The sequence below is a fragment of the Pinus tabuliformis genome, chromosome 5_1 (genome assembly GCF_031772625.1).
Source record: "Pinus tabuliformis cultivar Carrire ecotype Pingquan chromosome 5_1, CPIR1, whole genome shotgun sequence".
NCBI classification, from domain to species: Eukaryota; Viridiplantae; Streptophyta; class Pinopsida; order Pinales; family Pinaceae; genus Pinus; species Pinus tabuliformis.
In genome coordinates this window covers 410418400-410490488 of record NC_142305.1, presented here as the reverse complement: position 1 = coordinate 410490488, position 72089 = coordinate 410418400, and the positions used below count along the sequence as shown (strand labels likewise).

Genomic DNA, 72089 nt, shown 5'->3' with positions numbered 1-72089 from the left:
TCATAAGTGTACAGTATATAGGGTTTTTTACAAATTGGTATGGAAGCCCTATTTGTGAAGAATTAATCTTAGTATGGCAGAACCAATGAGCAAAATTTACATCATATTTAAAATATAGTTTGGACAAGTAATAATTGTAGTAGTATATCCCACAAATAAGGTCTAAGCATGTTACATAGGACATAAAGAGAAACATGATCTAATTATACGTTCTATTTTTCATTATTTAATATCGTAATGATGTAATCATTATGTGTCCCATAATTGACCATAGCAACTAGGTTATTTATTGAATATTGTAATCTCTATGTATGTGTATGATCACTTAGTTTTTGAAATCTCTTCTCATCTTATATTAAGTGTTTAGCTAAATTATCATCCAAAGATGATGAATTAGCTAATTCAAATGAACCATTGTCACTAAAATATGAACCATCATCGTCCTAAGCAAATGATGAGCCTATATTTAAATTGAAATCTTCTCATGAAATTAGAGGGATCATGACAATTTATACCTTCAAAGTAGAGCTTAATTTTATTCTCTTTATAGTGGTCCTAAATCCATGTTATCTCCTAAGTATAGAGTACCTAAATTTCATGGACAACATTGGAGAAATGTATGTATGAATTCTTAGCAAGATAATTTTTAATTCAAAATGTAAAATTATTTACCCATTACCTTCAAAATTCCATCAATATAAACAAGAAGTATAAATTGATTTATTCTCTCCAAAATACATTAGTGTTTTGAGGTCACTAAAACATAGTATCATTTTGAGCTCTCTTTAAACCACACACATCTTCCTAGAATTAAGTATCTTGTTAAATTTGAAATTAAATGAATATGATACTTTTTTCTTTTTCCAATGATAATTAGAAAATCGGTAACTTCGAAAGACTATTTCATGAAAGACCCAACATCAAATCACAATGGATATCACTTTTCATGTAACACCCTCCTCCGAAATCTACCCATGTAACTAGCCAACCGGGGTAAAGATATGATGAGAAGCTACTATGGTTGGATTAAACCTCCTATGTGACCTTAAGGAAGTTGAATTGAAGGAAACACAACAAACAGAGCTTCCATGCAAACTACAAGACCACTAAGAACCATACAACCACTTCAGGCATCTTTCCCTTGGGTCCCAATGAAACATTTGATCAGTTGCCCCTTGGATGCTCTCATGCTATTGGCATGCTAGCCTCTAGGAAACTCTAGATGCTCTCACATGAATGCATGCATGTCAGCATCCAAGGAAATTCTTTTCTAGTTCTATGCTACCATGCCCGTGGCTTGAGCCACTTTTTCCTGCCAAAACCCAAGGTCACTCCCTAGAATGGAGTGATATCTAAAGACCAATAAAATATCAAGGAAAAAATGAAGTAGAAGTAATTAGTTAAACAAACACTTGACTAGAACCATACTAGCCACTATAGGCATTTCATAAAACATATCACAAACATTTAATCTACAAGTGAAAATTACATAATTAAGCAAAGGGATCTCATACTTATCTCAGAATTTCCAAGAACCATTGTTCCTTGATGTCTTTTGTTGCATTATCATTTATTAGGCCATAGATACAATGTCCATTCATTTACAAGTAAAAACATAATGAGAACCATACATAAATGTTGTCATTATACATACATATAACCAACATAGTAACAAAGTAAATACCATAAATATATTAGCCATAAAATCCGCATATAAACCAGTACATTTACACATGAAAATTAGGGGAATGAATTTCTCGTTAATGAATGCAAAAACAAACGACCACATTCCACTATAACATGGATTTGCTAATCCAAGTCTCTCTTCATCCAATCACCCCTGTGCCATATTCCAAGCTTGAATGTGGGACTCATAATCAATCGAAAAGAACCAAACAAGCATGGATTCTACCAAAGTTATCCACCTACATTGTGAGGAATTTGAGTGCCTCCTTGTCTCTCAGGATTTATCGTAATCGATATTTTGATCCAAGGATTACTAGGCCATACATCGATACCCACTCTCCACTCTTTACCATACATCCAACCAAGAACTACTAGACCTAACAAAGATAAATCCACTGCTTTGCCTTATAGTATATCCTGCAATTCATCGACAAGGGTTTCTAAACCCATCAATGCACATAATCTTGGATGCACCGCAACCCACAGTCTATGTCAAGGGTTACTAGGCCAATCACTTTACTGTCATCCAAATTATGGTTCAGGGATCACTAGGCCATGTGTTTTTCATTTCGAAGATCCACCCCACTCATCTTCGAATCCATCTAGAAATCTAGCTCAACCGAAGTATGAGAACCCATCTCATCTAGGCTATCAAGAAATGGAAAGGTTAGGCTAGAAACACTATCAAACATAGAAAAACCCATGCCATGATAGAAAACAAACACATCCAACACCATCCATGCCAAATGTAGCAAGGAAAATACACATACAAATCGATACTTTCATAGAATCCCATTGTAGCTACTTGATCCTACCTTTGCTACATGATCTTTTCTTCCTCTTTCCGTGTTTTCATTTATTTCTCCAATGGCAAAGTGCTCGAATAAAACTTTAAGTATCCAAAAGTGTGAGAGAGAGAATATACAAGAAGAGAAATCCACAAAAACCTCTCAAAATCTTCCACTAACCAAACGTTACACTGACCAAGCCTTCCCATTGATCCTCAAAAGCCTTTTTATCAATGCCAACTATATTTTCTTCATTTTCAATTATTTTCCTTCATTTTCCTACTCACATGCAACTTGTGACGCTTCACATTCCTTTTCTCCTAATGTATTTTTTTTAATAAATAATATGCCAATTGATACCTCATGCCTTTCCAAGGCCTTTTTCATTGCATTTGCTAATTTCCTTTACCCGTAATAACCAAATAAACATCCACTAGGATGTTTTTCCCATCATTCATCTTGGAATACATTAGCCATCAATCGTGGTCTTATATATTTTACATGGATTTTTAACCAAGGTTTTGGAGAAACCCCCAACTTGGGGAAACACCTTCCTCGATGTTCCATGACACCTATAACTAACAACATCGTTGAAAACAAAACATACTTCCTATGGAGATTTATAACATAGCTTGTTACAATATTTACAATCACCATCTATTAAAACATGACAAAAATACCATTTTTATGGAGTTTTATAACACAACTCATTACAATATTTACAATAATAATCACATATACACACGCACATTCACTCAACCAGCGAATAAAAGGATATGATTCATGAATCTAGAACAAGAGAATCTTGAGGCTATTGGGTTGTGTTATATTCTTTCCACGACTAACCCACGTAGTTAATCGAGGGTTTAGAGGGGCGGCGGAGCCCCCCCTTCGTTGCAGCAATTGCATAGCAGGGGGGTTGCAGGGGGATTGAGGGGTGCAGGTAACCTCCTCATATGGGTTCCAGGGTAGTGCCCCAAAAAATTTTGTTTTTGGACCCTATATTAGGTTTGGAAGACCTACCTATGGTTCTATGCATGAGTTTCGCAGATGGTTTTGGACGCGATGGTTTTCGGTCCATGGTATTGGATTCTGCGACATGTATAAATATGTATTGTAATATTTAAAGGAACATAATGAAAAAATCAAGCTGGTAGTCCCAATTTTGGGATCCAAGGGAAAATCTATATGTATATGTGTTTCATGTCTTGTACTCTCGCATTGTTTATTTTCTGTGTTTTAGAATTCGTATGCAGGTAATTTCTGTACAGGGTTAAAACCTACATTTGATATCAGAATTGTTTTGGCTTTAAGGGGATGTCTTTATTGCTGGAGGGTTTTTCTCAGGCCTATGGTAGACCCTATTCAATGGGAGATCTATGGGATCGATTCTGGTGGTGAAAGAGGATGTCGATCAGTGGAAAGGTAGAGATAAAGAAATTTAATGGTCAGTGTTTTGTGTTACAGAAACTCAAGATGGAGGATCTCTTGGTGGATAAATATCAAAGGATCATAGTAGATCCAGGTACGAAACCAACGACAGTGTATGATGAAGAATACAAAAGGTTGGATCAGAAGGGAAAGAGAACAATAGGATTTTGTGTCTCAGATTCAGTATTGCTGAATGTATCTGGGGAAGCTACGACGAAGGATTTGTGGGACAAGTTAGGGACTTTATACCAATCTAATTCTCTTGTGAATAAAATGTTCCTGCGGAAAAAGTTGTATAACCTGAGGATGAAAGATTGAGACTTGGTGATAGAGCGTATGAATGCATTTAATATTGTGGTAAGTCAGTTATTATTTGTTAATATCAAAATTTCATACGAAGATAAGTTCATTAGTTTGTTGTGTTCTCTACGAGTTACATGGGATAGTTTGGTTATTATAATAGGTAGAAATGAAACTTCCTTGCAATTTGATGAAATAGTCTCATCCTTGCTGACAGAGGAGATCGGACGAAAAAATATGGAGAGCCAAAATGGTGATTCCTTGTCTGTACGAGGACAGTCCTAAAACAGAAACAAAAATAAGTCTACGTGTGGGAGGTCTAAATCTAAAGGGAGATCTAAATATCCCAAAAAAACTGTAAAAGTGGTGCGCTAGAAATGCGAAAAGGAAGAGCACTACAAAAGGGACTGTAAATCTAAAGCTCCTGATAGAGGAAAAGGATCCGATTATTCTCCTTCTGCAGAGGCGAAAACCACCATAAATGAAGGTGGGGATATGTACTTGGCTTATTCAAGTACACATGTAGATCATGAGGCATGGCTTATCGGCTCAGGTGCATCCTTTCACTTCACTTCCCATAGAGAGTGGTTGTGTGAGTATGAGAAATATCATGGTGGTGATTTCTTCTTGGGGGGTGACAGGAAGGCTAGAATCATTGGTCAAGGAAAACTAAAGTTGAAGTTGCAAGGTGGAAGGGTTAGAACACTTCTAGGTGTTCTGCATATTCCTCCATTAGCGAGAGATCTGATTTCTGTAAGCAAGCTGGATGATGCAGGTGTGAAAATAGTGTTCGAGAAAGGTAACTACAATATGGTTCATGGGGCACTGGTATTGATGCAAGTAGTTTGAATTGGAACTTTGTTCAAGCTACAAGGTAGCACTATTGTTGATGGGTGCAACAGTTTTGTGGTTCTCAAAAGTGGAGCAAAAAATCTAGTGGTCTCTGGAAAGAAGTCCATGTTGTGGCATCAAAGGCTTGGACATATTGGAGAGAAGGGCCTTCCAATACTTCATGGTAAAGGTATGGTATAAGGTATGAGTAATAGCTCTATGGCTTTTGGTTCTGTGAAAATTGTGCATATGCGAAGCGGAATCGAGTGAGTTTCCCCTCTAGTGGTAAGAGGGAGAAATAAATATTAGAAATTATTCATAGTGATGTGTTTGGACCTGTCAATGTTCCATCACTGGGTAAGTATGTGTACTATGTATCATCTATAGATGACTTATCAAGGAATAAATGGAGATATTTTGTTAAGAAGAAACCTAAAGTCTTTGACAGGTTTAAAGAATTTAAGGCTCTGGTGGAAAACCAGACAGAGAAGAAGATAGTAGTGTTGAGGACAGATAACGATGGAGAGTTTTGTAGTAAGGAATTTGAAGAGTTCTATAAGAAGTTTGGTATAGCATGCCAGAATACTACTCCATACACACCTGAGCAAAATGGAGTTGCAGAAAGAATGAACAAAATGTTGATGGAAAGGGCAAGAAGCATGCTGAGTGGTGTCAGATTAGGACAAGAATTTTGGGCATAGACGTTGGAGACAACATGTTACCTGGTCAATAGATCACCTTCATCAGTGTTGGAGGATAAGACTCTACAACAGGTATGGATTGGTAAGGAACCCTCTCTTTCACATCTGAGGGCTTTTGGATGTGATGCATATGTACATTTTCCAAAGAAGAAATGAACCAATTTGGATAGTAAATTTGAAAAGTTCATCTTTATTGGGTATAAGGATGGTCTAAAGGGTTATAAGATTTGAAACCCAGTAACATGGAAGGTTGTGTACAACCTAGATGTGGTTTTCAGAGAGGTAAAAGATGTTATTAAACATGAAGTCCAACCAAAGGAACATGAGAAGATAGAGTTTGAGCTTAAGGATGAAGAATCATACTCTACAATAGAGTAGGAATCATAAGATGAATAGCTACAAACTCTAGGTGTGGGAAGATCAATTCGAGAAAGAAGGTAGCCAGAAAGGTATAGTCCATCTGCTTTCTATTCAAATTTATCTTTATCTATTACTCACGATGATACTGGAACTCTGAAGGAAGCAGTAGATTCAAAGGATGGAAAACGCTAGAAAGAGGTCATGCTTGATGAAATGGAATCTTTGCACAAAAATGAGGCTTGGGATCTGGTGGAGTTGTTGGTTGGAAGGAAACCCATTGGCAGCAAATGGGTGTTCAAGAAGAAGATAAATGCGGAAGGAAAGGTGGAGAAATACAAAGCTCAGTCAGTAGGAAAAGGTTATTCCCAGGTGTGAGGAATTCATTTTGGTGATATTGTTTCTCCTATTGCTAAGGTGGCTTCTATTAGATTACATTTATCTGTTACTGTTGCTTTGGATTTTGAGGTAGAACAGATGGATGTGAAGACAACATTTCTTCACGGGGATCTAGAAGAGGAGATCTACATGAAGCAACTTGAAGGTTTTTCAGTGAAGGGTAAGAAAGAACTGGTATGCAAGGTAAGGAAGTCTCTGTATGGGTTGAAACAGTCACCAACGATGTGGTATCAGAAATTTGATATATTTATACGGGGTCTTGGCTTCACTAGAAGCAAAGCAGATCACTGTGTGTATTTTGAATTAATTGGTTATCATGTTATTTATCTATTCTTGTATGTGGATGGTATGTTGCTAGTTGGAAATGAAAAAGAAATTATCCAAGATTTGAAGACCCAATTGTCCTCCAAATTCAACATGAAAGATCTTGGTGTTGCAAACTATATTTTGGGTGTGGAAATTAAAAGAGATCAGGCAAAGAGGAAGCTTTGGTTAAACCAGAGGAATTATGTCAAGACAATATTGCCGAGGTTTAATATGCAGGATAGTAAAGCGCTTAAGGTTCCTATTCCTGTAGGTGTGAAGTTATTTGCTAAGTAGTGTCCAAAGACACAAGAAGAGGAAGAGTACATGTCCCATGTTCCATATGCAAGTGCAGTCGGTAGCCTGATGTATGCAATCGTTTGTACTAGACCAGACATTGCACATGCAGCACTAGTGATTATGGTTTGTGCTACCAAGGAAGACCAGGATTGGACAAAGTGTTGGTTATATTCATGGTTTTGTTGATGCAGACTGGGCTGGAGATCTCGATGAGAGAAGCTATACAAGTGGGTATGTGTTTAACCTATTTGGAGGTGCAGTAAGTTGGATGAGTAAGAAACAATCTATAGTGGCACTGTCAACTATAGTGGCAGAATACATGGTAGCCACTCATGAAAGAAAGGAAGTAGTTTTGGTGCAGAGATTGTGTTCAAGTATGGGGTTAGTACAAGGAGATATAAGGATAGATAGTGATAGAAAAAGTGCAATTTTCTTAGCAAAGAAACCTACATATCATTCAAATACAAAGCACATTGATGTTTAGTATCACTTTCTGAGGGATATGATAGGAGACAAAAAACTTTTGCTAGTTGTTAGAGCCTAGATTGACCTGGGGAAGCAAGAACCCTTATGAAATTCTTGAATTCCAAAAATGGAGAAGAATTAGAGAAGCTCAGAATCTAAGATAAGACATAAACTATTCTAGAAGTGAGGAGGATGCACACCAAGAGGAACCTTATGCTACCTCTTGGCACTAAGTTTCAAAGTCTAGAGACCAACATACAAAGATTTCATAAGAATATGTAGGTACTAAAGAAGAAAGATATGCCAAGGGTGATTGGTATGGTAGATAAGAATATAAGCTTGATAGTGTGCCAGGAGAAAATATCCACTATTTCCAAAGAAAAGTCAAGATTTGTAGGTATAAAGGGGAACATAACAGTGAAAACATTCCTAGAGATCTTAGATTGCAACTTGTTCATCATTCATGAGCTTAGACATTTGTTCATCATCAAACCAACTTTCCAGAAGTACACAAATGTCGATGCAGCCTATAGAAAACAAGTTAAATTGTCTATCCCTAGTTAGGAAAGATGGGAGAAGCTGTGTGAATTACTTGAGTAATTTGTATCTTCATCATCAAGGAAAACAACAGAAAAGATTTAGAGGCTTAGTCATCAACAATGATCCTCAGTAATAGAGCCAAGAATTCTAGCATTTTGAATATTCCTAAATTTTTGTACTACTTTTGTAATCAGTTGTTAGATATTTTTAGGATCCTATCTTAATGTTTAGAATCAAGAGATTTGGTAATATTTACGATAAGTACTTCAAAATTTGAATTATGAATGGTTAGAACTTGTTTGAAGAAAACGAATTGTATTATAAAGTAGCTCACAGAGCCACAATTTGTCATATTTCTAGTAATACAATGAAACCATTATAGGATTCTTGTGTCTTTTTCATTGGGGAAGCGCATCTCTATTTGTCAATTTGTTTTCCTTTTATTCTCATACTTCATTCTAAAAATATGAGTTATTCTAAGAAGATAAATAACAAAAATTGCTCGAATGTACACTCTGTCTCTGGATTAATAATAATTTTTATGGTTTACACTGAAGATTAAAATCAAAATTCTTAACTCCTCTGTTTTTAAATGGATTTCTAAGTATTTTCTTCTCTTTAACACCATAAATCTTAAAGGTTCCATTGAATTCACGTAACCTACCCTGTAAGTTTAGCTTGTAATATCGGTATTTGATCATCCCAAACCCGTGACTCAATTTTCCCAATTCCCTTTCTTCCCACTTTCAAGCCAACAACACAAAAAACCCAAACATGAACTTAATAGCTAGCCTAATACCTTCAATAAAAAAAAAAGCTAAAAATTAAAAAGAGATCCCTCTCTGAAACTGGAAGGGCTATATTCCTAGTTTCCAAAGTGGTTTTGTGGTTACCTATGTGATTTTTTCCACAAAATCAAAAATTATGGAGTGATAACAAGGGGGATGAGAGCTTGTTATTTGGAGTTTCTACTGTATTTTGATAAGTTGGCATAGTTGAAACTAGTTCCCACTATGAGACCTTTCTTGGCTTATAGATGGTTTGTTTTCCCTAGGGCAGGCATAGGCATGACCCAAGGGAGACTCTCTATTGAGGGAACTAAAGTAGTAGACTATATGGGCAAGTGGAACATCTAGGGTATACAATGAGTTGATGATTTTATTTAAGATAAGAATCCTATACTAACTTCTCAAGTGACATATATAATGTATATTTATATGTGCTTAATTATGTTATGATGTGCATGTTTATAGTTTTGTATGTTATTATGCATGGAGATTACGTGTGCTTATGCCTTCATAAGTGTACACTATATAGGGTTTTTTACAAATTGGTATGGAAGCCCTATTTGTGAAGAATTAATCTTAGTATGGCAGAACCAATGAGAAAAATTTACATCATATTTAAAATATAGTTTGGACAAGTAATAATTGTAGTAGTATATCCCACAAATAAGGTCTAAGCATGTTACATAGGACATAAAGAGAAACATGATCTAATTATATATTCTATTTTTCATTATTTAATATCGTAATGATGTAATCATTATGTGTCCCATAATTGACCATAGCAACTAGGTTATTTATTGAATATTGTAATCTCTATGTATGTGTATGATCACTTAGTTTTTGAAATCTCTTCTCATCTTATATTAAGTGTTTAGCTAAATTATCATCCAAAGATGATGAATTAGCTAATTCAAATGAACCATTGTCACTAAAATATGAACCATCATCGTCCTAAGCAAATGATGAGCCTATATTTAAATTGAAATCTTCTCATGAAATTAGAGGGATCATGACAATTTATACCTTCAAAGTAGAGCTTAATTTTATTCTCTTTATAGTGGTCCTAAATCCATGTTATCTCCTAAGTATAGAGTACCTAAATTTCATGGACAACATTGGAGAAATGTATGTATGAATTCTTAGCAAGATAATTTTTAATTCAAAATGTAAAATTATTTACCCATTACCTTCAAAATTCCATCAATATAAACAAGAAGTATAAATTGATTTATTCTCTCCAAAATACATTAGTGTTTTGAGGTCACTAAAACATAGTATCATTTTGAGCTCTCTTTAAGCCACACACATCTTCCTAGAATTAAGTATCTTGTTAAATTTGAAATTAAATGAATATAATACTTTTTTCTTTTTCCAATGATAATTAGAAAATCGGTAACTTCGAAAGACTATTTCATGAAAGACCCAACATCAAATCACAATGGATATCACTTTTCATGTAACACCCTCCTCCGAAATCTACCCATGTAACTAGCCAACCGGGGTAAAGATATGATGAGAGGCTACTATGGTTGGATTAAACCTCCTATGTGACCTTAAGGAAGTTGAATTGAAGGAAACACAACAAACAGAGCTTCCATGCAAACTACAAGACCACTAAGAACCATACAACCACTTCAGGCATCTTTCCCTTGGGTCCCAATGAAACATTTGATCAGTTGCCCCTTGGATGCTCTCATGCTATTGGCATGCTAGCCTCTAGGAAACTCTAGATGCTCTCACATGAATGCATGCATGTCAGCATCCAAGGAAATTCTTTTCTAGTTCTATGCTACCATGCCCGTGGCTTGAGCCACTTTTTCCTGCCAAAACCCAAGGTCACTCCCTAGAATGGAGTGATATCTAAAGACCAATAAAATATCAAGGAAAAAATGAAGTAGAAGTAATTAGTTAAACAAACACTTGACTAGAACCATACTAGCCACTATAGGCATTTCATAAAACATATCACAAACATTTAATCTACAAGTGAAAATTACATAATTAAGCAAAGGGATCTCATATTTATCTCAGAATTTCCAAGAACCATTGTTCCTTGATGTCTTTTGTTGCATTATCATCTATTAGGCCATAGATACAATGTCCATTCATTTACAAGTAAAAACATAATGAGAACCATACATAAATGTTGTCATTATACATACATATAACCAACATAGTAACAAAAATACCATAAATATATTAGCCATAAAATCCGCATATAAACCAGTACATTTACACATGAAAACTAGGGGAATGAATTTCTCGTTAATGAATGCAAAAACAAACGACCACATTCCACTATAACATGGATTGGCTAATCCAAGTCTCTCTTCATCCAATCACCCCTGTGCCATATTCCAAGCATGAATGTGGGACTCATAATCAATCGAAAAGAACCAAACAAGCATGGATTCTACCAAAGTTATCCACCTACATTGTGAGGAATTTGAGTGCCTCCTTGTCTCTCAGGATTTATCGTAATCGATATTTTGATCCAAGGATTACTAGGCCATACATCGATACCCACTCTCCACTCTTTACCATACATCCAACCAAGAACTACTAGACCTAACAAAGATAAATCCACTGCTTTGCCTTATAGTATATCCTGCCATTCATCGACAAGGGTTTCTAAACCCATCAATGCACATAATCTTGGATGTACCGCAACCCACAGTCTATGTCAAGGGTTACTAGGCCAATCACTTTACTGTCATCCAAATTATGGTTCAGGGATCACTAGGCCATGTGTTTTTCATTTCGAAGATCCACCCCACTCATCTTCGAATCCATCTAGAAATCTAGCTCAACCGATGTATGAGAACCCATCTCATCTAGGCTATCAAGAAATGGAAAGTATAGGCTAGAAACACTATCAGACATAGAAAAACCCATGCCATGATAGAAAACAAACACATCCAACGCCATCCATGCCAAATGTAGCAAGGAAAATACACATACAAATCGATACTTTCATAGAATCCCATTGTAGCTACTTGATCCTACCTTTGCTACATGATCTTTTCTTCCTCTTTCCGTGTTTTCATTTATTTCTCCAATGGCAAAGTGCTCGAAGAAAACTTTAAGTATCCAAAAGTGTGAGAGAGAGAATATACAAGAAGAGAAATCCACAAAAGCCTCTCAAAATCTTCCACTAACCAAACGTTACACTGACCAAGCCTTCCCATTGATCCTCAAAAGCCTTTTTATCAATGCCAACTATATTTTCTTCATTTTCAATTATTTTCCTTCATTTTCCTACTCACATGCAACTTGTGACGCTTCACATTCCTTTTCTCCTAATGTATTTTTTTTAATAAATAATATGCCAATTGATACCTCATGCCTTTCCAAGGCCTTTTTCATTGCATTTGCTAATTTCCTTTAGCCATAATAACCAAATAAACATCCACTAGGATGTTTTTCCCATCATTCATCTTGGAATACATTAGCCATCAATCGTGGTCTTATATATTTTACATGGATTTTTAACCAAGGTTTTGGAGAAACCCCCACCTTGGGGAAACACTGTCCTCGATGTTCCATGACACCTATAACTAACAACATTGTTGAAAACAAAACATACTTCCTATGGAGATTTATAACATAGCTTGTTACAATATTTACAATCACCATCTATTAAAACATGACAAAAATACAATTTTTATGGAGTTTTATAACACAACTCATTACAATATTTACAATAATAATCACATATACACACGCACATTCACTCAACCAGCGGATAAAAGGATATGATTCATGAATCTAGAACAAGAGAATCTTGAGGCTATTGGTTTGTGTTATATTCTTTCCACGACTAACCCACGTAGTTAATCGAGGGTTTAGAGGGGCGGCGGAGCCCCCCCTTCGTTGCAGCAATTGCATAGCAGGGGGGTTGCAAGGGGATTGAGGGGTGCAGGTAACCTCCTCATATGGGTTCCAGGGTAGTGCCCCAAAAAAATTTGTTTTTGGACCCTATATTAGGTTTGGAAGACCTACCTATGGTTCTATGCATGAGTTTCGCAGATGGTTTTGGACGCGATGGTTTTCGGTCCATGGTATTGGATTCTGCGACATGTATAAATATGTATTGTAATATTTAAAGGAACATAATGAAAAAATGAAGCTGGTAGTCCCACTTTTGGGATCCAAGGGAAAATCTATATGTATATGTGTTTCATGTGTTGTACTCTCGCATTGTTTATTTTCTGTGTTTTAGAGTTCGTATGCAGCTAATTTTTGTACAGGGTTAAAACCTACATTTGATATCAGAATTGTTTTGGCTTTAAGGGGATGTCTTTATTGTTGGAGGGTTTTTCTCAGGCCTATGGTAGACCCTATTCAATGGGAGATCTATGGGATCGATTCTGGTGGTGAAAGAGGATGTCGATCAGTGGAAAGGTAGAGATAAAGAAATTTAATGGTCAGTGTTTTGTGTTACAGAAACTCAAGATGGAGGATCTCTTGGTGGATAAATATCAAAGGATCATAGTAGATCCAGGTACGAAACCAACGACAGTGTATGATGAAGAATACAAAAGGTTGGATCAGAAGGGAAAGAGAACAATAGGATTTTGTGTCTCAGATTCAGTATTGCTGAATGTATCTGGGGAAGCTACGACGAAGGATTTGTGGGACAAGTTAGGGACTTTATACCAATCTAATTCTCTTGTGAATAAAATGTTCCTGCGGAAAAAGTTGTATAACTTGAGGATGAAAGATTGAGACTTGGTGATAGAGCGTATGAATGCATTTAATATTGTGGTAAGTCAGTTATTATTTGTTGATATCAAAATTTCATACGAAGATAAGTTCATTAGTTTGTTGTGTTCTCTACGAGTTACATGGGATAGTTTGGTTATTATAATAGGTAGAAATGAAACTTCCTTGCAATTTGATGAAATAGTCTCATCCTTGCTGACAGAGGAGATCGGACGAAAAAATATGGAGAGCCAAAATGGTGATTCCTTGTCTGTACGAGGACAGTCCTAAAACAGAAACAAAAATAAATCTACGAGTGGGAGGTCTAAATCTAGAGGGAGATCTAAATATCCCAAAAAACCTGTAAAGGTGGTGCGCTAGAAATGTGAAAAGGAAGAGCGCTACAAAGGGACTGTAAATCTAAAGCTCCTGATAGAGGAAAAGGATCCGATTATTCTCCTTCTGCAGAGGCGAAAACCACCATAAATGAAGGTGGGGATATGTACTTGGCTTATTCAAGTACACATGTAGATCATGAGGCATGGCTTATCGGCTCAGGTGCATCCTTTCACTTCACTTCCCATAGAGAGTGGTTGTGTGAGTATGAGAAATATCATGGTGGTGATTTCTTCTTGGAGGGTGACAGGAAGGCTAGAATCATTGGTCTAGGAAAACTAAAGTTGAATTTGCAAGGTGGAAGGGTTAGAACACTTCTAGGTGTTCTGCATATTCCTCCATTAGCGAGAGATCTGATTTATGTAAGCAAGCTAGATGATGCAGGTGTGAAAATAGTGTTCGAGAAGGGTACCTACAATATGGTTCATGGGGCACTGGTATTGATGCAAGTAGTTTGAATTGGAACTTTGTTCAAGCTACAAGGTAGCACTATTGTTGATGGGTGCAACAATTTTGTGGTTCTCGAAAGTGGAGCAAAAAATCTAGTGGTCTCTGGAAAGAAGTCCATGTTGTGGCATCGAAGGCTTGGACATATTGGAGAGAAGGGCCTTCCAATACTTCATGGTAAAGGTATGGTAGAAGGTATGAGTAATAGCTCTATGGCTTTTGGTTCTGTGAAAATTGTGCATATGCGAAGCAGAATCGAGTGAGTTTCCCCTCTAGTGGTAAGAGGGAGAAACAAATATTAGAAATTATTCATAGTGATGTGTTTGGACCTGTCAATGTTCCATCACTGGGTAAGTATGTGTACTATGTATCATCTATAGATGACTTATCAAGGAATAAATGGAGATATTTTGTTAAGAAGAAACCTAAAGTCTTTGACAGGTTTAAAGAATTTAAGGCTCTGGTGGAAAACCAGACAGAGAAGAAGATAGTAGTGTTGAGGACAGATAACGATGGAGAGTTTTGTAGTAAGGAATTTGAAGAGTTCTATAAGAAGTTTGGTATAGCATGCCAGAATACTACTCCATACACACCTGAGCAAAATGGAGTTGCAGAAAGAATGAACAAAATGTTGATGGAAAGGGCAAGAAGCATGTTGAGTGGTGTCGGATTAGGACAAGAATTTTGGGCATAGACGTTGGAGACAACATGTTACCTGGTCAATAGATCACCTTCATCAGTGTTGGAGGATAAGACTCCACAACAGGTATGGATTGGTAAGGAACCCTCTCTTTCACATCTGAGGGCTTTTGGATGTGATGCATATGTACATTTTCCAAAGAAGAAACAAACCAATTTGGATAGTAAATTTGAAAAGTTCATCTTTATTGGGTATAAGGATGGTCTAAAGGGTTATAAGATTTGAAACCCAGTAACATGGAAGGTTGTGTACAATCTAGATGTGGTTTTCAGAGAGGTAAAAGATGTTATTAAACATCAATTCCAACCAAAGGAACATGAGAAGATAGAGTTTGAGCTTAAGGATGAAGAATCATACTCTACAATAGAGTAGGAATCATAAGATGAATAGCTACAAACTCTAGGTGTGGGAAGATCAATTCGAGAAAGAAGGTAGCCAGAAAGGTATAGTCCATCTGCTTTCTATTCAAATTTATCTTTATCTATTACTCACGATGATACTGGAACTCCGAAGGAAGCAGTAGATTCAAAGGATGGCAAACTCTAGAAAGAGGTCATGCTTGATGAAATGGAATCTTTGCACAAAAATGAGGCTTGGGATCTGGTGGAGTTGTTGGTTGGAAGGAAACCCATTGGCAGCAAATGGGTGTTCAAGAAGAAGATAAATGCAGAAGGAAAGGTGGAGAAATACAAAGCTCAGTCGGTAGGAAAAGGTTATTCCCAGGTGTGAGGAATTCATTTTGTTGATATTGTTTCTCCTATTGCTAAGGTGGCTTCTATTAGATTACATTTATCTGTTACTGTTTCTTTGGATTTTGAGGTAGAACAGATGGATGTGAAGACAACATTTCTTCACGGGGATCTAGAAGAGGAGATCTACATGAAGCAAATTGAAGGTTTTTCAGTGAAGGGTAAGAAAGAACTGGTATGCAAGGTAAGGAAGTCTCTGTACGGGTTGAAACAGTCACCAACGATGTGGTATCAGAAATTTGATATATTTATACGGGGTCTTGGCTTCACTAGAAGCAAAGCAAATCACTGTGTGTATTTTGAATTAATTGGTTATCATGTTATTTATCTATTCTTGTATGTGGATGGTATGTTGCTAGTTGGAAATGAAAAAGAAATTATCCAAGATTTGAAGACCCAATTGTCCTCCAAATTCAACATGAAAGATCTTGGTGTTGCAAACTATATTTTGGGTGTGGAAATTAAAAGAGATCAGGCAAAGAGGAAGCTTTGGTTAAACCAGAGGAATTATGTCAAGACAATATTGCCGAGGTTTAATATGCAGGATAGTAAAGCGCTTAAGGTTCCTATTCCTGTAGGTGTGAAGTTATTTGCTAAGTAGTATCCAAAGACACAAGAAGAGGAAGAGGACATGTCCCATGTTCCATATGCAAGTGCAGTCGGTAGCCTGATGTATGCAATCGTTTGTACTAGACCAGACATTGCACATGCAGCACTAGTGATTATGGTTTGTGCTACCAAGGAAGACCAGGATTGGACAAAGTGTTGGATATTCATGGTTTTGTTGATGCAGACTGGGCTGGAGATCTCGATGAGAGAAGCTCTACAAGTGGGTATGTGTTTAACCTATTTGGAGGTGCAGTAAGTTGGATGAGTAAGAAACAATCTATAGTGGCACTGTCAACTATAGTGGCAGAATACATGGTATCCACTCATGAAAGAAAGGAAGTAGTTTTGGTGCAGAGATTGTGTTCAAGTATGGGGTTAGTACAAGGAGATATAAGGATAGATAGTGATAGAAAAAGTGAAATTTTCTTAGAAAAGAAACCTACATATCATTCAAATACAAAGCACATTGATGTTTAGTATCACTTTCTAAGGGATATGATAGGAGACAAAAAAATTTTGCTAGTTGTTAGAGCCTAGATTGACCTCAGGTTGAAGGGAGGCAATTCTAGGGTAACCAAAAACCACACTTAACCTGGTAGCTAGCCCTACAAGGTGGGGAGAGGGATCTCTCCTTGTCAATCTCAGTCAAGATGACTAGATTAGATATGGATTTTAGGCTCCGTATAGTAGCTCTAGGGTTTCTAATTGATTTTGTTTGGTTTTTTGTTGGATCAAATGGAGCAGGCAACTTTCGGTCTGGGAAATCAAGCCAAGAATGCAGGGTTTTCTATGGGGAAATGTAGGTAGGTGTTTTAGCAATCGAAATTGAGTGAGATGGTAGGTCTATGACTGTTGAGGAGGTGAGGAGGGCATGCAAATATCATGAGTCCTCTTCAAATAGTATAAAACATAAAAAACTAAATGGATTCCCAAGGTATAGCACTGTAACCAACATATTCTACCTATCTATCTTGATATCATTCAGTTAGAAGAATGAATAAGATTGTGGCACACATAACACATTAAAAACACTGATAAGAGAAGAAGAAACTATGTAAAAACTCTTTACCAAAAGTATCACATAAAAATAGCTACAAATCCTGGTTTATTTCCTTGCCAAACTGTTGTAAAGATGTACAATGTAGCTCAGAGCATCCAAGAGAGTCCAACCTTTGATAGTGACGGAAAAATTACATATATAGAAAATCAAACCACCTATTCTAGCCATTAGGGGTCGAATCCAAGGGATAAGGGACTATTACAACCATTTCCCAACAAGAAACAGGAATATAGGGAGTGGAACAACTTGCCTCTATAAGCAAGGAAACTTATTCTTTAACCCCAAAACCACATCAAAATGATGAATGTACCCTCTAAGAACATTTTACAATTACATTTACATAGCATAGCATAATTTAAAATCATAAATTCATCCATGATGAGAGAAAAATTCAACTTGTAGAAAAACTAAGCGAAAACTTGATTTTTAGGCAAACTGGCTCTATGCATAGCGCCACTTCGTAGCTACTTTTGGAGGCCTGCCCCTTAGCTAAATTGAGCCCAATATAACACATTCTAGAGGCCTTCCTGTATAGTTTCTAGAACTTCTTGAATTTTTTCATTTGGATGTCATTTTCCCCCTTAAACATGAAATCTCCCAAGGTTGCTTATGTGTGCCCAAAAAGAGGTAGAGAGGTCATTTGTTGATGGTATTTTGACCTTTTGGTGACCAAGTTTTGCTCCAAAATTGATGCGATTTTCTGGGTTTGATGCTATCATCATGTTGAATCCAAATATGCAAGCCATTCCTTCAAAATGTCCTCCTGTGAAAAGCATAGCGTCGATGGAGCTATGCACCTGGGGCAAATTTATGTGTTACAAAATTTCAAAAATTGAAAATGACCAAAATTTGTCAAAACTTGCCCAGATTTGGCACAAGGCACTATCATTAAGTGCTTTTATGGGCTAGTGAGGCTTAAGCCAAGATTTTAATTTATCTTTCTCCTTTTTTCTCCTTAAGGCCTTCCTCAACCTAGCCTTAAGCTTCCTCATCCTTATGTTGCATATTTTGTTCCGAGTCATGTAGTGGTAGGCCATGTGGTGAAGAATCTTCTTATCTCTATTGGCCTTTTTAATCATCCCCTCAAGGTGTAAGTTGATCCTCTCAAGCCAATTTCCTTGTTCATTCTTGATCTCTTATTCAATGGAAGTCAACTTGACCTTAGCCTTCTTAGCCTTTTGCCTATTTTCCTTGATCATTTACAGCTCCATGAGGACTGGCTTATCACTCAATTTTTTGTTTTCTTTCTCTAGACATTTTATGACCCACTTAACCCTCTCTAAATTGTCTGAAAAGGGTTGTATCTCAGCCTCTTGTTCCTATATGATCATATCATTGACAGTCTTTGGATCTTGAGTATCCAAGTCAATGACATCAACTCCTTGTGCCTCCTCATGATCAACAAGGTCAAAATCTCTCTCCTGCCCATCTCCAAGATCCTTCTTATGCATGTTTTTCTTGCCTTTACCTTTACCCTTGCTTTGTTGCTCAACCTGTACCTATTTAGCTAAAGAAGAAGGAAAAGACCCTTCCACTCCTTGTGGAGATAGAATTTTCCTGTAGCCTGAAGATGAAGGTGAGACCCCTTCCACACCTTGTGGAGATAATACTCACCTGGAAGCTGCAAAAAGTTTTCTAGTGCCTCTCTCATATGTTACAAATATTAGCACTCCAATAGTTTTAGTCTCTTGGACCTTTTCATGTCCTGAAGGTACACCTTCTTCATGGGGCACTGATGAAAAGACTTGAGGGCCTTTTAAAATTTCATGAGAAATCAAAGTCTCCTATCGCATATTAAGAAGGTTCTACTGATGTAAAACAATGATTTTAAACAAAGAGTAGTGGTAGATGTTGGTAAAATACTGGGGATATGATTTCTTCTTTACAATGAGTGTCATCTTCTCAATGTTTCTGAACATGAAGTAGGGGATATTCATCATTCTAACCCTAGTGAAATGCATCAACAATCTAATATGGTAGGCATACAATCGGGAGAACCTACCTTCACAAGTAAAGTACTTGATGATAATCTTCATCAATGGAGCAAACCTGTCCTTCAAGAATTTAAAGGGGAATACTCTCTTAAGTTTGTTATGGCATTTAGCCTTGATGTAAGGCTCATAGTACTCCTTGTCAATGTCTTGACATTTGTTCCAGTTTTCACCCACATTTGGAATACCTGTAGCCTCTGAAATAACAGCTAGTGAAAAAGTGAATGTAACTCCACTAAGGTTTACTTCATTGTTGTCCAAATGTGTCACAAGCAACCTTTCTAATTCATGATGAAATTTAACCCTTTCCACCATTTCACGAAAATCAAAACATGACTGGTTTTTAAAACAAGAAATGGAAAATGGGCAGGTTTGCAGCTCTCTCAAACTGGTAGGCTCCTCTCTGATATTTTTTCCTCCTTTATTAGGCTTCCTTCCATGTGTGTCTCTCTCCCTAAAACTGTCACTAAGGGTTTCTTCTTCCCGTTCATACTCACTATCCCTCTCCATTGTTTTATGGTTGTTTCTCTTATGATGAATGAAGAGATAGGGTAAATGAATTTAAGATGAGTATGAAGAGTTTCTATAGGTAAATTTGTGAGAGTGAATAAGAGTGTGAACGGGATTTAGTGAGTGAGTAGGGGTTGGGAAGAGTGTAGGGTTTGGGAATAGTGTATGAAGTGGGGAAAATATATGAGGGGATGATGTTTAGGGAATCTTATATGACAGAATGGGATTTAGGGAACAACAAATAGATGAGGTAGGACAACAATGAATGAGTGAGCTTCTAAATTATGAGACAGTTTGGTAAAAATTAGGGTTTGATTTTTTGAGAGACAAAATCACCAAAGACTAATTGCAAAAACCCTATTCAGTAAGAATGATGGTGCTAATTACTTGTAAAGAGGTAATTTGAAAGTCTTGAGGTGAATTGAGGTGACTTGGAATGATCTAGAGCTTAATTACCAGGTCCATAGCGCACTCACCGAAGGATGTAACACCGGTTGGGTGTGTAGCGCAATTTCATTTTTACACTGTGGAAATTACCCAGGTGTGTAGCACTAGTTCTATGTGTAGTTCCAGCCTTTGTTGCATAGAACGAGTCAAAACTTCTCCAAAAACACAGTGAATGCACACCGTTGCTCAATAACAATGCAAAATCACTTTTTTAGCTCATGGAATTCAACTCAAACAATGAAATGATTTAAGAGAGGGATGATCTTTATATAGATTTTCAACTTTTGATTTTTAATGTTCAAAACCCACTTTGTAATGTCTATTTGATTTTCAAATACTCTGTTTTTTGGATGCTTGATCTTTTGCCTGTATGAGTGAATTGATGCTTGATTTCTTTGACTTTTGCAGTGGCATGTACTTGGAAATATCAGCAGGTGACTAGGTGTAGCATGAAACTATTAATTACATATGAGAAATCATAAAATTACATGAAATTTACAAATAATATAACAATGCTCTATTTTCACCTCAAAAGTGGTTTTGAGGTGAAAAATTTATTAAGCTTACAAATTATGAGATTAAAACTTTTCTGATGATTATTGTCATCCTCATGTGTCCGTTGACCATTAATAATCAATATTCCTTGAAATTTAACCATGGTAAAACCCTAATACCCAATGAGACTGAAACCCTAAGACCTAAGACCAAATTGATGAAATGAACTGAAAATAAACATGAATCATGGAGTCAAAAGTATGAAAGGAGGTCAAAAGATGTATGCCATGAGGGTAAAAACTGAAATGAACCCTACCATCAGTTGATCCATGACCTAATGAAATGCAACTCATTAGAATGAGACACCTAGTATGAAATGCAGAAAGAGTAATTTTAATTGATAATGGTAGTGTGAAGACACTGACACTAACACTGGTAAAAGTGGACACTTTGAAGAATACTACAGATGCATTGAAAAAATCTGTGAGCTCTGAGAAGTTCTCTTGGTGTAGAGAAACAATAGGCATTTTAGGGCTAGATAAATGACTAAGCTCTCTTGTGGCCCCTTGTAGAAAGAAAAAAACAAGTGGGATAATGTTGGGTTGTGTTATATCCTTTCCACGACTAGCCCACGTAGTTAACCAAGGGATTAGAGGGAGGATGGAGCCCCCCCTTTGTTGCACCCATTGCATAGCGGGGGGTGCCGCAAGGGGTTTGAGGGGTGTAGGTAACCCTCCTCTATGGGGTCTAGGGTAGCACTCTGGAAAATTTTGTTTTTGGACCCTATATTAGGTTGGGTGGACCTACCTATGATTTTGTGCATGATTTTCACACATGGTTTGGGACGCGATTGTTCTCGGTCCATTGTTTTGGATGCGATGGTTTTCAATCCATGGTATTGGATGCTTAAGCATCTATAAATATGTATTGTAACATTGAAAGGAAAATAATTAAAAAATCAAGCTGGTAGTCTTGGTTTTGGGATCGAGGGGAAAATATCTATGTATATGTGTTTTATGTGTTATGCCATTGCATTGTTTATTTTTTGTGTTTTAGAATTTGTATCCATGTAATTTATGTACAGGGTTAAAACCTACAGAGGTTCAAACCTACACCCTCAAGTAATACCAAGATTTACTTCCTTCCCAGGAAGTTCATAATCCACTACCATAGTCAATGTACATCCAATCTCTAGCACTACAATCCTATGCCATGTGTCCTCTTATTGAGAAGTTACAAACTCATTGTTCTAGGGTGCACTTCCAATGTGCATCTAATTCCATCTCACAACTCTCATGACCAAAAAATATATATCCCACACCTTCCCTTCTCTTATATATAGTCCCTTGAGAAATCCAGTCACCCGCTTCCTTGCAGCCACACACCTTCCAAGTTTTCTGACATCCCCTATCATAGGAAATCCATCCTTTGGAAAGGTTTCTACGCATCGGAAATTCAAACAACCAAGGCATATACTTGACACAAACCATTATGTTAGTCACAACATTCTCATGGAAATCGATGGACACTATTGGGTATGAGTGTCCCACAATGACCTTGCTCGTGAAGTGCTTTACCAACATACTATTGCATGTTCCAATATCATTTTCCATTGTTTCTAATGCTTGCTATCAATTTCAACGACCCAACTGAGTATTTATTTTTTTCATGTACCAAGCACATAATTTCTATTAGATTCAAAATAAATTGAACTAACTTCAAATCATACCTCATTGGTAGCCCGTCCATAAGGTACACTTGCAATTATATTTCCTTCTTGTTACAATAAGCAAACTAGCATCTTTGACAAAATCATCATGTATAAACTTGTCACATGAGGTTAGCTCACAACACAACCATCATAGATCAAAATCGGAAATCATATGTAACCTTCATAATCTAGAACCATAGATCACATGTAATCATCATAGACCAAAATCATAAATTTGATGAGTAGTAAAAGTGAAATATAATATTGATACTTATCCTTTAATCAATCCTTAGATTCTACATTTTTCCTTATTCTGTATGTACACTATATTGTATACCACACTCAACAAACAACCAATGCCTTACCCTCAACCATGTGATCATACACATAGTGTGCATCACAGACATATAACCACACATGATGTAAAACACGATGTGATACATAGATCTACACCTGACACACAACACATACACCTACAATGAGTGTACAACACAACACAATACATACGAATACATCCAATGTATGCCACCACACAATACATACACTTACACATGATGTACAATGTAATACATACCATTTTACCTGATGTACAATGTCGTACTATACATTTATCTACACATGTCAGACAACACAAAAAATACATGTACTACACATAATACAACACAATAATTACACATGTCATGATACCAAAACTCCACAATGCACATACATAGTACTTACTGCATGTACACAACACAACATGTGCAACATGTACATAATAACACATGTATAATAGTACCATATGTGAAAAAAGTACACAGTACCACCTGTACAAAGAAACACATGCACAACGTGTGCACAACATCACATGTACATGACACCACATGTACACAACACCACCTACACACAATACAATATGTACAACATGTACACAAAAAAACATAAACATCACACCACATCTAAAATCATGTAGACAACATCATATGTACATACCACTAGATGTAAAACATGCACACAATGCGATATTTAAATAGCACCATCTATACCCAGCATTGCATATTCAATGCTCACACAACAATATCTATACCACCTTGTGCATAAGCATTTCATACACAACATGTACACGCACTATATATACAAAATACCACGTGCGAACAACATCACAGATGCAACATGTACACCATATATAACATATGTGCAATAGTAGTGCGACACATCCAAAACTACATTGTCTCTACCAAGAAACATTTCTTCCAATGTCTTTTCCATTCTTGTCCCAACATTCTACATACCACACTCTTTCTTTTCACTAATGCATTCCTTAGTGTAGCCTAACAAGAACGTAGACATAAAATAATCACATAATATTAACTCATAACCACATGACACTGACCTCATAGATTTTCCAGGACTATTCTTTGTATTTAATTCTTCGTAAGACCAAGAACATCTTCATGCCATTCATTTACATAAGAAATCGTTATTCCACAAGAATGATCCCTGATGACCTTATGAGACCGTGACATAGATACATCGATACATACATACATATACACAAACATTAGCATAGATAATCATGATCATGTTAGACAATGATATGCATACATACACATAAATACATATAAACATCAACATAAAATAATAATTATCAATGATGACCCTATTAGACATGACATACATACATACATACATTTATACATATATATACATCAACATAATCATTGTCACAACATAATTACTAGATATCATAAAGTCAAGCTTAAGAGAACTCCCTTTATGCATGGAACACATGCCTAACATCAAGAACAACAACTCCCAACATAGTTAAGGAATATGAAACCTCAAATTCATTCACTGTACCTTTCTTTATTCCCTTTCCCATGAATGTCCCATCATCGTCTATTTACACCAATGGATCCAACTTGTCCAATTGGATTTCATAATTTTAACTTTTTCTTTACATACTCATGCACCTAGCTTCATCCGTGTCTTACATTACCTTCTAGGTTTCCTTAAGCTCTCTTCGGGCTCCACAAACTTTCCTCTTTCCCAACCAATTCCCAAGACTCAACATATAAAAGGCAAGACAAGAAGAAAACAAGAAGAAGATAATGATAAACCAGCAATAATATCACACCAAAACCAAAGTGGCAAGGCCTTGCATAAGACATATTTAAAACCACAAAGTAGTCTCATTAAATAACAAAAGACCAAAAACACAAGACTCACGATAGACACCATGCCTCAATACCATGGTTCCTAGGGAAAGCACAATGTGAGCCTTCTTCGAGATTTCATGGCACCGTGCCATCCATGCAATCGTTTGCATCATACTACCATTAAGACATCACTGCGAGTGTATAAATAAACATAACAATACACAAGTTACCTTATTTTTTTGTTCTAATCACATTGCTTGCAATTTACCACATCCACAACATCTCTAAAGGAACACCACTTCCCTTCACATATCCACCTATAAATAGAGACTAACTAATATACCTATCAAGTACAAGTTCATGAATCTAGTATATATCCACATACTATTAGATGAAACTATAGTTAAGAAGACTTCCTATACACAAAGAAATTATTCATTTCGAATTAGGGTTTCCAAACATAGCTAAAAGAATTATTGCCCAATTCTATCCTTTTACTTTTTCACTTGGTTGTAATAGAGTCTTACTCTACGTTCTCACATCACCCAACTGTTACTTATATAAACACATCCGTCATTACCTTGTCACACTAATACCAAGCATGTTACCCTAGAACTACTCGAACATGTCAACCACATGTTCCAAATATCAAGATAATTGAACTCTACCAAGACTAACAATCATGTCATAATCCATAGTCAACACATAGTCATTAGCCATAATGCTACAACTATCACCTACTACACTCAAATACATATCAACTATCTTAACACATATGTATTAGTACAATCATCTTAAAACACAATCACTTGAACACATACTCATATTATGAAATTCATCTAACACTCAACCAATTTGCAAACATAACATGTTAATTAAATTAACTAGATGGCGTAATAGACACCAAACACTTGAACAAAAAATATATGACATAATCAAACAATGCGGCACCAAATATAAGACATAAAAGAACTCATACCTTAATGTATCTTAGGGGAGTCTATCATGTCTGTACAATCAATCTAGTTAGCATGATATAACTTTATGATGCATCGCCTCAAGCACAAATAAGATCATGATATCCATAACACTAACTAACTACATGTTTACATCATAAGTCCATAAACATTTGTCATTCATGCATAGCAATCATGTATGTACAATCAATCTAGATTAGTATGACATATTATCAAAACATATTTTCTCAAACTTTAATGTCATGACCGTAATCATTTTCATAGATCAATCCAAATTAGTATGATACATATAACATCAAGATCTTAATCTAATAACCCTAATCATCAAGTTACTCGCATATAACAACAACAAGTTACATATAATGGTCATCAACAACATATAACCTAATCATCAAGCTAACTATCATATAACAACAAGAAGTTAACCTATAGCATACTCGATAACAACATATAACATAGTCATCAAGTTATCTACGACAAAAGAACAATAATAATGCATACAATCACATGTTACTATCATTCATGACTATTTGACACATGTGCATATAACTACAGTAATAAACTACCATGTATCATGTATGTAACTATGACATCAATATAACGAAAGACATAAATATAACCACAACTCATATAACAATCATCAACCTACATAAGTGCATGCCCAATAGACAAACATGTATGACGACATGTTCTTTCATCGAGGTCCAATGTTGCAACATCACTTTAATGATCTACATTTTCTTCTCTATCTCAGCCAACACATTAGCATCATAACATATCAATATCATCATGATGACCAAATATGCATACAATGACCTCACAACGCATGCATAACAACATATAGACACTAACGTGAATAAAAAATGCATATACAACCATAAACCCATGACGATGCATTCCACAAGAACACTATCAACCTTCACATAGTGACATCACTACAACCATGATCAACACCATGCAAATGGAACAAGCACATGGTCTTACAACATAGGAAACACATACACAACAAACATGAATGCATGACCAACACGCAAGCCATCAAGTTCAAGGGGTCAATAATGCTCTTGTACCACTCTGTAGCACAATCCTCCCACATCTACCCAAGTAACCAACCAACGAGGGTAAACATACGATGAGACGCCACTATGGTTGGATGAAACCTCCTATATAACCTTTTGGAAAGGGGATCAATGGAATGAAGACAAAAAAACATTACACATGAGCTATAGGACCCCTCAAAACCATGCCAACACTTAAGGCATCCTTTGCCTAAGTCCCATTGAAACTTTTGATCACTTTCCCTATGGATTCTCTCATGCTATGGGCATGCCAGTGTCAAGGGAACTTTACACACTTTCACAGTATTGCATGCCAACGTTCAGGGTCCAATTTTTCCAGTTATGTGCTAGCATCCCCTAGATTTCAACCACTTTTTCTAGCCCCGAGCCTAGGTCACTACCAAGAATGGGATGATATCTTAAGAGCAGTAAAATAACAGGGAAAAAATAGGAGGAGAAATAATTAGTTAAAGAATCCACTAACTAGACCCCTATTAGCCATGATAGGAAGTTCATCAAACATATCACAAACATATCACAAACATGTAATATGGAGGTGTAAAAAATAGAATTAAGCATAGGGATCTCATACTTATCTGAGAATTGTTAAGAACCATTATTCCCTAATTACATTTTCTACATTATCATTTATTAGGTCATATATGCATTATCCATTCATTTACAATTAAAAACATACTAAGAGCCATACATAGTTGTTGTCATAAAACATACATATAAAAAACATAGTAAACACAGAAATACCATAAATATATCAGTCGTAAAATCCACATAAAAACCAGTACATTTGCACATGAAATTTAAGTGACTGAAATTCTCATGAATGAATGCAAAAACCAACTAGAGATGGTACTACCACATTGCACCCAACCATATATCGGCTAAGATAAGTCTCTCTTTAGTTGATCACCCACATGCCATATTCCAAGCATGAATGTGGGACTTGTAACTAACCGAAAAGAAATAAACAATCATGGATGCTTTCAGAGTTCTCCACCTACACCATGAGGAATTTGAGTACCTCATAGTCTCTTAGGCTTTACTGTAATCAACAATCTAATACATGGATCAATAGGCCCTACCACAAGACCCACTCTCCATGGTTTACCATACATTCGATCCTGAGACTGCTAGACCCAACGTAGAGAAATCCACCTCTTCTCTTTGTTTCATATCCTACCATTCATCGATAAGGATTCCTAGGCCCATCATGGCACATAATATCGACTTTACCACAACCCACAACCTGACTCTAGGTATACTATGTAAGTAGCTTTACTATGATCCATAGTCCAACTTAGGGACCACTATGCAATGCATTTTTCATTTCGTTTATCCACCCCTGAGCTTCGAATCCATTAGGAAATCTAGCTAAATGAAAGTATGAGAATCCATCTCATCAAGTCTATAAGGAAATTGCAAGGCTAGGCTGAAAAAATTGTCACACTTAGCAAAACCAATGCCATGATAGAAAACAACCACATGAAACACCATATATGCAAAATCTAGTGAGAAAAATACACATGCAAATCGATACCTACACATAATCTCGTTCGAGCTTCTTGATCCTACCTTCCCGTGCATGATATTTTCTTCCTCTTGCCCTCTTCTCCTTTCTTTCTCCAATGCCAAAGTGCTTGAAGAAAACTCTAAGTATGCAAAAGTACGAGAGAGAGAATAGAATAAAAGAGAGCTCCGCGAAAACTTGTCAAAAGATTATAGTGACCAAAGGTTACACTAACGAAGCCTGTCCACTGATCCTCATAAGCCGTTTTATCAATGAGGACTCCATTTTCTTCATTTTCCATTATTTTCCTTCATTTTCGTCCTCACATGTAACATGTAACCTTTTACCTACCTTTTCTCCTAATTTTCTTTCTTTTCATAAATAATATACAATTAATGGCTCATGCCTTTTGAAAGCCTTTTCCATTTCCTTTGCAAATCTCCTTTATCCATAATAACTGAATAAACACACCCTAGGATGATTTTCCCATCATTCATGTTGGAATATGTTTCCCATCAACCCTGGTATTATATATTTTACATGGAGCTTTAACGAGGGTTGTTACATTTAACCTCCATATTAGGATATTAAAAATTTTCTTCCCCTTCGAGGTTATAGGAATTACTCATCACAATTTCCATTAAGTTCAAGTGTTTTCCACAAAGGATAACATCTCTCTAGAGAATAGAACCTCGGTGGAGGGGGAGGAGACTTAAATCAGCTAGCTACCACTTGAGATATTTTCCTCTCACAAAATGAAGTTAGAGACTTATTCCATGTGATGGATCTTGATTTCATTACAATGTCTTTTTCCCTCTTATGTGTGGTGTCTAATTTTATGTGTTTGCTTCAACCATATGTTTAGGGTAACCAAGGTGACCAATGTGATGGTATGTGGTGCTTAAACCAAAGAAAATTCATTATTAGTCTTCCCTTTAATTTGATGAAAGATTGTTCAATATGATACACATATTCACTTGTAATGAATTATATCTATATATCTATATATATATATATATAAAACTAAAACTAAAACTAAAGCAATGTTAGGTTCTTTCTATTCCTTTGTGCCATTTTAATTTTCCTAGAGAAGAAGGAAATAAATAAGAAATATTGAATAATTATCTTAATATTTTCTTAATAACACGTATCATTAAAGAGAAATAAAAATATTTAATATTTTTGTTATAAATTCTTAAAGGTAAAGAAGAAGAAGCTACATGCTACAATATTACACAAATATCACTACATATTAAAAAAATTATAATGTTTTAAATTTTTAATACATTCAAACAATGCATCAAAAGTATGACATATCTTTTAAATATGCATATATACACACCAAACACTACATCAATTTAACACACATGTGTTTATATATATCATCATTTAAATAAAAAATCATTATATAAATAAAAATATATCGTGTACTTTTCATAAAGAATAAAATGTTATTATATATATATATATATATATATATATATATAATCATACACATATTAATAAAATAAAAATTATATATGAAAATATTATTGAAAAACACCCACACATATTATTTTACAATATCTCTCCAGATTAAAAGATATACTATTTTTCTATATCTTAATTATCACTAATGTATCATGAAATATCAACATTATAAGCTTATAATAATCCTATAATGACATATAGATAACTACTATTTTAACAATATTATTATATAAATAATATCACATACTTATATAAGTAATATCAAATAAAATTCCAACTTATTAACATAACAATAACCACATTCACTGTTGGTTTGACAAACCGAGTTTGATAGGTTTTTCCACCTTTTGAAAAAAAAAAAAAACAATAACCACATTAACAAAGAAGAAATGTTTCTATTACATTCACTATACAACTCTCTAAATTATATGCTTTCTAACATTAACATAATCTTATTAGTCCCTGCCTGACCAACTATTAGTTTATAGTTTGACCTTTTTTTTTTCACTGTTTTTGCAGGTTAACCTAAGTTTAATGCTCTGAATTTTATTCAACAAAATTTTAAGCAAAATTTTGGTTTTGGAAAATTATTGGGGTCTTATTGCAGCCTTCACGTTGTCCGATGCAAAAATATTGAGACAATATGATGTTATCCAAAATATGGTGGATGCGGGGTCACTAGTTCCACGGACGTGCCATCTGCCATGTTTGGTTGGCACTGCAAAGCCACCTGCCACCCCAGAAAACAGCATGTTCTGCATGCTTTTGTTGTGGAGTTCGAAGGGTCTGAAGGAGTGGTATCAAGCTTGCTCGTAGCTCACCCGTAACCACCAGCTAATTTGCGGAGCAGAGGAGCAGAGGGTAGGAGCAGAGAGTGTCGAGCAGCAGAGGAGGAGAGGGTAGGAGCAGAGAGTGTCGAGCAGCGGGATCGCTTCTGCCTTTCATTTTATACCCCCGAATCGGGGAAGCCAGGTGCGATATTGAGTGATTTTACCGAGCAAAAATAGCAGTTTCACCATTCTTTTTTTCATTTCTAGGCTTATGTTGAATGGCTCTAGCCCTTCCCTACTGGCTCTATCCCCTCCTGGAATACTGGCTCTATCCCCTCCTGGAATACAATTGCAAAATGAAATGGGGCGGTAGTGTTCAAACCCAGTTGTGTTCCCATCCTTTGGGATGTTGGCAATCAAAGTGGTATTGAAAGGAGCATGTATTTGACCTAATCTTCAGGAATCTTCCGCTATCGTAAGAAGGTCTTCGACAATAAGGTCCCAGAAACCCCGGTAGAAACACAAAATTTCCGCTTGTATCTTGCAGTTGAAGAGTGTATTGGGTGCCATGAACTATGATGATTATGCGCACTGCATTGTTAAGACATGGGCTGATGAATCATTACAGAAACTCGAAGGAGGAATAGAGAAGGAAAGGGTGTTGTTAAAGGAGTTATTGTTTTTTCTCCAATTTCCAAGACAGGGAGCAAGGAATATTTTCACTGTTTGGTTGTTATAATTATAATTTTTTATTATTATTTGTTGTTTGGGATGTTCATATAAAATCTCTCGTTAGAGTTTGTCATTCTGCTCTAGGAAGTTTGATAGATAATTATGATGGCTTCGCTTACCTGCGAATTGGCATGTATTTACTTTGAATAAATTAATACAGTGTACAAAATCCACTACTCCACTGCTTTTTGTATTAATAGTTGAGTTGACCTCTCATCCCCTACAAATCCGGAACTCATTTTCAAATATTTCGAAACTTGCCTTTATTTTTTATTTTGTTTTGGGCCTCAACTTTACAACTGTTTTATTTTTGACACGGTCAATCCCTCTAAAATGCTTGAAAATTTCACAGAACAGTGCTTGAAATAATCAGTATCTGTTGTTGCACAGACCATTGTATTGGGTGCCAGGTATTATGATCATTATGGTCACCGCAAACCCATTGTTAAGACATGGACTGATCAATCATTACAGTAACTCGAAGGAACAGAGCATGAGAGGGTGGTGTGAAAGGAGTTTATGTTTTTTCTTCATATTCCAAGGACTCGGGGCAGGACATGTTTTCACTGGTGGATTGTTACAATTATAATTTATTATTATTATTTATAGTTTGAAGTAAAACATGCCATATATAAGAGTTTTCATGCTGCTCTACAAAGCTTGATAGATAATTATGATGGCTTCTCTTACTTCAAAGGTGTAAACTAGATAATTATGATGGCTTCTTTTACTTCTAAGGTGTAAACTAGTTTACCTGCCTTCTTTGCAAAATGCCAAAAGAAAAACTTCTTGTTGAATACATTCTCCATGTAGAATTGTGATTTTGAGTTGGTAAAGCCCAGCGCTGAATCATAACTCTACACTAAATGGGCACTCACATTCTGACTGCGGCTTGTGGAAATCCACACGAACTGCTTATGAGTTTTCCATTATCATGATCCATCTGCTTAAAATTTAACTGGTTGCTTAAAATTTAACGGGTAACTGCAATTTCCAGATCACCTTTTAACATGTGGAAAACAGATGTTATTATGCAATCGCTCCTTTGTATAACGGAAAGAAGATCAGGGTTATCATGAGCTTATTATTGAATCCAGTATTACTAAATTATTAAGGGCCAAAGCCGATTCTTGAGTTTGACTCCACTCCTTGAGGAAACTCAGTTGAGTAGTAAACTGAGTTGGTCCAGACTTACCAAGTCTGATTCTGCCCTAGTGATATTCTTGAATTTGATTCATGAGTGTGACTCAAACTCCAATCCAACTCAAATTTGCTTGGCAATATGATTTGCTAGGTGGTTTGTTAATGCAAGACAGAAAGGAACAATAATTTTTGCTTCTTTTTCCAAATTTCCACCGCAGTAGACAACCAGCAGACGTGTCAACCATCAAGAATCCGAGGCCTTTTGTAGTAAATAGTATCATCTTTCTATTCCAAAAGAGTTATTATTGAAAATCTGCTTTATCTAAGCTTTGCAAGCCTGACTAAGAATTAATCTCTTTTATCCTGAAATTCAGTGTTTTTATTTGAAGTTTTATGAGTCAACTCGTTAGTTTTTCCGGATCACTAGTCAATCCTCACCCTTTGGCGAGTTGAGTATGGTAACTTATGGTCACTTTAATCTTGACAGATTTGAGTTTGGTAACATTAATCTTGACAATTTTTGAACCCATGCCTTTTGCACCCATGCCTTCTGTGTCATCCTGCATCAGCACCCACATCTGTACTCTAGGATTCTGTGAAAATAATGAATGTTCATTTAGTTGTATGTGAACAGTTGTGTGTCAAGCCTATGAATGTAAGCTGTCGATGCCATCCTCATATAAAATCAAAAGATACTACATCGTAATAGTGGCATAAAGTTATATTTGAGTTCTAAACATCATTGACGCTAGATGGTAGTAGTGGCATAAAGTTTTTGAGTTCTAAACATCATTGTTTGTTGCTTGCAGCTTTTTACCAAACCTGTATCATCACGATCTCTTGTGCCCACTCTCCTATAACAAACTTCGGTTTGATCGAAGGTAAGATTTCATATGCTTATTTACTTGCTGCCTGCGTATGGGGATATGGTTCTTCAAACATGCCAGTGGTCATCAGTTTAAGAATGGTTCGGAAATGAACAATAACTTCTTTTAGGTTTCTAATTTGTACATATTGTTTCTTCTCCCTGCAGTCACCTATCCATTCTCATTCCAGTTCGGGAGCATTCTATTTCGGTAGTTCAGGTTTTTTCCCTCCAGAGTTCGAGTTCGATTAATTCTCTCTATTTGTATCTACAGCCGCTAAGATCACAATACATCCACCATATGCATAATGAGTAGTTCCATCTTAAGGTGAAGCAACCTTTACAGCAAGAATGGATACGATTCAACTGTTTTAGTGTAGTCTCCCTACAGGCATCATAAATAGGAACGTAGCTAGTAGCAAAGGTAGCAAGCGCAGATAAAACTATAGATGCACCAGTGTAGGCATAGACCACAGGAGGAAGGGCAACAGGGGTTGATGCCGGTAGTTCTCACACTCGTCTATCCTAGACATTAGGTAAATTGATGTGTCGCAACCTTGACTAATAGAACCCCGAGCTCAGGTAAGGGTTGGTAAAGATTAGCACGGGTCAGCTTCTGGTCAACAGATCGAAGGTGATGGGGTTGGGTCTGACGGAAAGGCATACCCACTGGAAAACCAACGATAAAGATATAAACCTATTGCTAAATAAACCTTAACATAAATGCATTAAACCCATAATTTAATTCTAGGCGGAATTGGAATTATAAATATATATTTGAATCAGTAGCTTTTTTCAGTATTGGAAACACACCACATTAGAATTTTTTTAGTATGGTAAAGGCACTACATTATGCATCAGAATCTATGGAATCTTTCCAAAGAGAACGAATAAATAGAGTACCCTTTTCTCAATGAAATACATAAAAATGGTTAGTCCACCTTACCTGAGAGAGAGGGATATGGTTATAGCGTCAGCCCTTAAGAACCTTACAAACTTGTATGAATAAGTATGCTCTTAAGTAGTACAGTAAGCAGAAGCTCTGCTTACCATGAGACTCGCAGTCATAACCATTTCCCTTTCAGTAAATTATTGATGCACTTTCTTTACCAGTAATATTTTTGCACCCTTACCATCTGTAAGTACTAGTGAGTCGAGAAATAATATTAATATTACAACTATAGCGACAAGTCTTTCTGTCGTTGTGGCTTTTCCCATGCAAATCCACTTGCTATTCCATAAAGTTTTTCATATTTAATTTAATTTAATTTATTTTTTATGACCAGGCTGATTCCTGAGACTCACAGAACAACATGCAATCAACGAATTGAAAGAATTAGTGGAACACAATATTCACGGATACTCCAGGTGTCTTTCAGAAATGCCAAGATCCATGTTTGATCCCTCGTCCAAGGGAACACATTACTCATTCTTCCATTGGATTTAGTCTTATAGATCAATAGTTGGGCCTGCTTCCAATGAAACACAATGCTCACTAATTGTTGGTTATTTCTAGAGCAGCAACTCTGTCCTACTATTGATATTCTGCTGACATATTTATGTGGGGTGTTGCTTCCTGGCAGGCCTTTAGAAATCAATGGTATGTAGGCTTAGTAAAATATTGACTAATCAATGGTATGTAGGCCTAGTAAAATATTGACTGATGGTAGAATCTATGATTGAAAGCTCCTCTATTTATATCCAATTATAGGTATAGAGCCATCCCCATCACCTCGCTCATATCCATATCAAGTAGCCCAATGGTCTAGGCAGGTATGTAGGCTTAGTAAAATATTGACTAATCAATGGTATGTAGGCCTAGTAAAATATTGACTGATGGTAGAATCTATGATTGAAAGCTCCTCTATTTATATCCAATTATAGCTATAGAGCCATCCCCATCACCTCGCTCATATCCATATCAAGTAGCCCAATGGTCTATGCCTGCCTGACTCTGAGACTCACTAGTCGAGTAGATATATCCCTCTTCTTCGGATTGATCTCATCAATATGATTCTTCGGATTGATCTCATCAATATGAAAACTCCTTTTCTGCTATTGAATCGTTTCACTATGAATCTGCCCCTGGCAACATTTAGGAAGTAAACATGCCAAAACAATATTATATGCTAGCAGGAACACATTACTCATTCTTCCATTGGATTTAGTCTTATAGATCAATAGTTGGGCCTGCTTCCAATGAAACACATTACTCACTAATTTTTGGTTATTTCTAGAGCAGCAACTCTCTCCTACTATTGACATTTTGCTGACATATTTATGTGGGGTCTTCCTTCCTAGCAGGCCTTTAGAAATCAATGGTATGTAGACTTAGTAAAATATTGACTAATCAATGGTATGTAAGATTAGTAAAATATTGATTGATGGCAGAATCTGTGATAGAAAGATCCTCTATTTATATCCAATTACATGTATAGAGCCATTACCATCACCTCGCTTAGATCCATATCCAGTAGCCCAATAGTCTAAGCCTGCCTCACTGTGAGACTCACTGGTCGAGTATATGTATACCTATTCTTCCGATCGATCTCATCAATATGAAACTCGCTCTGCTGCTGTTGAATCTGCTCACTATGAATCTTCCCCTGGCCACATTTAGGAAGTAAACATGTCAAAACAATATTATATGCGGCACGGACTCCCCGCTGCTTGCATCCCTTGTTTGAATAGTAAAGAAGTGATGTTTCTTTTACCTTCACTAATATTCATATCTCCCCATACCATACTTTGCCATACTTCCCCTTTATGTATTAATGTTCATGTATAACTATAAATGTATAACTAAACAATTTGTCTTTAGCTCTTTTGTAAATATTTCCTACTTTACTTTGTGATTGCACATAATTAACACTACATTTTTATGAATTCATATCATCTATCTTATTTAAATTTTTCCTAGTTTAAAATAATTAAATTTGTATTATTTTTTAGTTCAATACTTTAAATAAAATATAAATATATATAACCTTTAAATCTTTAAAATTCCCATTTTCAAAAATTTGCCAAAGAATATTGCATTTATTTTAAAGTATAATCATATTTATTTGTAGGTAAAAATACTATGATTTCAAGCCAAAATTAATTTCTTTGTTCATTTTTTCTTTTTATTCGTTTATGGATAGCAATTTTTCATTATAAGGATTATTAATTTTTTTCTACCGTGAATTAGCTTAAATTTTATTTGGTTCCAAATTTATAAATAATTTTATTTATTTAATTTAAAAAATATTTGTATATAAATTTAGCCTAATAGTGTTTATTGAGCGTTGGATAGACATTGATCAGCGTATTGGATGACATTGATATTGATAGAGTGATCTGTTAAGAAATTCCTTGATGTGAAGTCATGGGTTCCATTCTTTATCTTCATTGGGGTGATATATTGAACATGAATTCCTTGATGTGAAGTCATGGGTTCCATTCTTTATCTTCATTGGGGTGATATATTGAACATGATAGAGATGTAGTTTTCCCAAAATCACAAATTTTTTTAGTAAAATAGTAAAAAAAAATATATATATTTACTTTTAAAACCCATAGAAATGAAATATATACTCTTTCATAAGTTTCACCATTAAAATCACTTCAGCTTTTCCTAATAAAATCACTTAAACTTTTTCTCTGTAAATCCTTATGTTCACAAACAAATAACAAAAAGTTCACAGGCCTATCCATCCAAAAGATTTCTAAGATTATTTCCATGAAAACAACCTCAAAAAAGTTATTGAGAAACCACAATTTTTGAAAGCACCCCCTTAGGTCAGTACTCAAGTGACATACAACCGACGTATGATATCTTAAGTTGATCAATGAAACGAGGATGGGATGAAAGACAATGGTGAATCCTCTCATTTCGACACTACAATTGATTACAATGTAATTAAATTATGAACCACTTCTCTCATGCATGGTATATTTTGAGTTGTTTATGAACTATAACGCAATCCCGAAAACAGGACTTTAATCATCCCATCTTTAGTGGAGGACCTGTCAGATGCATATCCCTAGAAGAATTGAAGACCAACAACTATTAAGGGATTGTCATCGCCAGTGGCGTGCACCACCCATGGTCGAATTGTTGTTGTTCCATCCAAAAATGTCTCACATGTTGGGCTTCTACCGTTCATAATTTCCAACAACATGATTCCATAACTGTATGCCTCAACCTTTGCATGATTTGTAGCAACACACCACACAAACACATGCACGATAAAAATAAATAAGTGATAGAAACAAAAATAATAGGGTAAGTTATCTTGTCTCTACCTTGATCCATGTAACTGATGGAACTGCTAATGCCGGAGGTACTGAAACTGTCACTCATTCCACCATATTTGAAAATGTTTGAGACTATTTGTAATAAAAAATTGTAGGTTTGAGGTTGAACTCAAGCAACCACAGGGAGCTTCCATTGTCATAGAGAATTTTACATTTTAATGTTTTAAAATTCTCTGTAGAGCTCAAAATAATGTAAATACAAAATAATGGAAGCATTCCAACATGGAAGCAACCTGAGTTGGAGGATGACAACAGGACGATACCAAAATTCTCGCTATAAGGGATGGAAGGCGTCGACTAGAATTTTCATGACAAGAGATCCAGAACGACACCTTTTAAGGTGGAAAGTCAATCCAATCTCTCTTAGCTGCCGATGGATGGCTCTGCCACTATTCATAAAACAATTTGGAAAGAAGATTTCTCTACTTGAGGGATAAGATAAACTTCCTCAATGAACGTAATTTAACTATCGGAGAACAAAGCATGATTGACCAGGTTATTGAGATGAATGTCAGAGGATTAGCGAAAGGTCACAGTGGTGATTGAACTAGAGATTATCAACCGGAATCTTCCTTCTTTCTCATCTTCCCCTGTAAACATTTCTTCTTAGTTTTATTGGTTTATGTTAGGTGAATGGTGTGATTATTCCTTCCATTTAAATTTTAAAATTTCAAGTCAACAACCTTAGAATAGAAGTCGGATTACCTGGAAATTTGAATACGATAACCATGGATTAATGACATTTACTTGACGGATCACTTTGGAAAGATGAGGTGTCTTTGCCAATATTTTTGGCAACCAGAATAAAATAGGTGAGAACCAGAATAAAATAGGTGAGACCGGGGAAAGATAAAAATGAAAACCACATTTCACTATGGGTATGCATTAAAATAATCACATTTATCTAAAAAAAAATCACACTGAAGACAACTCTCATCAATAATCTAAATATGTAGGCATTGAAATAGACATCCTAGAGACATGAAATTCCCATGCTCATCCTCTATTTCAAGAAACATGCTTTCAAGGTAAAATAGGATCAATATTTTCTTCATACATTTGTATTAGTTTGTTGACTTTTAGGTGATACTTCTTAGAGATATGTTTATATGACTGCCAATTAATTTTTTTTTTATAGTTCTTAATTATTTTAATTAAAGTTAATAAAATTTAAAAGAATGGTTGTAATTATAAATGTTATTTGAATTAATTGAAAATAATATACACTAATGGCTCCAATAATTTTTTAAAATTCATTTTATATTTTTTAACTTTCTATTTAATGTTTTAAAGAGAATACAACTTATATCAGCCAAATTTTATTAATGTGATTGTGCGAGTGTAAACTCAAATGAAATTTTCAGTTAAACATATAGAATTTCTCATGAACTTTCTTAGCATATCGGGAAATTAAAGGTGCAAAAAGGAAATTTAAAGATAAGTTATTTGATTTGGTCAAAATTAACAAGAACGTGATTAATTGATTGCACAACTGAAGAAATGCAAAATCAAACTTCACAACATGCCCCTTGAACTTACAAAGATGGAGATTACAAAAAGGGAGGACGTGTATCCTAAGTTGGAGAGTGCATATCTTTAGTTTGCATAAATGGTATTCATAGATTATAGAATTTGAGATATGCAACTAAGAAATCAACATATACTTCTAGGTTATGAGTCTCAAGGATGCACATATCTAGTTCTTGGAAATGACTATAAATACTAGAACCTTAAGGTAAATATCAAACCAAGGTTGGTTTTACGTCGGTAGGTCAATTGATATCTATTATAGATAATATGGATATCACCTAAACACTTGTTAGATGTTGAAAAAATAGTTTTCTTAGTTCCTTTATCTTCTAGATGTTGTAAAAATAGGTGACTTAGTTCTCTTTCTTCCTCTCAAACCAATGAGTTGTATTATCCAATATTTTTTGCTATGCACTTTCTAGATACATTATGTTTGTTAGTTGTCAATATTTGTTGAACAACAGTGTTTCTAGTTATCAAGGTTGTTTATTGTAGTACTCTTTCATCTCAATATTTTTTTATTTGGTGTTATTTTGGTTGGGCCTTTTAGCTTTCTTAGAGTGTATTTCCAAAACAACTAAATACCATTGTAATTTCACCTAATTACCTACTCGACATTGTTGTAATCATAACTAAGAACCTAGAGGAAATTATTTTAAATTCTCTATGGGATACAATTGTAACAATGTTTAGTGATAGATAATTACTATTATAAATTATATATTAATTAAAAAAATAGGGTTGAATTTGTGAGGCAAGGATTTCCCTTAGAAGCCAATTCCACAAACCATTACTAGGATCATCTATAGAGAGTAAGAAACAAAGTGAAATCCCATTTAATTTATTTTATCAATGAGGGTTATCATTTTCAAGGTGGAATTTGTGGGAAAAATAATTACTATTGAAATTTAAATTAAGGACTAAGTAGCTTATGCTCATTAACTATCACGTTCAAATGTGCTACCAATATGAATTGAAGGAAATAATCATTTTCAAAACTATAGTCTAGAGGATGCCAAATCTATAATTGACAGCACATGGTTTTTCGATTACTTAGGTAGGTAATACTTACATGACATATCTTAGAAACTAGAATAATATGCCAAACCTTTTGCAAAACCCATGATAGTTCTCATTTGAAATAAAAAAAATTGGAAGTCATGATACATGATTTGTATGATTATATATTCTTACTCTTGTATTGAGAAAGATGTGGCAAGGGACATGGTTATTTCAAAACAATGATTCTAAAATTATAAATGATTGTGGAAGTCATGGTACATGTTTTTAATGATTATATATGCTTAAGCTTGTATTGAGAAATATGTGTTAGGGGACATGGTTATTTGCAAACAAGGATTTTCAAATTATATATGGCCGTGGAAGTCATTTCTCTAAAATCAAAATGACCGTGGAAGTTGTTAGGATCCTATAATAATAGGATTCATAATTTTCAATTAGTTGTGGTTTCTCTTGTAATATTGTACATACTTTTTGTTTCTATAAAATGTTTTCCATATTAAAAATTAAAAAACGTGAAGAGGGTATGTCCTAAAATAAATATCAAAGGACAAAAATAATAAGAAGAGATCAAAAAATAAAAAAATATGAACCCCAAACAAAAAGAGACCATGAAAGTGTACAAGTCCAAGTGCCACTATTTTTTACTTTACTGTTCAAAATAATGGTTGTGTGCAACTTGTCATAAATTCCACAACCCATGATAGTCAAATAGTTTAATCTTAGCTAGTTCTTGCTTTAAATTTCACGTTTATAGTTAGAGAATAAAAGATCTTAGCCAAACTGTTTAATCTTGGTAGATTAGTAGTTAGGTAGAGAAATAAAATGTGCTCAACAGCTTAATCTGAGCCATTGGAAGATATAAGGTTTGAATTAGATAGTTTGGTTGACAAAAGAAAAAGGAAAGAAAAGGTCTGCTAGCTTAAATGCACCTAATAAAGTGAAGAAAAAATGTTAGGATAAGCAGAGGGTAGGTACAAGAAAGGTTGCAGAAGTACAAGCTTGTTAAAACATAAGAACACTTATCATGCTTAATCATATGTTTCAATGTGCAGGAGCAGTTGTGAAAGTGAAAGGATTTTCACAAGTTGATTTAATTAACTTCGCCTCATTTCATTTCACCCCCCATTACATGCTTACTAATTTCCCCATTATCCCATCATTTCCTATTAAAATACCTTTTGCCCTTCATTTTGACCCTTACCCCTTGGTTTCACACATTTCCCTAGTAAATTACCCTTCAAGGGTAATTCCCATAACCAAAACCCCTTTTTGCCTAGTGTGAAACCCTTTCCCCATGAAAAAAATAACCTTACCCCTTATTAATTTCCACATTTCACCTAAAAAACCCATAAAATGCCTTTATCCTAAGTTTTGTTTCCCCCCCGTGCATTATTTAATTAACCCCACCATACCATACTTCCCCGACATAAAAACCTTTTAACGCACCATCCTGGTGCGATTAACAAACCCCGTCGCATTTAACGCCGGTCTCACTCCATAAACCTGTTCATTATATTTTAATCCCCATTTTGCATTAATTAATTACAGTTAGTTGTAACTAATACCCTGTGGCCCGCAAATCTCCCCCCTATTCCCTCCATGCAGGTCCATCGCGCAACAATCGTCCGATCTATCACCACCAGATGTGATGGCATGCATCCATATCGCATTGATTCCCTTGTCGAACTTTACCCGCCTGAGAGCATGTGAGATTCGCGATTTTTCTCTGGCCGTCTTCAACTATGTTGTAAGACAAGGTGAACTTGCGTACTCTTGGGGAAATACCACCCTATTACCAAAGGCACTGGGATGGCCCTCAAAATCGCCTCCCAACCAAAAGTTGAAACCACCCACTCTTCATTATGAATTTTGAACCAAATTCTAACCGTTGCTCGTTAAAAGGCTAAAGACACTCATTTTCATCCTTTTCTCTCATTCGCACTATGAAAGCTTCCTAAGCCTTCTTACGCCATCCTATATCTTTGCAACCGAATCTTCCTCCCGACTACCTCCTCAATACAATCTGGATGCCCAATTTAGCCATTCAGTGCACAGTTGAAGGCACAGAACCCTCTGCAGCTACCATTAAAACCAGTTTGCGGCATATACCTCTATTTCCAAGTATTTTGACAAAAAACTAGAACGACCATCTCCATTTGAAAGCATGCAGTTAATTTGAACATTAATTAATTAAATTTAATTAAGCTTTCCCTTAAATTGAGAGTATTTCCCCCCTGAATACCCAAACCCCTCTTTTCCGACATGAAAACTACCCTTTCACTCCACCAGAGTTGTCAAAGCTTCACTTCCACAACCTGTATAAGCCTAATTCCCACATTATATCCTAAATATGGCTACCCATACCTCTCTAGATGCCAGACCTGTGTCAACCCCTCACATAGAAATTGACCATTTGGCCCTAGCAAACAAGGATTTCCAAATAAGAGACACTTCAACTCTAACCCACCTTTTGAAGCTCCACTGTTGGAGTTAGGATAGGTGTATAAACCATGTAGGTGACATACACCTTTGGGAATCCAATTTACCCAAATACATATTCCCAGAAGTTCACCCATTCCCAAATATTATGCATTTTTGTCATGCCTATTATCTCCCAAGCCAAATGGCTATTGTTGCCCCAAACCATGAGTTGTTATTCACCATTACATCTGAGTCAGTCAACCAAATGCAACAAATCGAATCTATCCCTAATCAGACCCCTCTATCCATTGGAAACCTATTGGACTTATTCATCACATTAGACCAGCTAAAAGTCAAGAAAACCTTCCAGAATTTCATCGTTGAAGACCATCATACTCCTACAGATACCCCACCCTATGCTGCCACCATTTTCTTAGAAACTGGTAGACACATAATCACCATGCTCTCATGCATCTTAGGATACACATCAAATGAGCATATCAATGAGGTCAACTTGGCCTTCCTGTCCATTTTCACTCTAGGCAAGCCTCTTGCTATCGTGTATCATTATGCTCAGTTCATTGCAAACAGAATGCACGAAAAATTCACCAGACTGCCCACTGAAAAGGTTTTCAAATACTCTTCAGTGTTGTTTTATATGTTTTTTTATTACCGGACAGCTAAGTTGACTGTGAGCATCTAGATATTGGACACCAAGGGAAAGGAGAGATCAATGGTCTACTCGACACCCTTGGTCTAGAATTTTTCCACAACATTCACCTACAAAGACTTCATAGATTCCTTTGTATACTCTATCATGAACATCCTGACTTCTAATACTCAGCCTAGAATTAACCAAGACATCAAGAGAGTGCTACAATTGGAAAAGAACAACAAGATGGGAGGCCAGTATCTCTACCAGAACCACACTGATATTATAATTTATGGTTGCCAATTAGCCCCTTATAAATTTCCAAAATACCTCCCTATAAGGATATTTTCCCTTGAATATTTCAGATAAATCATCAATTCTGATGAGGTCCACTTCCTATCTGCTACAAAGAAAACCAAGTTCAAGGTGAAAAAGCAATTGGGCCCATTCATTTGCAACAATAGAGAGGTTGGACTAGAGGCCGAAAAGTTACTGCAATAGATGAAATTCATAAGCAACTTCATATGGAAGTATGTCCCTTATGGGGTTATAACTAAACTTAGACTCAGGGTCAAGTTGGTGATCCAGGTGGCTCTAGAGACACACACATGACAAATAGGGCTTATGGAAGCTCGAAATCAAAGTGATCCAAACACTTTAGAACCAAGACCAGAGTGTAGATCTCATCATCTTGACTGCGGTAGTGTGAACCGTTCATCAAATAGAGTCTGTATGCGAAAGATAGAAGTAGTCAAATTTCGATTGGCATTTGCTGACACAGCAGGGTAAGGGAGGAAGCAATTTGGACAAAATTAGGCCATTGGATTCTGGCCAACGTGATCTAGATTCTGGGAAAATTTGTGGGCTGGTTATTTTGTCTCCTTTAGTCATTTTTCGAATTTTTAAAAAATGACTATTATTTTCTTAAAAAAAAAGAATATATATGAGGTGATGGGCCACCACCCCTGCCACACCAAAATTTCATAACAAGAAATTTGACTATTAAAGGACCAACAGTCTATCATCCCCATCAACCCAACTGCAACCATAAATGCTAATATATGGGCCAGAAGCCATGACCCTGCCAGACCCTCATCCAAACTCCCGTAATACACATAACTTCAGGTAGTGGGTAGCCATCTCGAGTGGATCCAACCCATGCCACACCAAACTACACCACATGCCACATGTTAAGCCATGGGAAGAGGGATTCGAACCCACCCAACCAGAATGGCTAGCCCACGACTCGGGCACCCACACCAATACCTTTGATGCACCCATGTTGAACCATATATGGTGCGTACTTGAGGTTTTAGGCCACCATTAAATGCACCAATGACCCATATCATATCACACCCCACCAAAAACAACACTCCATTATGTGCCAACCTCAATACAGAGCTACAAAGGATTATGGGGTGGGCCACCCAATGCGGACCTGACCCCCCTGCAGCGAAAAAAATATTTATGTGCAGTTGTTAAAACAAAAGGGTATTAAATGGAGGAGTCTCAGTTTGACCACCTCACCTCCTCCTTATTATTTGAACTTCATACCAATCCTCCAAACAACCTTATTTACTAATTCGCTTGAAATTTTATGTAATCCTTTATTTCCAAAGCGTTCCCAGGGGCAGCATGGAGAAACTGCGAGTGGGCATGGAATTCGAGGCGATATATTTTTAGTTAATTTATTGCAGGTGGAACCATGACTAAGTGAAACTTCCACGACGGTGAAATTTTTGCAGTGTCCAAATTCGAAAAACTTAATGTTTATATTACACCTCTCGATGACACAAACCTGATGGCTCACTCAGTTTCTTGATCTGAGCAGCCGATTTGTAGGGGGCCCAGAGGAGGGAATCTTTGAGGAATTTAGGGGGAATCTAAAAGATTCCTTAAGCCCTAGATTTCTACTTTCTCAGAATTTAGAAATTTGACAGTCAATTTTACACTATACAATGCCACAAATATGATGGCGTGTTTAGATTTTCTATTTACTCTTTTCCTTTTTCAACCACTTTTCAAATTGGAGTGCAGGTGTGAGCGTTCATGTGCGAGCAATCCTTCCTTGAGATTCCATGCCGCAAGATTGATGGTATGGCCAACTTCAGCAGTTTGACATCCTCTTCTTTAGATGGCCTCTGAATGTGAGGTATATGTAGTGTGTTCATGTACTTCTTTTGCTATGCATTGTATTGCATAGTTTCATGTTTGATGTTTGATGTGGGATCTTGTTTCTTACTTGTTTTCTTGATTCCTACTTGATGTGATGCAGAATCATTTGTGGGATGTACTTGTTGTCATGATTCAGCATGTTTTGTTTGAGATCCTCTTGTCGTCATGTTGATGGGATAATCATGTTGTCACATGTATGTTTGCATTGAGATGCTGTTTATGCCATGTTGGCGGGATGCTCGTCGTGCATGAGTTTATTCATACTAATAGGAGTACTTTTTGACTTAGAGTCCCTATAGCAGAACATCTCTTGGATCTACTCCTACATGAGGGAATTTTTATTGTATGATAGCAAGATAACCTCTTATGTACATCATCACTATTGACAACACTTAATGCAGCGGCCTACACCATCTTGACACGGAGGCCGAAAGATGTAGTCCCTCTTGGATGAACTCGTTATCAACTTCTTATGTTTTCCTGTCTTGACGAATGTCATGTTCCTCTACTTTACAACATGCATATGTATTCTTTTATGTTCTTCTAAAAATGCAATTTAACACATCAAGAAAATAAAAGTTCTTGGAAGGGTCCTTTGTCACACTGAGAGTTGAATCAAGTGGTATCAGAGCGCTCTTTGCATGGATGTGAATTGCAAGCATCAACAGCGAAACGTGAAATGACAGAGGATGAAAAAGAGATGGATGATACCATGCTCAAAATTTCCAAAAGGTTGGAAATGATGTATGAAACTCTACAGAAAGAGACAGAGGAAAAGGAGCTATTGTAGCTTCACTTGCGAGCCACGGATGAGGCCCTAGAAGAACTGAAGCACAAAAACTAGAATCATCAAGCAGAGAATGTTGAAGTGAAGATGCTTCTACATGAAGAGAAAGATGAGAAACAGAGGTTTCTACAACAGCTGCAAGGAAACGATGAGGCCTTGGAAAAGTTGCAGCGTGACCCATGTGAGGTAAAAAGTAATTCTCTGAATTCATGTATGAATCCTGATGATTATTTATCTATTTTTCAAAATCATACAATAGGAATTGGCTCCAAACTGTTGAAGAGAATGGGGTATGAAGGAAAAGGCTTGGGAATTAATGGCTAAGGCATTGTCAATCCCATCAAAGTGGATGAATTACCTCGTCAGATAGGACTTGGGTATGTCAAAAAGGAAGTTGGTGAATGTGGCATGACAGTTAGTGAACCACCAACAACAAATGATGAGCAGCCCTCGTCAGTTCTTTCCAAATCGACAGAGGTGGTAAAAGATGTTGATTTTCTTTTGGTTTCATCGTCACATAGTATGATTTATGTTGGAGACTTGGGGATCCCAATTACATGGACAAACATGAGGCTCCTTACAAGGATGAGGCATGAAGAGGAAAAAGAACTTGGTGCTAATAACCAAGGCATAGCTTAACAATTGGAGGTTGTGCAAAGAACTAAATTTTCGGGCTTGAGATACACTGAGGGAGAGTGCTCAAAGGTCTCGGAATCTTCTGAGACATCGTCAAAATCGTCGAGGAAAGAGATGATGGGAAAATGTCCCCATCATCCCATGGCAGTTTCCATTGCAATGAAAGAGCCGAGGTAAGCTCTCATCGCCACACTTACACTAGAGAAAACAAGGAATGGTATAGCCAGTTTTGATTTAGAAATGTTCAATTCAATTATAATCATGTTTTTAATGATAAGCATAAAACATGGCGTCAAAAAAAATGTACCTTTTGTGGATTACATAACCATACATTTTCTAAGTGTTGGAAATGAATGGTAGCATAGAAAATGATGAGGCATGAAATACCCTCTCAACAGCAGGGAAAGAAACCTGTTAATAAAATCTGGAGGAAGAAAACCTATTGCAATCATTGCGACGGAAGTGGCAATCTAAGAGCCACTTGTTGGAGGCTCCATCCAGAGCAGTGCCTTAAAGACAAAGCGTTGGTGCATGAACCAAGTGAAACAATTGTTCGACAAGTAAAATAACCACAAGGAGGTGATGCATTCGCATTGATAAGTGATTTTTTTTTCTAGATATGTTAGCATTTCATGGTCGTGCTTTTGTAAATCATTTGTTGCATTTTAAAAGGTAAAAGTGATGATGTGTTCCATCACTTGTTCAACAACAACGATATTTAGTATTATTTTGTGTTGCATGATAAACTATGAAAGTGATGTCGTGTTTCCATCTCTTGTCAAAGAAAATAGTGTTTGGCCTTATCTTTGTAAATCATGTGTTCTGGTGATGATGTGTTTCCCATCACTTGTTGAAGCAAAAATGATATGTTGTCCTTGTTTTCATAGCTGGGGTATTGTTTCCATTTCTATGTAAACTTGACCACCGAGTATGTAAAATCATGGCAGGTATGGGATTCTTGGGCCATTAGTTGGTCATGTAAGGCAAGCATGTAATTTGAGAAACAATGTGCTACAGGTTTTCGAGGTGGCAGGTGTCAACTCATCGCTTAAGGCTCCAAAGAACAAAGGTGAAGGGGATGGAAATGAGACCTTTCACGATGCTTGTGGTGTAGATAATGTATAGAAAAGTTGTAGATTGTTTTTCATGTTTCTGGAGGACCAAAAGCTTCTTAGTGGGGAGGATTGAGCTAGGTGACTCCAGAGACACACACAGGACAAAGAGGGCTTATGGAAGCTCGAAACTCAAAGTGATCATAATGTTTTTGAACTAATACTAGAGCGTAGATCTTGTCATCTTGATCATGGTGGTATGAATAGTTCATCAAACCGAGTCCATATACGAAATTTAGAAGTAGAAAAGTTCGGTTGACTTTTTCTCACTAGGAAGGCTCAAGGAGGTAGTAATTTGGACAAAATCCAGCCACCAAATTCCGACCAACCTGGGCCAGATTCTAGGTGAATTTGTGGCCTTGTTAGTCTAGCTTCTTCGGTTGTTTTTTTAATTTTTAAAAATCACTGTTATTTTATTATATATATATATATATATATATATATATATATATATATATATATATATATATATATATATATATATATATATATATATATGAGGTGGTGGGCCACCACCCCCACCACACCAAAACTTCATTAAAAAAAAATTGATTATTAAAGGGTCGACGAGCCATGACCCCTGCTAGCCCAACCATAACCATAAATGTTAATATACGGGTCATGGCCATGACCCCGCTGGACCCTCCTACAAACTCTCGTAATACACATAACTTCGGGTAGTGGGCGGACCCCCTTCGGTGGACCTAGGCCATGCCCAACCAAAGTACACCACATGCCACATGTGAAGCCGTGGGCGGGGGGGTTCTAACCTGCCCGACCGGAATGGCTGGCCCACCACTCAGGTGCCCACACCAATACCTTTGATGCACCCACATTGAACCATATATGGTGCATACTCTAGGTTTCAGGCCACTGTTAATGCACCAACAACCCATATCATATCACACCCCACCAAAAACAACACGCCATTAATGTGCCAACCTTAATACAGAGTTGTAGAGGATGATGGGGTGGCCCACCCAATGCAGACCTGATCCCCCTCAAACAAAAAAAATATTTATGTGATTTAAATGGAGGGGTCAGGCTTTCACCACCTAACCTCCTCCTTATTATTGGAACATCATACCAGTTCTCCAAAAAACCTTATTGATTAATCCGCTTGAAAATTTATATAAGCCTTGATTTGCACAGTACAGCTAGGGGCAGCGTGGAGGAAGCAGGAGTGGGCACAGAATTCAAGGCAATATTTTTTAAATTAATTTATTGTAGGTGGAACCATGACAGAGTGAGATTTCTAGGAGGGTGAAATTTTTGTAGTGTCCAAATTAGACAACCTTTATGTCAATCTTACACCTCTCAGTAACATGAACCTGATGGCAGAGTCAGTTTCTTGATATGAGAAGTCAATTTGCAGGGGCGCCAGAGGAGGGAATCTTTGAGGAATCTATGGGGAATCTAAAAGAATCCTTAAGCCCCAGATTTCCACTTTCTCAGAATTCAGAAATTTGACAGATAATTTTACACTATTTGACGCCACAAATTTGCTAGTATGTGCAGATTTTTTATTTGCTCATTTCATTTTTCGGCCACTTTTCAAAGTGGAGTGCAGGTGTCAGCGTTCATGTGTGAGTGATCCTTCCATGAGATTAGATGCCACAAGATATATGGTACAACCAGCTTCAGCAGTTTGACATCCTCTTCTTTAGATGGCCTCTAGATGTGAGGTGTATGCAGTGAGTTCATGTACTTCTTTTGATATGCATTGTGTTGCACAGATCCCTATTTGATGTTTGATGTGGGATCTTGCTTCTTACATGTTTTCATGATTCCTTCTTGATGTGATGCGGAATACTTTCTTGGATGTACTTGTTGTCATGATTTGTCATGTTTTATTTGAGATCCCTTTGTTGTCATGTTGATGGGATACTCATCTTGTCGGCCTATATGTTTGCATTGAGATCCCTTTATGCCATGTTGGTGGGATGCTCATCATGCATGAGTTTATCTCATACTGATAGAAGTCATTTTTGGCTAAGAGTTCTTGTAGCAGAACATCTCTTGGAGCCACTCCTATGTGAGGGAATTTTCCTTGGATGATAGCAACATCACCTCTTATGTACATCATCACTATTGACAACATTTAATGGAGTGGCCTACACCATCTTGAGAAAGGGGCTTGGAGACGTAGTCCCTCCTCGACAAACTGCATTAGCAATGACTTATGTTTCCATTTGTTGATGAATGTCATGTTCCTCTTCTTTATAGCATGAATATGTATTCTTTTATGTTCCTTTAAAAATGCAATTTAACACATCAGAAAATTAAAAGGTCTTGGAAGGGTCCTTTGTCACACTCGGACATGGATCATTTGCAACCATACATTCGCCACCGGAGACCTAACATTGAATATTTTTCCATCCAATCTGAGTGGGTGTAGAATACATTAATTGTTATGGACACCAGAGTTGTGGATGTTTAGAACAAACTGATTGGTTTAGAAAAGAAATTTGACAAGAACTCTTTCCTGCAGGTTCCAGAACTAGGGGAACCAATGAACATTCCTCCTATCCTTCAGACCCCAACCAATGAGGAGAAGAATGCTAAGAGGCACATGGAGGAAGAATCTAGCTCTGTCATGGAAAGTACAGATGAGGTGTTTGAGCTAAGAAAGAGGCCCAAGTTGAATCCTCTGTCTGAATAGGAGGAGAACATTGCATCAGAGGAAATAACTAACATTGAGACAATGGGGTAGAGAACTAAAGAAGCAGATGCATTAGGTGAAATGAAGCATCCATCGACCTCCAATGCACAAATTATAGAAAGACAACAGAGTGTTGAATTTTCTTCCTTCGTTAGGCCAGCTGATAGGGAAAAGGATATCAAAGATAGTTTCAAAGAGATAAAGGTGTGATCTGAAATCGAAAAAGGTATTACAGACTGTGTGTGAAGTTGACTATGTTACTTAGTGCAATGGATCGATAAGATTGCAGATAACATAAACACTTAAACAATTATAAAACACAACGAAATGCATCAACACTACCAAAATTGATAAAGGAGTTCACCAGACATCCTCGCTATGTCTCCTGGTCCTTTAGCTTCTATTGCTAACCTCTTTATTATGTCTTCAAATAGTTGTTACATGTGTGGCATCAAAAATAGAGTCTCAACCATAAACATGGACCTCACCACTGTGTTCAGCTCAAATATTCGAGTCAAAATGAGCATACACTCAACCATACTTGGTCAGTCTAATCTCTCGACCCCCTAGAATGGTTCACAACACACTCTCTTTTGTCAACTTTTCTGTGTTTGATGAGGATTTAGACAGGAACGCAACAAATTACAGAGATATCCATAAACACAGATATGCAGTGGAAATAATACTTCATTTTATTAATGTAAAATACTGAAATATGCTTACAAACAGTAATAGAAATAAACTAGCTAGGGTGATGGTAGCTTATCTCTGAGAAGAGATGTGGTGGCTACATGCCTCCAAACTATTAAAAATTTTGTTACAATGAGGGTCGAAGGCCTATTTATTGTTGAGAGACAATGTAAAACCCTTCACATCCCAAAACCTAACCACAGAAGATGAAACACCAAATTGTGGGCCCCATTTGGGTAAATTGGTACATCAATTTCCCATGGTCGTAACTTTGGCATACAATCTCTGTTTGATGTGTACAATAGCTCGTTAGAAAAATCTATTCGAGCACTACCACTTTGCGAAGAGAAAAAGTGGTCCATCGACCCATGTTACCCCCATATTTCCCAAAAAAGTCATTTAGGGCCTCAAAATGGCTCCTGAAGTTCAGGACCTGAAAACGCTACTAAAAATAGTAAATTGTGCTACAATTTAGGAAAATGAAAAACTGAAAGAGAAAGTTGTGGGGGTGCAAATGGGATAGGTGGGTGGCCACCAACATCCACTTGGATCATTCCTCCCCCCTTAGGAAACAATGGTCCCCATTGCGTTGAGTTCCCCTATCTGCTGAACTTGGTCCTTCGTGAGTTGTTCTGCAATATCGGATGTGTCCAGTAATGGTGGGAAGCATAGTCGAGAGCAGTACACATTGAACAATTGCTGCAGGTGAAGGAATAGAGGAATGATGTGCTCCAAAGCATTATTTCCCATAGCCTTAGTAATGGTGTAAGGACCATGTCGGCATGGTCAGAGCTTCTAATGGATCCTGGTAAGGCATTCTTTCTGTCGATGTAACTAGACTTTGTTGCCCACCTGAAACTTGTGTGGTACCCCTGTGGGTGAGGAGATGTTTTTCTCGTGTTTTGTCATGACTGTATCCCTTTGCTACTATTGCTGCATGGAGGAACCCTTTGGAGGGGTCATGGATGTAGCAACGATTTTCCCCTTTGGGAGAAAACCAGATAGAAAATAAATTTCCTAGTCTGCGATATGATCTTGCTTCCTTTCTTAGCAATGATCAAAGAGGTGACAATAGGTGGGGCTACCTCCGGTATCCTGTATAATGAATCACCTAAAGAAAAGATGATAGTGCGAGGCCTTGACTCATACACAGAATGTCGCCTCCACAAGTATGACTGGCCTAATAATACATCACAAACATCTAGAGGTGTAACATCACACAATACCTCTTCTGTGAAGGGCTTGATGCTGTAGGGAAGGCGGCACTGCTGGCGAAATTTGAGATCTCGTCCTTCATGAAGCCAGCTGATACTGTATAGTTGTGGTGTGGTGTAGTCGGTAGGCCCAACCGCTTCATGACCTCTGCTGAAACGAGGTTCTTTTGGCTGCCACTATCGACAATGAATTGCAGTGGCGAACCCTTCACCCACACCTGTGAGTGGAAAAGACGCTCCCCCTCCTCTGGGTCTTCAGGCTCATTCTTCTGGATCTTTGTGGCAACAGTGGCGCTGAGATCTGCATCAATGATCTGCTTCCCTTTGCCATTCCCCTTGTCAGTTTCTGGCTCAAGGTTAGTACATGTATCTGATTCGGAAGCCTTCAACTCAGCCACCAGCGACTGCTTGGTCCGACACTCACTTGTGTTATGAGTGGGACTCTTGTCGAAATCAAACCACTTTCCTATGTCCTTTGACTTTGTGGTGTTGTTATTTTCTTGTGGCTTCGATGGGTTGTCTTGGGTCACCCCGCCTTGGCTTCGTCCTTTGGGCATCAGATTTGCAGATCCAAAGTCTTTCTTCTTTTGTTTGAACTTTTGCTCGATTTTGACAGCATATCGATACGTCATGCTGAGTGAGGAAATGTTAAGGAACTCCATCTCTCCAGGATGTATCTGTGTAGGAAGTCGTGGTATTAGAGTACCAGATGCAGCTCAAAATATTTGATACCCAACTGTGTGCGAAGGGTATGAAAAATGTTGGTGAACTCTGGCACATCTTGGTCTCATCCCTGCCGTAGTGTGGTCGATTTGATGTATTTGTCCTCATAGCTTTTGACAGGGTAGTACTGCTCCATGATGGCATCCTGGAAGTCATTCCAAGTGTGTGCGGCTGAAAACAGTGAGCTTGTACTTTCATCCTTCTGCTTGCAATAGGTTTCCCACCAGTCCTTGACATGGGGGGCTGCTTTGAGAAGAGTAAAAACAATATTTTCCCGACTCGAAAATTAATGAACAAAAAAATAACCCTCTAGCAGATTTAACCGCTTATCTATGTCATTTGCGTCTATCTGACCCTCAAATATGGGGATTTCAAAATTAACTTGTACCTTAAAGGGCATGGCATTTCCAGAGTAGCTGCTGGAAGCTGATGCGTCGCTTTTGGGTAGATGCTAAAGGATTTGGGCAAAGCTATCCATCATCGCGTTCTGTTGTCACTTGAGGGCTTCTTCAAGCAATATTTTGATAGGATGTCATGCCCCCTCGTCTTCTTCTCATCTGCCATGGGAGGCTGTCGGGATTTGCGAGGTTGGTCTTGCAAATGTTCGACCAGTTCAAGCCCTAACTCCTTATATCCCGACCCCGTTGGGGACATGCAAAGAAAAATAGAGAAAAAGAAGACCGCTCTGATACCACTGATCCAAATTTAGACAAGAACGCAACAAATTACAGAGATAGCCATAAACACAGATATGCAGCAGAAATAATACTTCATTTCATTAATGTAAAATACTCAAATATTCTTACAAACAATAATAAAAATAAACCAACTAGGGCGATGGTAGCTTATCTCTGAGAAGAGATGTGGTGGCTACATGCCTCTGAACTGTGAAAAACTATGTTACAATGAGGCTCAAAGGCTTATTTATTGTTGAGAAACAATGTAAAACCCTTCACATCCCAAAACGTAACCCGAAAAGATGAAACGCCAAATTGTGGGCTCCGTTTGGGTAAATTGGTACATCAATTTCCCGAGGTTGTAACTTTGGCATACAATCTCCGTTTGATGCGTACAATAGCTCGTTAGAAATATCTATCCGAGAAATACCACTTTGGGAAGAGAAACATTGGTCCATGGACCTATGTTGCACCCAGATTTCCCAAAAAAAATTGTTTAGGGCCTCAAAACGACTCTGGAAGTTCAGGACCCGAAAAAACTGCTACAAATAGTAAATTGTTCTACAATTTAGGAAACTGAAAAACTGAAAGAAACAGTTGTGGGGGTCCAAATGGGATAGGTGGGTGGCCACCAACATCCACCTGGATCAGTTTTATGGTGTTTATATAACACGCACAGTTACAAATTCCAATAAAAGTGGAACAATACATGTATAATAGAAACATGTTATAAATGAAAGGACTGGCGGGCGTGGGGTGGACCCCAACCATGCGGCCTCTCCTCGACATTGATCTTGAGAGTAGACCATCTAACAGTTATCGCGTCCTGCTCATCAAATGATCTGGACGTTCCACATCGTTGATCTATCCTGTGGGATCCGACAGCTGTCACGCGACCTCATGCTCCAACTATCACGTTTACTAATTCTTCGAAGGCATGTGAGAAACTAGTTTTTGGGAGGCTACATGTCGAGTGCTGAGTGGAATCCCATACTCTTGGTTGAAAACCGCTTCCTACCTTGAAGGTATGTGAAAAAACATTTAGCTCTCTCCTGTTAGAACTCAAAGAGTTTAGCTTCTACTGTAAAACTTTATCGCGTCCATTTTCTAGGATAACTTGTCTACATGTTTTGACACAATATGCGTCGATCCTCTTTGATAGAATGATCTCGCTCCTTGCTTGTTGATCCCATCGCCTATGGTATGAACCAATCACAAACTACCACATCATCTTCTATGCTAACATCATCAAGAACCTGTGATGCTTTCCTGGGTTGCCACATGTCCTGCTGACGTAGGCATTAACTTTTGACGTGAATCTTTAATTGCCTCTAATTTCTTCATCTGAATTCAAATTTACACATTGTTTGCACCATTGGATTTATATTCATGATCACTTCAACATTATTCCATTTTCACATGTATTCAAAGAATTTTGATTTGGAGGCTTTATTGGATGCATTTTGGATCACTCCTCCCCACTGGAAGCTTTTGGTCCCCTAAAAGTTGATTTTAGCTATCGAGTATGTGAGGATAAAGTTCCTTCACTTTTCAATCTCTGTCCATCATGCCTTACATGGATTTGTACCTTTGAGTCCAACTTGAAGATACTCAACATTCCCCCGTCGCGAAGTTCTTATTCTCCTACCAAGAACTGTGTCCTCCTGTCAAGAACTGTGTCCTCTTGTAACTCATTGAGATACTCGGGCAACAGATCCCTAATGGAAGGTAGTCGAACTTTCTCTTCGGGATATTCAATCAATGAAGGTTCATACAACCTCAAGTTTTCAACATTAACGACTGAATAAATTTGCATATAAGCTGGTAGATCAAGGTGGAAAGCATTTTACCAATTTATCAAGTATTTTGAAAGGACCATATATAAATGGTTTCAAATTTTTACCCTCCCCTTGCAGTCTTTCTTTGCTGATGTACAAGTAGACTTGATCACCAACTTCAAAACTATTCTCAACTCGATGCTTTTCATGTCATGCCTTATACCTTTTTTGGCTTCTTTGTAGTTGTTCCTAGACTGCTTGGTGAATTTCCTCTATTTTTTCAATGAACTTAGATTCTTTGGCCATATCACTGTGTCCATTCATTTTTATGTCTTTACTGAAGACAAAATCCAAGGGAGACTTTGGTATAAAATAAAAACTAGTCTAAAAAGGAGGTCTCTAAGTAGAAGAATGTTTTGCATGGTTGTAAGCATGTTGCACATAACACAAATGCTCATCACAATGTTTGGGATGCTTGCTACAATATCCTCAAAGCAACTATATCAATGTCCTATTAACCACTCCTATCTGACCATCTGTTTGCAAATGAACTGTCATGCTCTTCTTTAACCTTCTCTCCATTAACTCCCATAAACTTGACCAAAATTTCCCAACAAATAGATAATCTCAATCAGATACAATAGAAGTGGGTAACCCAAAATGAACCCATACATTTTGAAAGAAAAACTTTGCAGTTTGTTTAGCTATGACTTGTTTATTACATGGTATCAAAATACACATCTTATTGCTCCTATTCACAACTACATACAAATAATCATGACCCTTTCTAGACTATGGAAATTCCCCAACAAAATCCATGGGAACACTTTCCCAAGGATGAGAAGGAATTGGAAGTGGAGTATGCAAGCCTAATTTTCTATTACTTGGCTTGCATGTAGTACACATAGTACATCCCTTGATATATCTAGAAACTGTCTCATTCATTCGTGGCCAATAACAAAACCTTTGTAATTGTGCAACTATTTTACTTACAACAAAATGCCCTGATACGAGAGAAGTACGTGCTTCTCAAATTATGTTAACTATTTCAGTTTGTGGAATGCATAACTTTCCGAAATGATATAAGAGTCTGTCTTTTATATAATAATCCAATTATTCTACTTGCTTTCCATGACTTAAATTTGCATATACATCCTTCAAATTTGTATCTTGAGCATATTGTTCAATGTAACTTTCATGAGTTACTGAATTATGCTTAAGTATAGTGGATGCATTTACAATTACTCTTGATAACATGTTTGCAACCTTAGTATGTATGCCCTTCTTATATTTGATAACAAGATGAAATTGTTGTAGAAAACCCATCCACTTATAATGTCTTGATTGTTGCACTTTCTTTTGTGAGTGTAAATATTGTAATGGTTGATGATATGTGTGTATGATTGTTTCTTTACCCATTATGTAATGTTTCCACTTTTTAACACTCTGAACTAATGCATAAAATTCTTTATCATATGTAAGATAGTTAACTAATATTGATCTAAATGTCTCAAAATGGAAGAATATGGGCTTTCTCTGTTGCATCAACACTACCCCCATGGCATATTCACTTGCATCTATCTCGATCTCAAATGGATGCCGAAGAACTGGCAATGCTAGTACTGGTGTTGTACTGATCCTTTCTTTCAATTTGTTGAAGGCTTTTTGTTGTTTGCCTCCCCACTGAAACACCTATTTCACACTTTTCAAAGCATGTAAAGGAGTTGCAATCAACGAAAATTTAAATATAAACTTTCTCCAATATTGTGCTTCCCCTAAGAAACTTCTAACTTTTGTAGTAGTATTGGGCTTAGGCCAGTTTATAATGACTTCGACCTTAGAGGGATCTATATTCACTTCACCACCTCCTACAATATAACCCAAATAATTCAAATATGTTCTTCCAAATTGACATTTTGATAGCTTCACAAAGAGATTTTCTATTTTTAAAACATCTAAAATCTGGTTTGTATGATTTACATGTTCATCCCATGTCCTACTAAAAACAAGAATATCATCTAAATAGACTGTTACAAAATCATCAATAAATGGTCTAAATAAATCATTCATGACTGACATAAATGTAGCAGGAGTGTTAGTTAAGCCAAAGGGCATAACCAACCATTCATAAAAACCTTGCTTCATCTTGAAAGCACTTTTCTATACATCCTGTTCTACAACTCTGATCTGATGGTAGCTGCTTCGCAAGTCTAATTTAGAGAAGTAAACTAAGTCATTCAATTGATCTAATAAATCATCAATACAAGGAATAGGATAACGATTCTTTATTGTGATTTTATTTATTGCTCTAAAATCAATGCACATTCTCCACGAACTGTCTTTCTTTCGCACCAACACAATAGGTGATCTGCATGGTGATGTGCTTGGTTGAATAAACCATTTATCGAGCAACCCTTGTACCTGTTTCTTTACTTCTGCATTTTTTAGAGCTGATAATCTATACTTTCCAATGTTAAGTAGTGGAGCATCTTGCTGAAAATAAATTTCTTGTGCTATCTCTCTCTTGGGGGGAAGCCCTTTAGGCTCTTGAAACAGAATATCATAATCAGAAACAACTTTAACAAGATCTGCTTTCTATATAGGATTGCAACCTTGGAAGGCATCAGATTTATCAAGATCCTTTTCCTTTACAATCATTAGTACAAATTGCTTAATTGAATTTACAATTCCTTTCATCTGTACTGAATTTATGAAAGCGTTGTTTTCTTTGAGTTTATGAGCCTTTACAATGTAATCAATTCCATTCTTAGTGAGCTGATACTTATTTTCAACTCAATAGAAGATAAATTTTCTATTGTAAAAGTATGGACTTCCTAATACAATTCCACATATGTCCAATGGGACTATGTCTAACTCAACTTCATCTACAAATGTTGACCCAATAGAAAAATGAAGTTTACGTTGTTTCATGGCTTGTAGCTTTGTTTTATCACACACCCAATTGAATGGATATGGCTTTTTATCGGGTTTTGCTTCTAGACCCAATTTCTTTACAATTTTTTTAGAAATCGAATTAACTTGTGACCCACTATCAAATAAAGTATCAATTTTAGTGTGCTTGGAAATGACTCTAATATGAAATAACTCATTTCTTTTCCTCTCATAAATTTCATTATCAACAGAATGCGAAGAATTACTTTTAGATGCTTTAGAATCTTTAGCTTTTATACTTGTAACTATAACCGTTGTTTCGTCACCTGAGTCTAATCCCAAGTCATTTTGAATAGCAACAACATTCTTTTGCTCTTTACTCTCAAACTTCTTAGGCTTCAATTCTGGATGCAAAGACCAATAGTGTGCCTCATTGTATCCTTGCTTTCTACAATGAGTGCATGAAGGTTTATCCTTCTTCACAGTGTTACATTTTTAACTCTAGCCTCTAGATGAGTTGCTTGAACTGATATGTCATATAAGCTAGTGGGATTAAACATAAGTATAGTATGCTTAAAATAACTATGAAAACCACCTATATATTTTAACAATTTTTCTGGTGAGTCCAATGATATGCATAATGTTACAGCTCTCTTATGGAATTCCTCAGTATAACTATGAACACTTTGACCCTTCAATTGACGTAGTTTTTGCCAACTCCTCATTTCTTGTTGCATATAAGACAAAGGATAAAATTGTTTTTTAATGGTTGAAACAAATTCATTCCAACTTTAAATGATCTTAACATGCTTTTGGAGATCTTCTTGTGTCTTTCCTTCCCACCACATAAGTGCAATTCCTCCAAGTCGGAGGCTAGCTAGTTGGATCTTCTTCCTTTCTGAATCAACTTTCTGCACCTTGCAATGTACATCAATTTTCCTTATCCAATTATCAAGATTTTCAACGTAGTGTTCTCCTTCATAAATTGGCAAATCAAAATTTACATCTAATTTGATCAAAGAGGATTTCCTTTTCTTCCTCTTAGAAGAACTAGTTTTATGAGAAGAAGATTGTTATGAAACCAACTCACAAAAAGATAGAAAAGATAGTTGAACAACTTAGAATTCAGCCTCTTCGAGGGGGAAACCTACTTTACATTACACAAAAGAACAATTCTTTGATGATTCAAATGACAAAACCTCCTTTATATATAGGAGTCTAAGGGGTCACAATATAACCAAGCCGACCTAACAATAATAATATAAAGGCACAAAAATAACAATAGAGAGATTCTATGGGGCACAACAATAACAATATGGGGAAAATAGGGGCACAATAATATTGATAAGGGATACAACTAGAATATTAATGGGGGCATCACTAGTATTATAGGGACCTAACATGCCCCTCTCCTTCAAAAAAGTGTTGTCCTCAATGCTTGAGTAGTTCTGGATGCTTCTATATAAAATTCTCATCCTCCCATGTGGAATCTTCAATGGATAAGTTCTTCCACTTGATGAGATACTCTAAAATGGATCAATTTCATAGTTGTCGAGTTCTTGTTTCTATGACTTCTTCCGATTCCAATATAATTTTTCCTTCCTCGTCAAGTTATGGCAATATTGTTTGAACTAGGAGCTCGTTTCCTATAACCTTCTTTAAACATGAAACATGGAAAACTAGGTGCACTCGAGAAGCTGCAAGAAGCTCCAATTTCTATGCCATAGTAGCAATATTTTGCAACACCTTGTATGGACCATAATACTTTGGCAACAATTTGTTATCCTTCTTCACTTGCTTGAGGGATACTTGTTTATATGGTTGTAGTCGTAGGAATACCCAATCACCTACATCAAAATTCTTTCACTATGATGTTGATCTGTCTGTTGTTTCATTCTATTTTGCGCCAACATGAGGTTATCCTTTAAGAGTTGGAGAACTTGTTATTGATGCTCGATGTGTTGTTCCACTGCTTGAACCTTAGAATTTTCTCTTAAATATAATGTGATGGATGCTGCTAATATCCATAAAGTGAAATAAATGGGGTCATATTTTTTGCAGTATGGAAGGAAGTGTTATACCACCATTCAGCGAGAGGCAGCCATTTAACTCATTGTATCTATTTATCAGATACAAGGCAACAAAGATATCCTTCCAAACATTTGTTTACTATCTTTGTTTGCCCATTAGATTGAGGATGATAAGATGATCTATGATCTAACTGAGTACCAATAAAAGAAAATAATTTTGTTCAAAAATTTCCTGTAAAAATGGGATCTCTGTCACTTACAATAATCTTTGGGTTTCCATGTAGCTTTTGAATTGTTTCCATAAATGCCGTAGAAACTGTACTGGATTTAAATGGATGTGATAATGCACAAAAGTGTGCATACTTGGTAAGTTTTTCAACTACCACCATGATGACACTCTTTCCCTCAGCCTTGGGTAAACCTATGATAAAATCCATTGAAACCTCCTCCCAACGTTGGCTTGGAATGGATAAAGGTTGTAATAGACCTGGTGTCTTAATTGTTTCAGTTTTATTTTATTGGCATACCAAACATTCCACCACAAACTTTTGAATATCCAATTTAAGGCCATCCCAAAAAAATTCTTTCTTACCTATGGTAAGTTTTTAAAAATCGTGAGTACCCTCCTCAGGAAGAAGTGTGCAATTCCAGAAGAATTTTTTGTTTAAGTTGGGAATTATTATAGAGGTTTAAGCAGTCTTTGTACCATAAAGAATCATTTTTCCAGCTAAATGTATCAGATGTACTGGAATCTTGTTGTAACTTTCAAATAAGTTCCCACACTTCTTCATCATTCTTCCATTCCTCCCTTGCTTCATTTATCCAGTCTAGTTGGATAATAGAAATGGCGCACAACAATTCTTCCACATCCTCATCCTTTCTTGAGAGTGCATCTGCCACAACATTTTGCTTCCCTTTTTTATATGATTTCAAAGTCATAACCCAACATCTTTTTGACCCATTTTTGTTGTTCCTCAAAGGATAAAATTTGTTCTAAAAAGTATTTAAGGCCATCATGATCCGGTTTTATCTTGAAGTGTCTTACCATTAGGTAGGGTCGCCATTTCTTAAGTGCATGTAGTATTGCCAACATTTCCTTCTCATAAATAGCTTTTTGTAAATACTTTCCCTTGATTGGACAAATTTTGAAAGCAATGGGTCTTTCATCTTGCATTAAAACAACACCAATTCCATTTCCAGAAGCATCACATTACACAGTAAAGGTTTTTGTGAAGTCTGGTGTAGATAAGACCGGTGCTTGGCACATTGCCTCCTTAAGATATTCGAAGGCCTTTGTTGCTTCTAGAGTCCATGAAAATGCATCTTTCTTCAACAATGTTTTTATATGTGCTGCTATTTTCCCATAATTCTTAACAAACTTGCAATAATACCCAGTCAACTCGAGAAATCCTCGCAAATTCTTTATGGATGTGGGGATCTCCCTTTCCTTAATGGATTTAATTTTTCTAGGGTCTACCTTAAATCCTTCATGAGATACAATATGACCCAGATTTTCCACCTCGTACTCCGAAGAAACATTTGGATATTTTTGCATATAATTGTTTCTCCTCCAATAGTTGTAGCACCCTGTCAACGTGTTCAACATGATCCTTCCAAGACTTGTTGTAGATTAGTATATCATCAAAAAATACTAACACAAATTTTATAAGGACGGGTTTGAAAATGGAATTCAACAAACCTTGAAATGTAGAAGGTGCATTGGTAAGGACAAAAGACATGAACAAAAACTCATAGTGACCCTCAAGAGTTCTAAATGCTATTTTTGGAATGTGTTGAGTCTTCATTCTAATTTGATGATATCCTGAATGAAGATCTAACTTGGTGAAGTAAATTGATCCATGATATTCATCCAATAATTCATTAATGACAGGAATGGGAAACTTATCTTTAATAGTGAGCTTGTTGAGCTCCCTATAATCCGAACATATGCACCATGATCCATCCTTCTTGTGCACCAATACTACTGGAGAATAGAAAGAACTTTGGCTAGGTTGAATTATACCAGCCTCAAGAATTTTTGAAACCATACATTTAATTTCACTCTTTTGGGCATAGGGATATCCGTATGGCCTGATGTTTGGAGGAACACTTCCTGGAATCAAATGAATAGCATGATTATGATCAAGAATAGGTAGGAGACCTTTGGGAGTCTGAAATACCTTGGAATGATTGTCCGAGACTTTTTGGAGGTCTGGAGAAATAGATGATTTCAATGTGGAAACATCTAGCGAACATAATTGTGCAATTACACCTTGTTGTTCCTTTTTTAGAAGCTTTGTCATACGATTAGAGCTTATTACCTTTCCTGGTTTTCCTGCAATACCCCTTAATTCATCCTCCTTTCCTTCCGCATAAAATTTCATGAAAATTTTTTGAAAGTTAAAAGTTGTTGTACTGAAGGATTGTAGACATTGGACTCCTTGTACAACATTAGCACCTCCCATTGGAATGGAAAGCATTGGGCTTTTCAATACATATTCTCCCATGGATAGCTTGATATTATGGCACCTTCTAGAGCAATTTATCATTCCTCCATTTGCAACCATCACTTGACACTCTGGTGATGGATATAGGAAGCAATTCAATTCTTTTGCTATCTTACAATGAATAAAATTGTGGGTACTTCTTGAATCAATCAAAACTATTACCTTTTTCTTCTTGACATGTCCTTCTATCTTAATGGTTTGAGGAGTGGTAATTCAAACCAATGTATTACAGGATATGGTTAGATTCATTTCTTCTTTATCTAGGCTTTGTTCCTGGAGTATATCCTCTTCTTTTGACATTTTTTGCTCCTTTTCTTCTTCCTCTTCACAATCTATGTAGAATACTTTCTTCTCAGCACACTTATGACCTTTAGTGTATATGCTATCACAACTGTAACAAAGCCCTTTTGCTATTTTTTCTTCCAATTGTTGTGTTGTCAACCTTATAGGTTGTGGAAGGCTAGGGGCAACAATACTTCCATATTTATAGTTGTGAGTGGTATGCTTCTTGGTTGCCATCACGGTGGTCCTCAAGTGATGGCCAACTGATTGGAGCACACCATCGGATATGGCTTCCTAGACTAGAAAGTCAGCAGAGAAGTAGAAAAAGGAAGTGGCTTGAGTGAAGGTGCAGAATTTGGTAGAAAAGAGGAAGAAGGAGACCGAGGACATGGCATGCACAGAAGCAGAGCATGCCACAAAGGAACAAGCAGAGCAGGAACAGAGCGACTATGATAGGATTCAGAAATCTCCTTCATCCTAGATAGAGGATGAAGAACAATTAGAGTAAGGAGGTAGAGATCTTGAGAGAATTCCTTTTAATATACAGAAACATAGGGAAAAAGAAAAGGATGAGCAGTGAAAGAAGACCAAAGCCTCAAAATCATCACTCAATCGAATCACCTCGACAGAGGGTAACCTGTACGATATTAGAGATAAGGTAAGGGATACGATAGTGGAACTGCTATAGGAATTTTGAGCAGCAGCAGAAGCAGGCAATAAGTGCCATACATACGGATCTACATGAGTTGTAGATCCAAACAACTAGACTACAGCTAGGTGTAGGGCAAAGAAGCACAATAGCAAATAGTTTGGCTTTGAATACCACTCAAGTAGTAGAGTTGGTCCGATCCTTCGATGTATAGGTAGTCGCACTACCATATGAAGCTATAAGCATGAAGGCAGAGGCTAACAAGGGTATTGTCATGACCTTGAGGAATTTTGGCCTCAAATTGGCCATATTACCCAGTGAATTCCTTCACACACTACAAGAAGCTATGACTAAAGAGCTTAAGGCCCAAGAGTAGTGAATGCTAAGCATGATCAGAAAGTAGAAAGTCAACAATAAATAGAAATTTGTTGAGAAGGCAATCACATGAGAAGCATGGAAGAAGGTTCAGGAGAAGAATGAGTGAAGCACAACAGTGGTAGCCAAAGCATGCAGAACCATTGTGAAACTTCATATCGTATAAGAAATGCTAGTGGAGGCCAAGATTAGAAAATTGGCTACAGGTGTGCATGATGCAAGGAAAAAGGTGGCCAAGGTTCATTTTGAACTGAACCTTAAAATCATAGAGCTTGAGTTGAAGTCACAACCTTAGACTCCACCACAGGTTAGAGAACAACGCGGGAAACTATAAAGGATGCAGTCGCGACAGTAGATGCCATAGTGGAAGATTAAATTGTGTTCTTTGAGAAGTCTATGGAGGTTTTTATAACTCTGCAAGGGGATCCTAACCTACAGAGGTTGGACAAATTGCAGCAGAAATATGACAAAGTAAGATAAATGCTGTGCATCGTCACTATATCACAATGACTTACTCAGCTACATGAGGCAAAGTAGTTGGTTGAACAGGTGGAAGCATCACAATGGAAAGAGGCGATCCAAAAGTCTAGATTGGGTCCTTGGCTAAATGAGGCCTATGTCATCTCTACCACCATTGAATAGATGTTGGCAGGCCTACAATAGATGCAACAAAAGGTAAAAGAAGACAGTGCAGGGCCAGCAACAGAGCAGCTCAGGTAGGGAGCCATGTATATCGTGGCTGAGGTAGCAGTGGTACAAGTCAAGCTGGGAGGTTTTTGCAGTAAGATCTCCACACCAGAAGAGTGACTCAGGGTTGAGTCACGATATTTGTGTTGGTGTCCCATTGGGATAGGGTCCCCTATGGGTCAATTTTAAGGCAAGAGCCCACGTTTTGGGGAAGAAAACCCAAGTTTTTGTTATGTAAAGTGTAAAGTCTCCGCAAGTTGTGGTTGTAAAGCATGTAGATAGTAAGTTCCATAAATGGATTTTCCCTTCTTTGATGTAAGTTGTGTCGGCTTGTATAGACCTACCCCTAGTCTGCGGACCATGGGATTCTATAAAGAGGAGAATCTTAGAGAGTCTAAGGCAGTAGATAGTTGATGTTGATGAATGTAATGGGTCATTAGAGGTGAAGAGCAAAGAGTATTAGAGTAGAAGAAAGGATCTACAACCATGTGTGCAGAGGCCTAGAGTAGAGTCTGTAGCTGTCTCTATGGACCCCCACAGTTGAGTGCGTAGGGTAGTCTTTAGTCTGTAAGAAAATTTGAAGTATCAATAAAGAGATTATTCTAGGAATATTTGTGTTTATTGATTTACTTCTTTTATGAATGAATGTGTGTATCTTGTGATGAATATCAAGTTTATGATTTAATATTGTATTGATGCACAATTATACATGGTTTACATTGTTATATGAACACAAGTAATAATATATATTTAAATGAATAACATCTTAATACATGTTAAATATATCAGATACTTAAGCTGATTTTGGTAATAACAAACTTATGAGTAACTACATCAACACGTAAGTTGTGGATTTACCTATTTACGGTCCACCAAAAAAACTCATACATCTTTGCAAAGGGTTGGAGGTTGATAACAAGAAGTTATATCGATAAGCCTTAAGGGCTTATTGATTTGTGTGAAGGAAGGTTTACAGCATAAAGCAACGTCATAATCATCTCTGGGTGTGGAAACTTGGTTCCAACATCCCCTCATACTACTTCAGGTACGAGCCAGTCCACGCTCCATAGTTTGATGCCGAAAGGGCCAGTAGTATAGGGATATGCTTGCTAAACTTAAGTTTGAACCTAGGTCAGGACCCACTAATCCAACACAGCATTATGCCTGACAGCCCTATTCTATTTAGCGGACATGATCTCGGGTAGAAATCCCTACACTAGGTATTGCCTTAAATCAGAGTACCATGAAGAGGAGTCATGTGGGCCAAGGAGTTCATTATGGTACATTTTGATTTCATTTTCCTAGCCTTCTGTCTCTAGGACCGGTCACTTGGACTCTATATTTTTTTGATCAGCCACCTCGGCGGTTAGTTTACTAAACTCGTGCCCTTTCACAGTGTGGGAGGGATTGAAATCCAAGTAGTATTCTTGGAGGGAGGTGATCCAGTTGGATCTCCTCTCACCCATTTCTGTTGCATGGAGAGGGATCTAATGGTGGGGTATGGAACCATTACTATGACGCTGTTTTTTAGGATGTATGGTCTGAAGTGTTTCATTGCTTTTTAGACTGTGTATTCCTTCTTATCAATGTCCAGGTAATTTAGCTTTGCACCTTGGAGCCCTGTACTCATGAAGGATATAGGTTGTTCATAATGGTCACAATCCTTTTGTGTGATGACCGTGGCCAATGATAAGTCTAAGGCAAAAGTGTATAAGATATTGCTGAAATCTAGGCTAGAGAGGGAAGGAGCCTCCACGAACATTTTTTAATGCAATCAAAGGACTCCTTTTCTTCTCTATTCCATTTGCATATTGCATCCTTTTTTTATCATATTCTGTAAAGTTTTTAAAATTTGGACAAAATCTAAAATAAATTTGCGAAGAAAAATAATTTTTCCAAGGAAAGATCGCATACCTTTATTGGTGCTCAGCTGAGGGATTTGTGTTATAGCTCTTAAATAGCTAGGATCTACGATTGTACCATTCTTAGTGATGATGTGACCAAGAAAGTTTCCTTTGGAAACCACAAATATTCTCTTCTTAGGGTTGAGGGAGATTCCATATTTCCTACATCTTTCAAAAATCTACTTCAAATGATGGTGGTGGTCACCCCTTTTCTTTGAGAAAAAGGTGACATCGTCTAGGTAGACCACCATGCCCTAACCCATAAGATATCAAAAGGTGATATCCATTTATCTCTCAAAGGTTTTCCCAGAATTTATCAGCCTGAAAGGCATAGGAAAAAATCCAAACATCCCCCACCTTGTTTGGAATGTTGTTTTCATCCGATCAGGTTCAACTACAAGGACTTGATTGTAACCAAAGAAGCCATCTATAAGGGAGAATAATTCAGATCCCAAGATGGTTTGGAGGTTCTGCTCCATGCATGGGATAGGGTAGTTTTATTTATCTGATGCCTGGTTGAGGTTCCTAAAATCAACGCACAGATGTATCTCCCAGGATTTATTTCGTATTACCACTAGATTGGATACCCATGGGGAGTGCCTGACCTTGAAGATGATCTGAGCATCCAACAATTTCTTGAGTTCATTTTGGATGAGGGGTTATAACTCTAGATGGACATCCTAAATCTTTTCTAAAACTATTTGGCCCATTCTTTTGTAGGGATGACATGCTGAATAATTCTAGTTTCATATGCTTTCAACTTATCATATGTCCAAAAAAAAATATCGCGGTACCTTTTGAATAGGCTCATGAATGCCTTTCTTTCCTCTGGGGTGCATCCTAGACCTGTGTTGACACATTTGGGGTCAAATTTAGTCTTAAGGTTGATTTTCTCATGTGAGATATTGAAACTATGAGTTTTGGTGTTCGGTGGGCCTCAGAAATAGTTCCGGAGGTCGAATAATTTCTCTAACGTCACCACCCCTTTAGGTGACGAGTTTCCTTTCTAGGAATGTGCTTCTTCTTGTAGAGACCTTTCATGTTCCTCTTCGTTAATGGTTGTGTCTTTGAATACTTTTGCATTTGTCATGAACTCCAAAATATGTTGGTCATCATTGAAAACACAAAAGTTAGTTATATTATCAAGCACTAACAGTTTATACATAATCTCGATAGAAAATGCATCCCTAAGGGGTGTGAATGTAGCTGTAGCATTATCTAAAGTGTCAAAAACAACATTATTAAATATACGAATAGAAATAATATTGAAAGTTTTAAACAAATTTAACAGACACCATACCTCTTGGTGGTAATTCTTGAGGTGCGGGGACAAATAGTGAATCGTATTGTGTACCTGTCTCATAATAATTTCTAAATCCCCAATTACGTTTATACAGTTTTCTCTTAGGTTGATGGCCTTTTTGAGGTTGAGGACTCATGCCTCATATTCTGTAGTGTTGTTGGTGCATTGGAACTCTAACCTGCAAGAGATCAAGAATCTATTCCCCTTGGGGTCTAGTAGGACATACCCTACTCTAGTTCTGTCATGAGTTTTAGATCCGTCATAATAAAATGCCTATGTCTCAGTATTGAGGGAGGGTAAACTTGACGTATGCAAGTTTAAGGAGCATACTTTTTTGTTAAGGGTTGGGGTTTGCATGGGAATTTCAATCTGGGTATCTGCGGAAATGGTTGATGTTTGTGGCTGATAGCACCCGAGCATGGACATGAGGAGGCACACCCATAGCTCTTGTTAGGCATAGCTGATCGACATGTGAGATCCCTCTAGGTCGGTTACAATGTGATTCATTCAAGGATCACTATTGACCCTCATCTAGTTATTTCTTCCCTTTTAAGGTAGCCATAAGAGGGACCAGTCTACGGCGAGGTAGCCTTGAATGTTATAGGACCAATATCTGTTAAGAAGAAGAATGTAGGCTTCTGGAATGTCTACAATTATTATGTCAATGCAATATTGCACTCAAGAATAAGAAGATAACCAAATGATAACATTATTTAATTCTCCCAGAACCGAAATTTGAGACATGTCAATTTGGATAATTTTGGTGTCGGTTTTGTCCGATTGGATATTTGGCTTCATGCATACTAACCAATGCATGGCCATGGTCAATGCACCAAAATCGATGAGGCATTTGTGAACATTAAAATTCAACCTCTCGAATGTTAAGTGGAGAGGAGGAGTCGAGCCTCTTGAGTTTTTTTTTGCGGTATTCACTATGGCTTGAAGGTAGATCACAGTTGGGGATCAGGCTGTGGAGTTCCCCCTGCTCGATGTGGAGGGTTTTGAAGGGGTAGGAGAGATGGCAAAGGCTTTGGAAATCAACTCACATTGACTATTCAGCTTGCATAACTCGTACAATGAGATATTAACTCGAGTCTTCTTCAAATCTTTGATGATATTCTAATCTAATTCTAAGGACGAAGTGTCTTCTGTCAAGCACTGCATTTATGAGGTAGTTTTAGTCGTCACCTCTTTGGACGAACTTCGAGGTGTGGATAAGTCTCGTTCGGTACTAGTTGGTGACTCATTATATCTTAAGTCATTCATCCCTCTAGGTGTAGAAGTGGATGAGTGGGTGGTATTGGTGGAGCAGAATCCTTTGTAACAATGCGCTTTTCTTATCATCCAGATTAGCATCAAGCACGAGACCTTTACTCTTGAGTTTGTCACTTTGGGGGGACTCGGGGGCAGCATCTCTTACGATGGCCTCTTGAGTAGTCAACAACTCTCCCTCACAGATGTCTTTGAAGGTTAACATAGTATATGGAGCATCATCGGTCGGAAGGGCATCGTCCTCTTCAGGATCGTTAGTTTATTCTTCACCCTCTGTGGCAGCTTGATCTTGTGACAACTAGGTGACTATGATAGTCATATTATGGAACCACTACGGATAGGTTTTCCCAAAGTTGGAGGCCTAATGGAATGTGCAAAAGTTATCTTTTCCTAGCTCCTCCACATTAAAGTTTGAGCTCGATGTTTGCAACACTTTAGGGGGTAGATTATTAGTTTTCTGAAAAAAGGGTTTAGCAGGATTTTCTACTCCTGTAGCGTCACTCGTTCTTCTCTTTAATTCACATCCTTCATTATTCAACTATTTTATGGATTTGGTCAATCCCTCAAAATCGAAGGAATCTTTGTCTTTGTTTGTGGTTTTACTTGATGAGTCATGATTCCTCTTCCTTGAGGGTTTTGCATCCGACTTAGACTCATGCTCTAATGCACTGATAGAAAGGAGGTCCTCTTTGACTTTGAGCGTAGTAGCAAAGTTCTCTAACAAGGTGGGTTTTTCTTCACATTTAGCAAACATGGCAATATCCTGAGGCAGGGCCCTAGTGTAATAATCAATCATGATGGAATCATTGATGGCTACATCCATAGGGAACTTATTTAAAATGGTGTTGAAACATTGATTGAAATATTTCACCTTCTCTTTCTTATGACATTTTAGCATGCTGAGCTCGGTGAGGAGCATTGAGGGTATCTTGTCTTTTGAAAATTTGTAAAGGAAGGTTTTCCAAAACTCATCCCAAGTTGGAATGGAGGTGAAGGCAAGCGATCGATATGAAGTGGTTGCTTTATACGCAAGGGGGTATGGGAATAAAATACCCGCTACATCATTGTACTCAACCTTAATCATTTGTAATTCTAGGTAGAAATTGCTAATATGGTCATCAGTTGAGGTCCCCTTCTCAGGGTTGAACTTTGAGAGATGTTTCTCAGAATGGCAAGGCATGTCATGGAGCTAGCCTCTAAGATTTAATGGAGATTGAGCCATCTAAGATAGTGTATTTTGGCGACGATTACCTCTAGGGTGGAAAAGGAGGTGACAATCGTTACCTTTTGATTCACTATCTATTCTTGATCCCCCGCTAGTGTGAGGGGTTGTCTGCCTTCTCCTTGAGGCACTCTAAGGTGTGTTAGATCTATAGTGTTTCTCACATTCCTAGTATTCATCAAGTTTCTCATAATACATTGATTGTTGTAGAATTTTACATAGTCTCTAAGGTAATCCCTGGTTCGCCATCCCTCAATCCCTTGAGTGCCCCCAATGAGAGGTTGAATTTTTACAGGGGTCTCTTTAGTGAGATTTCAATTGCTTCCCTGTGTACCCTCCCATTATGACTGGTTATTTTCACCGATGAAGGCATTCCTAGGGTCACCACCCTCATATTAACAATGACATTCCAACCCTTCGATAAATAGCCTGTCAACAACGTCTGTAGAGTCATCCAGTGCTAGGATGATTAACTGTGGTATGGAGTTAACAAGGAATCCTTGATGCGTGTGATGAAGCATCGAGGTGTGTGGATTGGGTAGGGAGTTAATGGTGGGAATGCATTTCAGATCCCTAGAAAATTGTTGAGTAATAGGGTGCAGAGCCCTGAGTTGTTCGGTGGTGAATTTGAACACAAGAAGTTCCTCTCCTCCGAGAGCATATTCAAGAGCAGGAAGTTGGAATTCTTGTTGATGCATCCATGTGAAGGCTGTCCCATAAGGAGGATTGTATGGTATTTCAAGGGGCGTGGGGGCCCGAGGTTGGTTACTACCTTGATGAGAAATTTTGGTGTGAGGGCATGGATTAGTAGTCTCCATTGCCCTCCTTCTAGCACCAAATCTATTGACAACTAGAATTTTCTACTAACAGCAAAGGGGATCTCCCCAGTGCAGTTTCCCAACTAGAGCCTACACCATTTACGATAGGGATCCCTTCCATATGTAGGCCCGATTGTCGTTCAGTTGTGTTGAGATTTCTTCAGACAAAGGCAAAAGATTAACTCAATTAAAAGCATGGATGTCAATAAATACAAGGATATAATTGACAAATATCTTATGCCTCATAAACCATGAATAGCTAGACCATAAACAACATAAACCTTATGTAAAGTTACTGTTAGTAAGCTTCAAATAAGACTCATGTTTGCTAAGATAAAGTTCTTAACAATTGTAAATTAATTCACTATGATCAAACATCTATG

General features: G+C 37.0%; 1 long non-coding RNA gene across 2 annotated transcripts; it reads left to right on the top strand.

Annotated features, from left to right (window-relative positions):
• Nucleotides 1-33327: 33327 nt before the first annotated feature.
• On the top strand, nt 33328-45821 carry LOC149165223 (uncharacterized). 2 transcript variants are annotated; one of them, XR_016260317.1, is made up of 3 exons: nt 33328-33402; nt 45349-45463; nt 45587-45821. It is a non-coding gene; the product is annotated as an uncharacterized LOC149165223 (long non-coding RNA). The 2 variants fall into 2 exon arrangements; XR_016260318.1 differs by lacking the exons at nt 45349-45463; nt 45587-45821 and adding an exon at nt 33555-34160.
• The last annotated feature ends 26268 nt before the right edge of the window (nt 45822-72089 follow it).